The sequence below is a fragment of the Heterocephalus glaber genome, unplaced genomic scaffold (assembly GCF_053883595.1).
Source record: "Heterocephalus glaber isolate CG9 unplaced genomic scaffold, H.glaber_assembly_v1.0 deba00001461, whole genome shotgun sequence".
Taxonomy (NCBI): domain Eukaryota; kingdom Metazoa; phylum Chordata; class Mammalia; order Rodentia; family Bathyergidae; genus Heterocephalus; species Heterocephalus glaber.
Window position 1 is genome coordinate 39445070 of NW_028258308.1, and position 72089 is coordinate 39517158.

The following is a 72089-nucleotide window of genomic DNA, read 5'->3' on the forward strand; positions in this document are numbered from 1 at the left end:
ACAGTTATGGAGGTTTCTCAAAAAATTAAAAACAGAACCATCATACCAGCAATCCCTCTACTGGATCCAAAGAAAATGAAATCAGTAAGTCCAGAAAGACATCTGCACTGCCATATTCATTGTTGCACTATTCACAACAGCCAAGAATGGAAACAACTGAGATGTCCATCAACTCATAGATGGATAAAGAAAATGTATTACCTGGGCCAGGGATTTAGCTCAGTGGTTTCGCCGCCTGTTGTGCAAGTTCAATTACCTGAGTTCAATCCCCGGTACCAAAAAGAAAATGCACTACTCATATGCAATGGAATACTATTTAGTCATGAAAAGAAATGAAATCCCATCATTTATGATGACATGGATGGAATCAGAAAACATCATGCTAAGGGAAATAAGGCAGGCACAGAGAGACTGTACCACATGATCTTACTTCTATGTGGAATCTAAAAAATGTTGATCCCACAGAAGTTGAGAGTAGAATTGTGGTTACCTGAGTCTGGGGACAGTGAGGAGGGAAGGATAAAAAAAGGTTGATCAATGGGTACTGGTGTCCTACTGCACAGCAAGGTGACTATAAATAACAAAGATGTGTCGTCCGTCTCAAAAGCTGGAAAAAGGGATTCTTCTATAAAGACATAATAAATGTTTAACCTAATTCAAACAATTAACAATGTATGCATGTATTGAAGCAGCACATTACCTTATTATTATGTACAATTTGTGTTTTATGTAGTATCAGTTAAAAATAAATTTAATTGTTTTAAAAAAGGAAAACTTAATACCAGTCACACCAACTCTCACACTTAGATGATAGTAGTAACCCCCAACACACACACATACACACACACACACACACACACACACACACACACACACACACAAAGATTTCTCACCTGGTCAAGAATGAGACTCCATATCACTCTGCTGATTAACCCTGAAAAGAAAATGCCGGACAGTGATGGTGGTTAACAGAGTTGTAGTCCAATGTGGAACTTGGGTTGTGAGCAGTGCATACGGAGCCCTTTCCAGGTACACATGACACTTTCCTGGAACCAGAGTCAAATCAGCCTTTGAGGTAAAAGCTTCACCAGCTTGCTGAGAAGAGAATCTGTGCAGAAAATTCAAGGTCATTCAATTTATTTCTTTCATCCTACAAGGAGTATCTAAACATTCACTATGAGCAAAGCCTCACATGCAGGCCATGAGGGTGTTAAAAAGAAAAAGGCTCAGTCTTGGTCCTGCTCATTATCCACCCAAAAGCATACCCAGATTCCTAAGGAGAATTGTTTAATGATGTAAGTACTTTAAGAGTTCCGATAAAGGGGAAATCTTTGCCAGAAAGGCCTCAAAGGCAGTGGAATTTCATCTGAGCAAGGGGAGGAGCAAGGACAAGCCAGCCCCTGAAGAGGCAGTAGCACCAGCAAGGCCCCATGGTAGCTCTGCATCCTCCTCTGCAGGGAGACCACGAGAGTGACCAATGAAGCTTGGTGCAGGGGTGCACAGTGTAATCCCAGCACTCTGGGAGGCTGAGGCAGGAGGATCACAAGTTTGAGCCCAGCCTAGGCAACTCAGCAACTAAATGAGATCCTGTCTCAAAATTTTAAAACATGAAAAGGGCAGGGGATGTAGATCAGGGCAAAGACCCTGGTTTCAATACCATTGTGAAGAAAAAAAAGATAGATAGATAGATAGATAGATAGATAGATAGATAGATAGATAGATGATAGATAGAGTGGCCATTGGGCTAGACAGAGGTGCCATTTAGGGAGAGGCAAAAAGCATGAACAGAGTCCAGGGCAGGCCCACCCAAAAGGCTTTTCAGGCCAGCCACAGCCGTGCATCTGATCTCATGGTCATGAGGAAGCAGATCTACCCCATGCCTGGCTCCCCCAGGAGAGGAAAGCCAGGAAAAATCACATGGTGGAGCTAAGCTGCCCAGAGAAACTCCACCTGCCCTGCCCCAGAATCATCCTCCCACTCAACATGTGCATGTGGCTGGGTCCAGACCCGAAGCCTGGGCAGCCAAGGGGCCACACCGCTCTCCCAGGAGGAGCGATCCTGAGACAACGAGGCCCAGCTCTGCCTTCCAGGTTGTGCCGCCAGCCTGGGCCTGGCCTCTGCTGCTCTGCTCTCCAGATTCCAGCTGTCCTGCTCAGGAGGTTCAGCCAAGCCTGGCCAGGTGCACCACCTCTGCTGCGGCTCTCCAGTGGGCTCTGTCCATGTGTGCACAGCACATTACAATTTTCAAAGCACTTCTCACAAAGATTTTCTCATTTAGCCCTCAAGAGCTTGGGGAGGCAGGTTGGGGAGAGGAGACTCAGCGATCTAGGGCTCAAAGCTGCAAGCATTTGACCCCAAATACACACAACTTCCTCCAGCCCAGAACAGAAATGGCCCTGCTTACTTCTCTGCATCCCTATGTCCTCACCTGTACAACAGGGTTAGTAATGACACCTACGTGCAGGCCTAGACAGCTTAATAAATCCAAAGCTCTGCAGGTAACACGTGACACAGAGAGCACATGCTTGCTGGGTAGATGCCAGCTCCTATCATCCTTAGCACCCTTGTCCCGTTAGCACGGTTCCTGTGGCTGTGCTATGGTGGGCCAGCAAAAACAAATAAAGCATGTTGTATGGGAAGCAAACACAATTTGGCTTCTGCCCCCGCAATGTGAAGTACATCACAGAAGCACTTTGGTCCTGGAAAACAGAAGTCATAGGAGAGGAAGTATTTTTCATAACAGAACACTTTCAAATGTCCCACAGCTGACATCTGAAAAACAGACCCCTCTGGGGCCACTTTCAGCCTCTAAATTCCCAGCTCCATTCCCTATTTCCTCTTGTGAGCTGCTACCTGAAATAAAAATGCAAAGAATGCTGATAAGACTTGGAAATGCCTTAAGAGTAAATTAGCTCAGTCTTCTTGTTTTAAAAATTGAGAACATGTCATTTCTCACAGAGCTAAAGAAAACAATCCTAAAATTTATATGGAGTCAGAAGAGACTCAGCATAGCAAAGGCAACCCTGGGTAACAAAAGCAAAGCAGATGGCATAACAGTCCCAGACCTGAGGTTATATTATAAAGCTGCAGTGCTTAAAACAGTGTGATACCACACAAAAACCATGTGGATCAATGGAACAGAAGAGAAGAAGCAGAAACAATCCCAGACACATACAGCTATTTGATCTTTGACAAAGGTGCCAAAAACATACACTGAAGGAAAGATAGCCTCTTTAATAATGGTGCTGTGAAAATTGGATATACAGAGCAGAAGACTGAGTCTCGACCTATACCTCTCATCATGTACTAAACTAAAATCAAACTGGATCAAAGATCTAAACGTTAAAACAGAAACACTTAATATGCTGTAATATAAAATAGGCACAGGCAAGGACTCTCTGAACAGAACCCAATGACAAAAGAACTAATACTGAGAATCAACAAATGGGATCATATCAAATTAAAAAGTGTCTGCACACCAAAGGAAACAACCAAAAGAGTAAAGAAACAACCTACAGAATGGGAAAAAGAAATTGCCAGCTGTTCCTCAGAGGACTAACATCAAGAATATATAAAAAACTCAAAAAAAATTAGACCTCCAAAACAAATGACCCAATAAAAAATGAGCAACTGAAATGAGTAGACACTTCTCAACAGAAGTACAAATGTCTAATAAATACATGACCAAATCCTCATCACTGCTGGGTATCAAAGAAACGCAAATTAAAACTACACTGAGATTCCTCCATCTTATCCCAGAAAGAATAGTTTATCATCAAAAAATCTAATAATAAGTGATGGCGAGAATGTGAGGAGAAAGGAACTCTACTACATTGCTGGAGGGAATCTAAATTAGTACAACTACTATGGAAATCAGTGTAGAGAAACTAAAAATATAAATTCTATTTGACCCAGGTATCCCCCTTCTAGGTGTCTTCCCAAAAGAGTTAAAATCATCAATTACAGGGATACATGCATGCCTATGTTTATAGCAGCACAATTTATAATAGTTATATCTTTGAAACAGTGTATATGTCCATCAACAGATGAATGGATAAGGAAAATGTGGTATTTCTACACAAGGGAGTACTATGCTGCCATAAAGAAAGATAATCTTAAGACATTTATAGATAAATGGATGCAATTTGAGAACATGAGGTTAAGTGAAGTAAGTCAAGTCAAGCCAAGTCAAGTGAGTCAAGCACAAGCCCAAAATTGCATGGTTTCTCTTATGAGAAACACAAATAAAGAAGAAAATAGAAGAGAGATAAATAAGAAATAGGGAGTTCAAATACTCCCCCAAACTACAATTTCCATTGTTTTAAAAATATTTCAAGGAGCCAGGGATTTAGCTCAGTGGTTCTAGCACCTGCCTTGCAAGTGCAAGTTCCCAAGTTCAATCCCTGGTACCAAAAAAATAAAATAAAATAAAAATATTTCTATATATATGCTAATTTGTTACATTTATACTACTATTTCATCTTAGTTTATTGAAAAGAAAGATTTATGTTACTATCTGTTTGTTTCTTTTTTGCAAGAATCTTTTAGGGGTTTTTTTGTTTTGGTTTAGTTTTTTGGTTTTTTGCTTTTTGTTTTGGTTTTTTGGGGTTTTTGGGTTCAAAACTCAGGAGCTTGTGCTTGCAAAACAGGCCCGGTGCCACTGAGCTAAATCCCTGGCCCAGAATCTTTTTGTTTTACTGTCTTATACTCTGCTTCAAAAATAATGATACACAGTATAATAACTATTGTTACTCTCCTATTATTTGATTATTAAATTTTGTGGGTATTTTTATAAAATAGACAAATAAAAATTCAGAACATGATGCCTGGACGAGAAAGCAACACAGGCTGAACCAGAGGGACAGTGAGGAGCAGCCAGGACACAAGACCAGCTCCTCTGCTTCCCAGGCTGAGTGTCTTCCCACCTGGCTTGATGCTGTTGTTTGAGTTTGTTTTATTTAGTTTTTCTACATTTCTTTAACATTTCTTTGTTTTCTGGCTTTGAAAAGGTATTGCAAGCTAGGTGTGGTGGCACATACCTGTGATCCCAGCCCTCTGGGTGGCCGACAGGAAGAGGATCACAAGTTCAACCCTAGCTGGTCAAACTTAGTGACACCCTGTGTCAAAATTTTAAAAATGAACAGGGCTGGGGATATAGTTCAGTGTGAAGATCCTGGGTTCAATCCCCAGTTTTATAGAGAGAGAGACACACACACACATATTCCTGGGATCTTTTCTAAATTTGGTGGAAGACATCAGCAGTGCCAAGGAACACAGGCCACAGAAATGCTTCTCACTGCTTTTCCTCTTAGGCTGTGGCCTTGTTTGCTGAGGCTGCTCCCAGGTGAGCTGTTCCTTAAGACTCGGTGGATTTAAATGTAGGGACAAAGGCTCCGTAGTGTGCATTTGTTGAGTGGAGCATGGAGGCTGCAGGGTGATGGCAGAGATCAGAAAGCCACTCTGTCAAAACAGCCCTTCAAGGAGTAAGGATCTTCTGCATCCAGCTTCTACTGAACCATCTGGCCTAAAATCTCTTTCCTTGAGAACATGAACCAGTTCTCCTTGAAAAAAGTCAAATAACATGGGAAGCACAGTAAGACAGTCTCTCTCTCTCTCTCTCTCTCCCCCCCTTCCTCTCCTCTCTCTCCCTTTTTCCTCTCTCTCTCTGTCTTTCTACACACACACACACACACACACACACACACACACACACACAATGCCTGAACTTCACAGTGGTCCTTTGGCCCCACTTCCTACCCAGACACTCCTCACTTTTAATATTCCAGTGACACTGAACTATTTCCAATCCCCCAAAATACATTCCCTTGCTTGGTATCTTTGTATTTTCATCTGTGCTGTCCCCTGCCATGAACTCTTCTTCCAGGAATCCCTGCTGAGTTCCTAGTAAGCCCTCAAGACCTCCTCAGGCATCACCTCCAGTAAACGACCCTCCCACTCCTGTTCTGTCTGGAATATCTCCACCCACCCTTGGAGACCCCTCTCAAATGTAGTTCTCTGAGCTGACCCTCACCCTGCTGTGGCTCCTGTATGATCCAAGGACTGAGTTCAGGACACAGTGTTTCATGAACACAAATATACTTATAGAAAGACAGTGAGACAAAGTGAAAATAGGACTCTCCTCAGAAAACTCAAGCCTCATTAGAGTATTCCTCATACTACATCAAATTATTTCCTCTGGGCCAGCCCTTCTTGAGTGATCTGTGATGTGAAATTGGCTGCTGTGCACCCAGCACCTACCACAGGACACAATGTATCTGACCGACATACAGATCGGTTCATTGGTTCGCACCTTACCATCATTGCTAGTGGGTGCAGAGAGTGCCAATCATTGTCAAATGGATTTAAAAAGGAAGAAGAAGGAAGGGAGAGAAGGAGAAAAAAGGGAGAGAGAAAAAGAAGATATTCTACCTTCCCTTTTTTTCTCACTCCATCCCAGGAGAACATGGTCCTTCAAATATTCCTATCCAGTTGTGTACCACATGATAATGTTTTGTTCAATGACAGACCACATATAAACATGGCCCCATGAGATTCTATTGCCTATGACTTCATAACCATCTTGGTTTATGTAAGTACACTCTACAGGGCCTGCCCAACAACCACCAAATCACCTTAGACATATTTCTGAGAACATACCCTGGCATTAAACAATGCCCAACTGTATACGTGCTATGAAGCCCAGAATACCTGCCCCACATACTTGCCAGGATCATGGTGAGAGAGAAAGAGACAAGAAAAGCCGAGCAAAGAGCTATCTGGGAAAGAACACCAGAGACAATGCCAAGCTGAAGGCTGAGGAGGTCACTACAAGGGGCCAAATCCCTCGAGACCAGGGGGCCTCTTCTGACCAAGAGGCCATGGAGCTTGGAGACCTCTCTGACATCAACACCCCCCAGCCCAGCCCCTCCAGCAGCCTCATTAAAAATTTGAAATGTACTGAAATGCTCCTCCTTAGGGTCCTTTTAATTAAGCATACACACAAAAAGAAGCACCCCTAGGTTCTGTCTGTTGTACTTTTGTTCCTGGGTCTGTTTGTACTTATTCAGAAATTACATAATTAAAAAAATAATATTAAGTAAATGTGCACATCAGCCTGTCAAGCCTCCTGGGCCAACCTTCACCAGAGAAACACAGTGACAGCCCCTTTATTTCTTTTACTTGTTTTTAAGCACAAAATATGTCACACCTGGAAGTAATTAGCATAATTTTTACTAATTTATAGCTAATTACACAATTACTTTTCTACGAAAGGTTCTGGAAAGACACCTGAAGTAAGTTTCACCAAATCTAGTGGCAAGAAATTGCTTGAAAACATTTTATTAGCTTCAAACATTTAGGAGGAGGGAGGGGGAACACCAAATAAAGTAATTCTTTCCTATTTCAGAGTGTTCAAATATGACAGGGATATAATTTCTCCAGTAATTTACAAAGCAGAATGTCTAAATGTCTTGCTAATCCAACCCAACCAGAGGCTGCTCTAATGAAGAGCTCCAAAAGGAAATGTAGAGAAGGACCCAGGAAGGAACCTAACATGCTTTTCTTCTCGCAATTGGTTTTTCAGAGGAACAGAATTTTGTGATTGCCAACCATGGTTCTCCCTGCAGAAATAAACCTGTCCCTTGACAGAAGGTGACCCCTGTCAGGTGTCTTGCTCAGCTCCCCCAAAAACTGTGAGCTCAAAAAATTCTGTGATGAATTGGGGCCAACTGGCTCTTGAGGTGAAGCTCAGGGATGTCGGGGGTCTGAGTGAGTTGCATTACTTAAATTGTACAAACAGACAGAAACGCCCCTCCATCCAATTCATTTGGCTAACACTTTGAAGTCCTTGCTCAGTGCCTTGTCCTCAGTGGGAAGATTTATAAAGGGAACTATCCTTCTGTCCCTAGTTATACAGAGAAAGAAAAAATATCAAGCAGCCAGTGAGTATCTATTAAACACCGGTTTAAGAAGAGAGAAATTGATAAAAAATAAAACAAAACAAAAGCAGTTCCTGTCTTCAGGAGGCTAACAGTGTGGAGACCAGAGCCACACAGAGGAAACGCATAGCCTGGCGTAACGTCAGCCCAGGGAAAGTGGCCTCCAACTGGGCAGCCTGGGCTGAAATAGGAAATGGCAACAGGAAGCCAAGAGCCAAAGATGAGATGATGGAGTCTGTGTTACCTTTCTTTCCTTGCTGACACCAACACCCAAAGTTAAAAGAGAAAAGGTTTATTTAGCTGGAAGTTTGTAACGGTTTCAGCCAACAATCAGCTGGCTGTAAGGGAGTATGGCACATAGCAGAGAGAACAGTTCACGGCGGCCAGTAGGAGGTACCAAAACAACAAAGGAATTTTAACAGGGTCTTCCTGCCCCTTTTGCCTTATCCAGGCTACTTAGGGTGGGTAGCACTCACACCCTTAATCCTCCTAGTGCCCTTGAGCCTAACACTGCACCATGAAGCAATCACACACTCTAGATTCAACCACCTCCGAAAAAGCCCCACCTACAACTGCATGAGGCTTTGGGGGCACATCTAGACACAAGCCAAAATAGAGTCACACCCCTAATGATGTCCTGCAGAGGAAGTCACATCATTTTGCTGAGAATAGGATTCTGTCAGGCTCAAGAGAAGGACTGTGGGGAGGGAGGGACCCTGATGATGGATAAAACATACCAAATTCCCCAGTGAGAAAACAATGGTAAAGAATCAGGAACACTCTGGGAGCCATCAGCCCCTGGGCGGCCCCCTTGGAATGCTGAATTCTGGCCCATATCTGTCTCAGGGCTGGATGTTTGGTAATGATCAACAGAAGACAAGGAAAGACCATCTGACCTGTAGGAGAATTTGTCTGAGGTCATTGGAATTGGTTGGGAGGCAGAAAGGCATGTGGTTGGAGCATGCATTTACAGTAGAGGCAGTAGCACCCAACAAGGCAAATTCTGGTAAAAATAAATAAATAAGTAAATAAATAACTTAGCTGTGGCTATTGTTGGGGTCTACTATGTCCCCTCAAAAGACCCATTGTGTTGAAGGCTTTGTTGCTGATGAGCTTTTGGAAGGTGTTTGACTTATTTGGGCTCTAATCTCATCAATGGATTAGTTTGGTGGCATTATTGGAACATGATGAAAATGGAAGGTGGGACCTAGTTAAGTGGAGTGGCTCAGAGGTGCATGACCTTGGGCTTTATATCTGTCCTCAGTCCCTTCCTCTCTAGCCTTCTCTGTGCTTCCTGGATGCCATGAGTTGAGCAGCTTTCCTCCATCACCTCTGTCTGCCATGATGTTCTTCTGTCTCATCACAGGCCTAAAAGCAATGGAGCCAGCCAACCATGGACTGAAACCTCTGAAAATGTGAGCCAAAAATAAACCTTTCCTCTTTTAAGTTGATTTTCTCAGGAATTTTGTGATAGCAACAGAAAGCTTAACAACACCAGATATTGCAATGATTTGTACTCCTCTAAAAGGACACAGTATACAAACAATCTCATCTATACCTTGGTGTTAAAATTTCATGTTGGGGTAATCACGAAAAACAAAATTGTTACCTGTGATAGGCAAGAGTTGGGGGAATGTGAATAATGAAAATCAAGGTTAAGAAGTACAGGGTTCTAGGAAACCTCTCTACCAAGTTCCTGGAAGGGTAGACTTGACTCCCAAGTGGTCTTGTGTTCATCTCCTCACTTAAATGAATCAGTTCTTTCCCCCGAAAACTCAGTACCTAAACTTGTCTGTCCTGTTCCAGCTGGTTTCCTGGTTTGCACTCTGGCTTTGCTTCCTGGGTTGTGAGTGGCCTGGGGACAGAGGCTGGGGACAGAGGCTACATTGGGGCAGCCCTGCCTCCTAGCACCTGGCATGCAGTGGCAGGTATGGAAGAAATGAAAACAAAACTGAGCTAAGCTGCTCTGCAGTCTCAGGCCCCATGTGAAAAACCCAGTGACAATGGAAGTGAGATACCTGGACGGTGTCCAGTGTCTGCCAGGCTTACCTCAAGGCCACTGAGACATTTTGGCAAAGGAATGTCCTCCATCTCCCACAGGAGTGCTACGTTAATAGCTTACATTTGGCATATTTCTTTTTACTTTTTCAAATTACTTTCACAGCTGCTATCATTTGACCCTTCCACAAACCCTGTGAGGCAGGTAGAGGAAGTCATTAACAGTGGCCACTCCACAAGGACTTCCTCATTCTCCCACAGGTAGGTGCTGAGCACCTGTGGACTCAGCACCATAGCCTTCTTCAGGACCGAGGGCAGCAAGATGGCAAAGGGCCGGCCCTGCCTTTCTTACGATCTCCAGCAGAGGGGAGAGAAATCATCCTAATAGATGTCCAGAACTTTTTTACAGTGAAGCCATGAGCAAAAGGCACTTGGGCTCTTCAAAGTCCTCCTAGGGGGTGACAGACAGGATGTTATTTGCAGAGTGAGCAAGAGCTGGGCACCAGCAGGGATACAAAACAAACCTGAGACCCCCAGGAGCTAAATGATCAGCCTGGCTTCCAAACCCCACCCTCCGAATTTCTTAGTAGAGACTGGGAGCCCAAGGAAGGATATGTGCGTGTGCACGCATGCGCGCGCGCGCGCGCACACACACACACACACACACACACACACACACCTCAATCTGTGAACTCCAGAGGCAGCACCCAACAGACAGACAGGCAGTCGGAACTCAGAGCCAAAGCACCTTAACGACAAGTGAAAATTAGGTACCTGCACCCTGCATCCCTGCTGGGCACAGAAAGGAGGGGCCTCCCTACGGCACGAGCTGGCCCCTCCCAGTACTATGCGTTCACCTGTCTTCCCCTTTGAATGATGTTTATTATTCAACAGGGCATGATGAGACTGCTCTGAGATTTCAAAGTCGGCTGGCGGTTTCATTAGAAGCAATCAGGGAAGCTCTGGACAATTAGTGGGAAGGTTTTGACAGCGAGGATGTGAACAATCCGGGTAGCTCTCACTAGCACCCAAGTCAGAGCATTTTTCTTTCCTTTTTTTCTGTCCTGAGACAAATTTGAATATTCATCCTTTCTCCTAAACACCAACCTCGCAAGCAACTCTAGTCAACCATTTGCTCCCCACACTGGGTAGATGCTGCATTTCGGCTCTGCATCCTCCACCCTGGAAATTCTTCATGACCTTACATGAGGACAATTGCCCTTTAACTCCACACAGCCCATTGCTATTTGCTCAGCCTCACCCCAAATGATGAGCTTGATGGAGGCTAACATGAGCTCAAAAGTTGGTCATGGAAGTCTGTGCATGGCCTGGCCTCTTAGAAGTGAGTAACAGGCTCACTGCCCGCCTGCGAGCAGTCTGTGCACTTCACAGACAGTTTCTCTCTCCCCATAACCAATCTATGTGCAAACTATGAGGAATTCCACTTACAACTAACCAACAGAGACCCAGGGGTTTCTGCGTGGAGGAAGGTCCCACAGTCAGAGTGGCAGAGCTAGATCACACTGAGATCCACCCGACTGGAAATCTTTGAGAAACACTTCAAGGCTTCTGCTTGTTCTCAGCCCCCACACTCAGGCTGCAGCTATGGAGAAGAGTGCTTCCAGTGAAACTGACTGGGGCCACCCCAGCAAGTGCACAAGGGCAAGGAGAGGGGTCTCCCAGAGCCACGGGAGGGCTGCAGGGCCCAGAGGCCAGCAGGAGCGTCTCACTTGCTTAGGAGGGGGTACCGCTGGCCAGGGCTTTGGGCTTTATCCACCGACCAGCCGCCAGGATGCACTCAGGAGACCATCTGCTCTTGACTCCAGGGCCAGGATCCTGGGACTGAGGCATCTCTCAGAACCCACGTGTGGAGAATCCCTCCTGACAAGCTGAGAAAGGCCCCGCCAGTTTGGCAGAGGAGATTGTCTGATCTCTATGACCTTACTTTCACGGGGGTGTTGTTCCCTATGTAAGAGGGTTGGTTTCTGGAATTGCTTAACTTTTTCATATGGACAAGGGTTTGTGGTAGAAGGTACTATGGACTTGAAATCATGAAACCAGGGTGTTAGCCCTGAACTTGCAGCTAAACTGACTATGACACCCTGGCAGGTCATATGTTCTCCTCTAACACATGAGCAGGTTGGGACAAGGAGAGTTTGGGCTTACAGCTCTGGAATCCCATCATTGCGGGCTGCCCAGGGGTGGCATTTCCCTGCAGTGCCAATAAGGGGGTATGTTATCAGAGAGAGGAACAGGAGCAGAAAGAGAAATAGGGGCACAGCCAGATGGACAGAGACAGATCGAAGTAAGGGAGGCCACCTAGCCAGAGAAAGAAAGAACAGTCTGGTGGTGTGGAGAGAAAATTAGAGCCCCTGATGTAAGCAGACTCTTGCCAGTATTGCTAGAAACAAATAGTGACAGATTGCTAACATGTTACAGTGAAAATTACCAACATGATCAGACTTTTGCACCATAAGCACCACCTCTTGTTATCCCATTAACAAAACTGAAGAGACCAAATTGCTAAGAGGAGAAAACGTTCATGTTGTATTACAGTACTCCATCCTGCATGGAGACCACAGCCCAAGGACAAGCCAGAAGGCACCTGGAAATCTCCAGGAGCCAATTCACCTTTGACAGAACTAGGGGAAGCCCCAGCGAGCCCCAGAGAGCCCCAGCCTTCTCCACCACACCCAGGAACACCTGCACATACCACCAGCCAGCCGCCACCGCCTCTCGGGTGTCTGCTCATGTTGCTAAGCTGGGCTGGGACAGTCTGTCAGTCATCCCGTGGGACAGGAGCCAGTGACCTCTAAAAGTACACAAGGTACAAAAAGGGCCCATGAGGATGGACAAGAGAACAGCAATGTGTCTGACTGCAGAGCTCTGGATTCCAGGTCATTTCCATCTGCTTCTAGAATGGACTAACCCATGAAAGGTCACAGAGATTTACATACACCGTGCCCCTTCTGGGCCTGCCCACTAGTTAGGCTAGAAGGAGCCTTGACTCCTAATTCCATCAGTCACAGAGTGCAGGCTGTCATCTCTACCCTGAGAGGTGTGTGGAATGGGATGCAGCTGGTTCTTGGAAGTATTTATCAGGGTGTGTGAGGGTCTGTCCCCTTTCCGCCACGCATAGATTTCCTGCACAATCAGGCATCATCCAGGGAAAGCAACATTAGGAATTCACTTTAAACTCATTTCTCACTCAGAAAAACCCTCCAGTGCTCCCACGTTTTTCCCTGGGATAATAACTGGCCACGCCAACCCCCCCACCCCCGCTACCATACCAGAGAAGGGGGCCAGCTGTGGGCAGTATGCCCTGGTAGTCACTCAGAAAAGTAATTGGCTAAAGATTGTTCTGAGTAATTGTATGGCAAGGGCTTTTGTGTACCAAACAGGGACTTGTCTTTGTCAAAAAAAAAAGTCTCTACAAAGTACCCAAGTGCTGGGTGTCAGACAGGACAAGTTTTTTAATCATGTTAAAATGATTTATTTAAACGTCAAGCCATGTCACCTCACTTCCTTTCATTTTTCAAACTGTTTGTGTTTTTTCTGGATGATAAATTTATCTTCAGACAGCCTCAATATGACTAATTAACTTTGAAATATAAGAACCAGATGTGTGAGTTGGAGAGCTTTCTGAACTAATGCCAGACGGGCTGGTGGGCTTTTCCTTCCTTCTTCTTCCCTTGCTTTGCCCCCCTCCATGCTACCCCTCACTCTCCTCCCTGCTGTCTGCCCTGAAATCTCCAAGCAGAGCTCCACTATGGAAGTGAAGGCCCAGGGCTCCAGCTGGCAGGGAGCACCTGCTGCTCCCCCTCTTGGTTCCTTGCAGAGGCCTCCTAGGACCTGGTCTTCCCGTGTGAAAGTGACCCAGCAAGTGAGCCAGGGAAGGCAGAGTTGTCTTTGGAGGAGAGGCTAGGAAGAGTCTCCCTGCTCTTCCCTACTTTAATCTTCTACCTAACACAGAGCAGGGAGCTCCCACAGCACATTAGCCATATGTAATCGGTCACCCTGCAGTGTGAAGCGCAGTGATTTCTCCCAAGAAAGTCCTCTCTGTGCTGTGCTCCTCAGAGCTGTCTCCTCCTGTCTCCTTCTGATGAGCCCAGGCACACATACTGGAGAAGAGAGGCAGGAAGAGGCCACCAGAGGCCACAGTCCCACCCTGAGCCCTGCTCAGCAAAAGCCACAAGGGTGTGTACGTGTGTGTGAGCACATATGTGTGTATCTGTGTGCTTCTGTGTCTGTATGTGTGTTTCACTCTCAAGGGCAAAATTCAAAATAACTCAAAGTAACTCAAAATAATTCTCGATGATAGTAAAAAAGAAAATCCAGGGCCCAGGATTTAGCTCAGTGGTTCCTCCATCTGCCTCAAAAGCACAAGGTCCCAGGTTCAGAAAAGAAAAATCCACTTTTCCAGGACTTATGTAGCTAAGTGAAAAGGATCAGAGTGAAAGATACAAGTTCAGTACCTCAGCTTCCCCACCAGAAGTAGGCTTAGGTCATGTGAGATAACAAGTATGAAAATGCTGTGAGCACTTTAAGAGCCATGATATCCATCCTAGGGGATTATTAGGGTAATTACCACCATTATTCCATCATCAGGCCTATTATCACGATGGTGCCTCTGATGTCTGCGACTCCTCACCTGGGATAGTCTCATGCGCTTGCCAGGTCGGGAGAATTGCTCACCGTGCCATGCCTCACTGGAAACATAAACATGACTTGACCCTTCCTCCTCTCCAGAAGATGCCAGCAGCACAGCCTCCTGGCCATGGGGGGAGAAGAATGCCCAATCCCAGACTCAGACTATGCTCTAGCAGAAGATGACTCAGCCACCATCACATCCCAAGCCCTTGTGTTGTTGAGGGGGTCAGAAAAATAGCTCTACATGGAAGATCCCTTCCCTTCACAACACAGCAAGGCAGTGGGGGTCTGGAGACACCCATTCCACCTGCCTCTCTAAACCATAGCTTTGCTTTAGGCTCTGGGGACACTGGGAATGTATTAAGTGGGAGGACTCAAAGAAACCTAATGAGAGGGCGAGCTCCCTGGGAGCCTCCCATTTCCTCTGCCCTGATCTTGGCCCCATTTCCTTCCCCTAAAATATTTTCTTGCTTTCAACAGTGTGTCACTTAATCTCTACTAAGGAAAGAATGTCAACCTTCAAAGAGGTATTTGCATTGTAGCAGGAGTTTCTGGAAATTTAAGAAAAGGAACTTCAATAGTGCAAAGAGACAGAAAGGAGGAGGAAAAGAGTCAGTCATGGGGTGGAGAGAGCAGGCTTTGGGCTGCAGAGACAGGGGGTCAGAACTGGTGGGTGTGGCTGGGAAGGTGTCACTGGGAACTGGAGTGGTAGCCTCCCAATGTGCCTCCTGGGGGAGAGAGATGCACCTGAAGATCCAGGAGCTAGCCCCATCACCTGCATTCAGGAACATGCCTCTGCCTTCCAGAATCCTTGCCCTACCCTCTGAAGAAACCAGCATAAGCCCTCCAGGTCTTCCTGGAGTGGAGAGTGAGGCTCTGGGAACACTGAGAGTCAGTCTCCCTTGGTGTCTCCCACCCTCACGTGTCTATGTGGATAGACACGAGTATGGACAGACAGGCAGACAGACAGACACTAATCCAGTGCAAGTTTCCCCACCATCATTTTATCTCCACCTCAGCAGCACTAACCCCTGACCCCTCACCTGACTACCAGGAGGGTACCTTTCTGGAATGCTAAATGTCCCTGGCCACCACGCCCCCTGCAGTCTATCTGCTGGATGAAGCTGAACCCAGCATTCTGGTCAGGTCCTTCAACCCACACTCCCCCTACCCCACCCCAGGAAAGAAATTCAGACCATTTTCTGACTATTAATAACATCTCTTGCTATGTCAAACTAAGATAATTATGGAGCTTACCAAAGCGCATGCTCCTGACTCACGGAAGGCTGGGGAACAAGAGAGTATGGAAAGTGTGAGATGACTGGGAAAGTGGACCCTGGGTCCCCCGGGACTGTTGTGGAGACCCTGTCTCCTGTCTCTCCGGAGCAGAGCAGGCCTATTCCCGAAGGCTGGCACCTGAGAGCAGCACTCCATCCCATCTTCTTCCTTTGCCTGGTGGGACAAGGATTTTGTATTTATGGGCAAGAAGTCACCCCCTTAGTCTGGCCACAGGAGCCCACCCTGGGACATCCATCCAACTCCACCAACCCATCCAGCATGTGCTGACTCCAGAGGATTGGGGCCTGTTCTGCAATCGGCCAAGTACCCCTCGCTTTCTGCCACTAAGTGAACATAACAAGCAAAGAAAATTGACACTGTAGCCAGCAGGAGCCATCGTTTGAGAGCTGTCAAGACTTGATGTCTCAGAGACCGGGGTCCGAAAGCCCGTCCCCTTGTACAGCTTGAGATATTTAATAAAGCAAAGCCCTCAGGATCAAGGGGCTGAAGCCCTCCCATTCCTTTCTGCAGCTCGCACAAAGTGCTTTAAAGCCTGCCTCGCGTCTGTCTCTCTCTCCAGAAAGCCTTTCATGCTGCCTTGCCAGACTGACATTTTGACAAGTTGCCACGAGTGACATCTGATTTGTACAAATTTCAAGACTAATAAATCTACCTGTCAAAGCGGAAACTTTAAAAGGAGCTAAGCCCAGCGGGTATAGTTTAACAGAACTCAAGTTGATGAAACTGTAGGATGGAGAAATTATATCTGTCACAATCCACCCACATTAGTTCTGCAGAAATGTTGGCAACTGAAACAAACGTCTTTCACGCGTGTTGCCGAAAAAAATTAAAATAAAAAAAATTTAATCCAAAAAAGAGATTGTTAATACCCCGAGTAACAAGTAACAGTTCTATTTGTAAACTAACAAATTTTATTTATTTAATTTTTAATTTTGTTGCAGATGTTAGGAGTGGCTCTCCTCCTACCTCCTTTGCAAGTCTCGCTGGAATCCAGACTTTCCACCCAAGCTGGGGCCCATCAATCATTCAGCGGCTCCCCACTCCCTGGCAGGGTGAGGCGGGGGAGGCAGGACTCCGGCCCATAGCCCTGAGTCCTGGGGTCCCTGGGATCCCTGCTCCCAGAAAGTAATGCAGGGCCCTGAACTACTTTCCCGCAGCCCCTTGGCTCTGACCTGGAGCCCCAAGTCCGGCCCTTCTGTGCACCTCTGTAGGATTTTTGTTTTAAGGTGGTGGATGTTATGGGGAAGTGGGGGCAGGGGAAGGTGACCAAGGGAAAATTTATAATCCTGGCTAACTTTTTATTTGACTTCTGTCTTACCTTTTCTTTCTGTCTCTGAGAGGTGAGAAGCCCACTTTGGCTCACTTCCTCATGACATCAATGTCAGAGAAGCTAGAATTCACAGACTAGAGGGAGAGCCTCAGGGGAGGAGAGGTGGGCCTTGTTGGCACTCCCATATACTCAGCAAATCAGAAAATGGTACAAAGTCTGAAAGAAACCCCCTTGTTGAGTTATGCATCCTTTCCCCTGTGCCACCCCAAAGTCAGTGAGTAGGAAAGACGCCCTCACTGTCACCTTCTGGAAACGGCCTCCCTGTTGCCCTAAAGGTGAGCCGGTTCTGTTTGATGGCAGCCAGAACCTTCAAGTAACCAGTTATTACCACTCCCTTGGCTCCTGGGAGCTAAAAGTGGGATCTCATTTGCTCTCTCACTCATGCAGTTAAGAAGCAAATGGAAAGGGACAAAAAGAATCTTCCTCCTCTTGTTCAGTTAGGGACAAGGCACTTGGGGTCACCTGGCCAGCTGACTGTGGAACCTAGCACTTCACTGTGGGGACAAGATCCAGCTAAGAGATCATGTAGTGCCTCTCCTCTCTCCCTCCCTCCAGCCCTCTAATTCTGGAGTTTCTGCTTAATTTTTATTTGGCTAAGACCATGCCTAGAAGCTTCTCTTCTGTTTCCTGGCATGTTCTAGGAGCTCGACATGTCCAAGTGGTGTTAATAAGGGTAACGCTGGGGATGGGAGAGTGACACTAAAAGGAGTCTTGTATGACAATTGAGGACCAGCCCAGAGACCCAGCACAGCTGTCTTTTACGTTAGGGAATACAACGCCAATCTCTGCAGCAGACTCGGGTCGCCACTAGTTCTGCATGATTCCAAGTATTCCCCTGTCAAATATTTGTTAGGCAGACTTCATGTCCAAGACACTGTGCTCAACACTGTATGAATCACAGAAAAGTGTAAAACATGATCTTGTCCTAAAAGAGTTTACAGTCCATATGGGGCGTTGAAACAGTGATATAAATAAGATAACATGGAACAAAATAGATCCTGATGGAGAGCAAAGTGAGTTCAAGTACAAAAGGAAAGCCTGGTAACTAGATTCAGCCCTGCCACCAAGTGGCTAGGGGACCTCGGCTAGATCAGTTCCTCTGTTAAATGAGATGGGTAACCAAACAGGCAAAAGGCCTCTGCATTTCCCGTGGGGTTTTGAGAAAAGATGGCGAAAGATTTTATATGCGAAAGATCCTTAGAAACTATAAACAGTCCTACAATTGCTAATCATTGTTACTGTCATTGTGGGCTGGGATGAACAGGCCTGTCTTCACTGGGGGATCAAGTTAGGATCCAGCACGGAACAGAACCCACAGAGGAGCAAAGGAGCAAGTAAGTGAAGAAACAAGGTGGCTGGGAAGCTGGGTGGGACTCAGAGCCACACTCTGCACTCCCTCTGTCTTTGGTAGCTGCAGGCTGAACTGCTGCTCCCAGCAGCTCGCCACCCTACAGGGAGCTCTGGACATCCCTGCTGCCCCTCGAAACAGCTAAACCATCGATGGCAGACTGCAGAGGTGAGAACAGCAAGTGGCAGCCCACAGGGAAGCTCCAGTATGGCTTTTCCACACAGGGGTCGGGCAAAATCACAAATGAGGACAGCACATGTTGCAAGTGGAAAACCCTAGAAATGCCAGGTAGAAATCCGTCAGCACGACCCCAGGTCACCAGAAAGGCCACTGCCCTCCAGTCAGCCAGGGAACAGCAGGTTCACCCAGCTTAGAGCCCGCAGGTCTGAGAGGCAGGCAGATGTGTGGGCCTGGGGGAAAGGGAGAGGGGCCACTGCACTGAAATGTGTAAGCAGACAGGTACCAGACACACGGAGGACCTAGTACTCTGGTGATGTGGGATTCAGTGTCTGGCATGAATCGCCACTAGCGCAGCTTGCAACACTTTTGATTCACACTTGGATTAAATCAGAGAAGATCTATAGAGGTGGTTATTAGGAAACCAAAGCACAGACAGGCTTGGTGTGTGGTGCACAATCACACAGCCAGGCAGTAGAAGATTTAGAAACTGCCAGGTTGAGTTTTCCTTTGAGAAGTTGCTTTTTATTTATTTTCCCTCAGCAAGATTGTCCCTCCAGGGAAAGAATCAGTTATGCCAAATGTGACCAATAGAAAAACTTTTAAGGGTTTTCCTAAAATAAATTTTTCACTTTATTTTTAATTGGACTGGTGCTTGCTAACCATTAAAGAATTGGAGATGTTTCCCTTACATCAGGCACAGCCCCATGATGGCAGGGGTTGACCAGGCCCTAGGAGAGTGAGGGTATGGCAAGGCTTAGGTCACAGCCCAAAGGGGACTTCACAGCCCTGGCCCCAGGGACTTCAGGCCTTTGGGGCTGCTCTGCAGACTGCAGGCTGTGCTGTCCCTGTCCCTCACTCCCTGGTGCCTTCTCTGTAGCCCATTGCTTCTGTCCGGGCCCATTACCCACACGGCAGGAGAACTGCAGTTAGAAAGGAAGACAGAGCCCCATCTCTTTCTGCTGCCTCCAGGCAGCATTTTGGGTTTTGCAACCAAAGAGCAAAGAAAAAGAAAAAGGGAAAAAAAAAACTCTTGAACTGTTTTTCAAATGTTCTGGGTCTTGGCAAACCCCAAAATGCCTTTTGCCAAATGCTTTTTCCCTTAATTTTTAAACCTCGGGTGTATTTCCAGAACAATCCAATCCATCTGCTTCTGATTCATTTACACTTAACTCATTAGGAGGCTGTTGCGTAAGGAACAGTTTGACGTCCCCAAGATCCTGGGTAAGGGATTCTTCTTTCCCCCTTTGGATCTGAGAGAGGCATTTTGCCAGCTGGGCATAGTGCGCGAACCCAAAAAAATAGAAAGCCTGGCTTGCATTCCCAAGGCCCCAAGATGAGAATAGGCTTCTCTGGTGCCCTCACCCATCATTCATCCTGCACTTCTCTCCCCATCACATCATTGTCACTATTGTTGATGTTATTGTCATTAAGGGTTATGATAAATGGCCATATATCAGTGATAAAGGCTTTGCCTCATATTCTACACGGCAGACTCATCTGATGAGGCATTCAGCAAACACTGCCAACTAGCTTCCAGCAGGGACTTGGGGTAGAGGACATCAGATGGAGGAGCTCAATTAGGGTGGGGACAGTGATGAAAGGAAAATAACAAATAAAACAACTGGACCAGGTGACTTGGTGTTGGAGGACCCTGAGGTAGGGGAAGATGACACAAAAACAAAGGAGTATGTCAGCTGAGGGCTCAGGGACAGTATGTGTCAGACCCTGTGCTCAGTACTCACACAAACTATGTCGGTATTACTGTTGCTATAGGCTGAAATTGAGTTGCCATTGTAAGTGTATTAAGAGGTGGGATTTTAAGAAGTGAGTAGGTCATGTGCAGTTTAATGTCACTGTCACAGGAGTGGGTCAGTTCTCTTAGGAGTGGGCTCAAATAGAACACTGAGTTTGATCTGATTTCCCCCCTCTATCTTGCACAGTCACATGCACTCTGCCTTCTGCCTTCCTCACAAGATGCCAGCTCTATGTTCTTGGACTTTCCAGACTACAGAACAGAGAATCAAATAGCTTCATGTTGTATGTAAATCACCCAGCCTCAGGTAGTCTGCTGTAGCAACAGAAAACAGAAAGACTATTAAGAAAACTAAGATTATTACTTGAAATGGTTTATTTATTTTACCCCCAAATTCATGGAAAGAATTGGTAGGGACTGTAGTATTTAACCACACTGATCTTCTGTCTTTGCTCCACCAATGCCCCGACCCATCCTTCCTTTCCTCTCTTAGTCAGTGCTTCACCCTCACCTGCCTTAATTCACCCTCAGATGCCTGTTGCCCACCTTCACCTGCCCAAATCCAGATCCAGCCTCAACTCCATCCAGAAACCCCCTCAAGCACATGAGCTTCTGCAGATCTCCTGCCACCCCACCTCCTCTGAGAGTCACCACCATCATCATCACAGACATCAACATCTAATTACAGCACTCTCTGTTGACTTGGTCGGTTTCTCTGTTCATGGATTTCCTGGCTCTGGGGCTTGGCGCTGGCGCAGAGTCTACACCCCAGCCTTGCCCTTTAAGTAGTTATGTAGCCTTGGGCAGGTTACTCAACCTCTTTAAGTCTGTTTCCTTAGCTGTCAGTTGGAGATAAAAGCGTTATTGTCAAGATTAGACAAGAACATGCCTGGCACATGAAAGGCATTGGTATAATTACAGTTGCTTTTTGTTAATAGTCCCATGACTGACAATGCATGGTCAAAGCTTCAGATGTAATGGGTGTTCAAGGAATATTCTCAAACTTGATTCCTTGATCATTTCAATGGTTGTAGACAACATTGCAGTATTCATTTCTTACAGCCTTAAAATTATTTTGCTGCATTTAAAACAAGTATATAGGGTGAGGAAACACTGCTGTGGCATGCATCAGAGGGGATCTCCAAACCAGGACAGGAACCAGAGGCAGGCCTACCACCCACAGCACAGAGCAAGTCACACCCAGCCTCCCCTGGGAAGGGAGCCCCCTGCTCATCCCACACAGGGGATATGGGACCCAGGCAGACAGCTCCCCAGACTCTGCCCTCTCAGCCTGCTAGCCCCACCAGGTCAGCTCTGTGCAAGGAGGTGTGGAGAGAGGAAGAGAAGCAGGGGAGGCTTCTAACTGAAAGCCTATTCCAGGCTAGGGGTGGAGCTCAGCAGTTGAGCAAGCACTTGAGTAGTGCATGAAAAACGCTGGGTTCTATCCCCAGCATTGCAAAAACATAATAATTGGAAGTTTGGCCACATTTCCCTTCAAGACTGTTTTCTCCTCTCAGTCCCACTAAGCACCCACCTTCTGCACCCAGAAGACCAGTGCAGGGAAGTCTCCAGCAAGACAACCCAGGCTGTCTCTCTCCTCCTCCTCCTCCACAGCCCCATCAAAGCCATCTCCCACCAGCTGCCCCTAGAAGACCACAATTCACAGTGCGGTACTGGCTGGTTGGCTGCAGGAGACAGCATGGACAAGCAGAGCAGTGAGTGGCAGACACATCAGCCTCCTCTGTGGTACCCCCACTCTAATGAGGGGCCTTTCTCAGAAGGGATGCTGCCCTGCTGACCTGAAGGGAGCTAGCTAGCACTGGGGACAGTTGCCATTTGTTAGGCTCTGTGGATGACTTACTGACCACAGCCCTCAATACTGACTTGCTTTTTCTCTCTATGAGGATTCAAGGCCCCCGGTCTCAAGCACACACAGACTCCAAGGAAGGGTGGCAGGAGGAGTCAAACCCCAAAGCATGTCTCAGGCTTTCAAACTGCACAGGCTGTGTGCTTCAGGAAATGTCACTGCTTGGCTGAGAACATGCATAGCACTGGCAGGCAGGGAGAGGCAGAGAACAGGAACCGAATTTAGGAGTGACTGGAAGGTCGACAAGAGAGAAGAGCCAATGCATGGGGTATATGCATAGCAATGAGGAGTGCTTCGAGCCTGGCTCAGCACCTCGAACATTCACGGAGCCACTGGGCTTCAAGAAGAAATAGCAAGTCCACACTGTCTCCTACAGGATGCGACCCACACCAAGCTCCTCCCTACTCCCAAGCATTGTGCCTGCAGAGTCCCACGCTTGGAATGTTGCTCTGCCAGCCCACTGATATCACCACCATTGCACACCTCCACACATGCACATACACACTCACACTGGATCTCCTAGGCCTCCAAGGCTTGCTCCTGTCTCCACCCCTACTCAGGTGCCTTCCTGTCCAACAGTACTGATCTTCATCCTCTTACCATTTATGGCTCTTCCCCACACGCCAGAATTTCTGATAATGTGAACCAAGTGTGATTTAGCCTTTGGTCCTGTCTTAGTTACTTTCCTCGTTGCTAAGTCAAAATACTCAACACCCAAAGTTAAAGGAGGAAAGGGTTATTTGGCTCACACTTCGTAGAGGTTTCAGGCTATAATCGGTTGACTCCAGGGCAGGATGGTATGGCAGAGGGATGTCACAGAGGAGGAACAGTTCATGGCAGGCAGAAGACAGAAAAACCCAAACAAGCAACCAGCAGCAAACACAGCAACTCTTCCTGTCTCTTATATTTTATCCAGGCTACTTTAGGGCAGGTACCACTCACACCCTTAATCCTATCCCAGTGAATCAATCCCAGCACCAAGTCCTTGATCCCAGCAGTACACACCCTAGCTCCAGCCACCTCTGAAAAGCCCCACCTATGGCTGCATGAGGCTTTGGGGGTCATCTAGATACAAGACGTAACAGAGCCTAGTCTGTCCTTGCATCATTTCTGGAGGTTTAGGACATCCTGTTGTTCCCACCCACAGTGGCTGTTCCCTGAGATTAGGAACATTGCTACTTGCTCCTCCTGTGCTGGCTTTCGTGTCCAGCACATGACTGAGCATTGGCATGGACATGGGGCTAACTCGATCGTGAACCTCGTTTTCTGGACCGGACACCAAAGACTTGTATGACTGGAGAGAGTCCCCAGGCCCCACGAAACACCCACACTGCCCTCCTGCCTTCCTTCTTGTGACCAAAGGTTTTTGTCCATGTATTTTTTCCCCCCATCAAAAGCTGTTTTGCAAAGAGGCCTTTCTTTCCAGTCTGGTCAAGTTGAAACCTCTGCCTAATGTCTCATCACATCCACTGGCCCAGAGTTGCCATTTTATATCAAAAGATGTCAAAGGCTCCATATCTAAAAAACCACAGCACACATGGGAGATTAGACCAGAAGAATTTAACTCGCTTAACTATGATAAAGTCTGGTTAGGGAGACTATAGCTATTTACCCAAGAAGTAAATATCTCTGAGCTCTGACTAGGCCAGGAGGAAGGCAAGACTTTCCTGGTGATTTTATTATCTTGCAGGAGGAAAAAAGGAGAGGAGAAAAGCGGAAATAAAAGATGAAAGGTGATAATGTCTGAAGTTGGGATCACTCTCATGTTGCAGCACAAGCCAGGAATAAAAGATAACCACTCCCGCAATCTCCCTGAGAGATGGCCTGCTCAAACGGAGGGGCACCTCCTGCTGCCTTGGCAACACAAGAGTCAAGGGGCTGCTCACAGGGTATCATAGGGAGATAAATGTTCCAGGCAAAGAAAAATAGGAGTGGGGGTCCTTCCAGGAAGAGAAGTAGGCAGCATTGAAAGGCTGTCTTGTCTTCTCTCTTCCAGAATATATGTTTATGTTTAGACTCCAATAACCAAACAACCAGAGCAAAATTCTAAACTCCAGAAGACGGATTCTCAATGGTGGGCAAGATGGTAGGATGGGAAATGAACATATCATCCAGAAAGAGATAGAGGTAGTGAGGAGTATGAAGTTTGAAAAATAAAATTTTGTGGTTTACTTTAAAGATTTTAAAAATGCTTTTGGACTACCAACTGCAGCAAGTAATGCCCAACAATTGATGTGACATGAACTTTAAAAAAAAAGGTTAGAAAACACCAATTCTAGTCTACCTTTCCCATTTCATAGACCAGGGAACTGAGGCCCAGAGAAGGACAGTAGCTTACACAAGATCGCACAACTGGTTTTTAATCAAACCAGGAAATGAAAAAAATCACAGATACCTGTATTACAGAAAAATTAATCTTCTTACCCCAAGTTTCACCCTTTGGGGGCGGGCATGATAAAGAGCTTCATCCCAGAGTGTCACTCCTGGCCCTAGACTGGGGTTTTGGCCACTTGAATTATATCCCCAGTACAGCCCAAATCCAGAGTCCTTTTAGGAAGTGTCATCGTGTCATTAGGAAAAACACGATCTCTGACTCGCAGACTTGCTCTTGGGCCAGCAGACTTAGAAAACTACTTAATCTCTCAGAGTCTCCATGAAACGGGTGCTGTGATGGTTAATCTTAATCCTCGATTATCAAGTTGGTCGGACTGAGACACACCTAGCTAATTAGTGGTGCACACTTCTGGATGTGCTTCCAGACATGATTGGTGTATCAAACACTGACATGTGTGAGACTCACCCTGAATGTAGGATGGGGTCCAGAACAGAATGAATGCAGAAGGAGGAGGAAGCCCATTGATACAGTTCTCACTCTCTGGGTGAGCAGCTTTCCTCTGCCCCACACTCCCACCTCGATGTTCTGCCTCCCCACAGGCCTAATGGCAACAAAGCTAGCTGGCCATAGTCTGAAACCATGAGCCATGATAAATCTTTCCTCCTTTAAGCTGTTTCCTCAGGTATTTTGTCACAGTGACAGGAAGCTAACACTGGTACCCACCTAGCAAGTTTACCTCAGAGAACTGTCAGGCACAAATGAAACACAAAACCAATATACTTGGTATTTAGAAGACAGTCCATTATTTTTAGTTTTCTCCAGTGTCATTTCTGAGTTCTTGACACTACAGGATATCAAGGAGACCTCCTGGGATCATCTACTGCTCATTTGATAAGAAAAGCAAGGGTCAACAGGGAGGGCCAGAGTCTAACCCTTTGCCCCTGTCAACATGCTAAATGGGGTGGCAGTGGCTAGAAGAGCTCACTGCCCTGCTCTGAACCTGCCCTTGGGGATGTTCTCCCCACCTGCTCACCTCAAGTTTGTAGGAAAATCACAAAATCTGTGTCCTTCTCTTTTACAGGTGGTCCTTTTAAGGCCCATCTTAGGGAAATTGTCCTGGAGACTTAACCTCCTTGGCAATTCTGTTCTTGCTGTCCTAAAGAAAGGGCTTGAGCAAATAGAAACTTAGACTAAACTTAGGGTAAGTTTTCCTGATGAGTCATGGGCAGAAAATACTAAAGATTTGAATCCATTTCTTATACATCATGAATTTATTCTATTACCTTACCCTTTTGGAGGTCATAAATCTGAAATGGTCCTCACAAGGCTAACGTCAAGGTGAGGGCAGGGTCAAGTTCCCTTCTAGAGGCTCGAGGGGACAATCTGTTCCCTTGCTTTTCCAGCCCACATCCATCTTCAAAGCCAGCAGTAGCCAGTCAAGTTTTCCTTACATGAGTCCATTGACTCTGTGACCCTAATTACCTTGTTTTACTTATAAGGATCCTTGTGATGAGGTTAGACCTGTAAGATAATCAGGGTACTTGTCCCATCTCAAGAGCAGCTGATTGGCAGCATGAATTTCATCTGTGTCCTTAACTCCCTCACCCCACTACCATATAACATCATATATTTACAAGTTCCAGAGACTAAGAGGTGGACATCTTTAGGAAACCATTGTTCTGCCTATCCAATACTCTTCCCTCTTTAGCCTGTCACAGGCAGAGATATCGCTAGCTAACCAGAACAGTCATTTCTGCCTCAGATCCCAGCTCAGATTCCTGTTGGACAAAACCCTTCCGCAGTCACCATGCATCAGTGAGCCTTGGCTTCAGTGCAAAATCTATTTGCTGGCCATGACTACACTTGGTGAACTCTGGATTGGGGACAGGGTTGTCTATAAAATGTCCATCTTTGTAGGCATTCTCAAAGTGTTGAGCGTCCCAGGCAAAGGCAGAGATTCATAGAATATCGTTCTTCCACCCCATTTCTGACATCAAAGTCAATTTATGGCCACAAGGGCCCTCACTTCAGGCCACTGTTGATAGCAGGAATTTCCTCTGCCAGTTGTTCTTGGAGATTTTCTGAGCAATATGTTGTCCCATGCCGATGATTGTTTCCCTTGTTTCGGGGTCAGTGCAGGTACTCTCTTCAGTCCTGTTCTTGCTCTGCCCAATGGTGCCGACAGACGATTTTTCCTCAGAAAGAAGGACATGATCTTTCCCCTGAGGAATCCTGACTTTTGGAGAGAGAATGCCACTACCAATTGAGTGGTAATACAACAAACCAACTAGAAAACCATGTCTGTTGCCCTTAGCCTTAGGAGGCAAAAGTCAAATGTCTCTGACAACTGTCGGGTGGTCCAGAGAGTCATCATGCCTGTCTGGAAGAAGGTACCAGCTGTATCTGTTCAGATGCTCCAAATGCCTGGCTCAGATTTGAACCCAGTGTCAGAGAAATAAGGGCGGGGGGTGGGGGGGTAAATAAAGGTCATAATAAAGGGGAAAGCATTGCTGTGTCGTTTGAGCAACGTCCTGGCTCTCCTGCTAACTGGATAGTGTTGGGACAAGTCACTTTAAGTCCCTATGAGCCTTCATTTCATCTACCCCAAAAAAGAAATGTGAAGCAAGATTAATTCTAGGATTTCTTAAAACCTTTAGAACAGTGCTGGCTCTCACAGCCTAGAGTGATTCCAAGAGAGTAACAAGAACAGTGGGGGCCTCAAGGCTACGGGTTCGGGGACTGTTCAGCAAGGAAAGAGAAGATGGCTGACCTGAGATGGTCCCCCCAGGCCTTGGCCCTTGAGGTCCAATCTCATGAGTGCCAAGGGCTTAACTTTCACTGGCTCACTCAGGTCTCATAGAAGAATCTCCCGTATTTCTATAGTGTCTTGGGTGGGGGGTGTAGCTGAAGACCCACGCACTCAGTTTTATGACCACCCACCATTTTGTCCCCTTGCCTTGCTCCAGGTTCCCCAGGACACAGGACACAGCCACCACTAGCTGGGTCCCTGCCACGTCAGAGGTACTGGAGGCCAAAAGAGCAGCACAATGGAGGAGGAGACCGCTCTTTCCTTTGTGATTTACTCTCAAGAGGAGTCCCTGGGCTTATTCCCTGGTGACTGCTATGAGCTAGTTTAAACTATGCTTTCCATTTTAATGCGTAGCTTTTTGTTTTACTTTTGCTTTCATTTTGTCTCCAGAGATCTCCTAAGACGTCCAACAGGGGCTGAGCAGTGGGATGAATCCAGCAATGGGCCATTCACAGGGCCATATTCTGAACTGCTCTTTTGCTGCCACAATCAAAGCTTGGTTACCAGGTCAGCTGTTTGTGCCTGGCTCCTTCTTTCTTCCTAGGAGGTGCGATGGTCTCCTGGGGGCATGGGCTCCTAACAGCCCCCACACTGCAGCTCACTGAACCTGCTCAGGCACGTCTGGGCTGGGCCTGGGCTCCCACGGGGACTCCCTGTGCACTTCTGTGCAACAGTCTGCCATGGAGCAGAGCCACTGTTTACACTTCCCAGCCACCAGAGGAGCAGCAAATGGGAGCTACAGAGAAATGGAGCTTGTTTTCCATATTTGTTGAGCTAAAAATCTAATAGATCTGTCTGCTCTAGAATGAAATTTCTCAGAGATCATGAATGCCCTGTCACATGAACCATTAAACCATTTAGTGAGATGCCCAAGTGCATCAGAAGTGCAGCTCTGGAAATCCATACATCTGTCATCTTTCCCTGCACAAAGGTTGATGGGAAAGTACCTCCTGAATTGTCCTAGCATGAAAGTCCCAGGCTTAGCCATGAGCTAAATTCCTTCAGAACCTAGCTGTCAAGGCCAAGACTGTCCTGATTTGCAGATGGAAGCGTGAGCACACCAGCTAGGACCTCCTATAAATTGCAGGCACATGCCCACATGATTGGATCCAAATAAGCTGACCAGGGACATCACACATGTTGGGATGAAGTATGTCAGAAGAGAAGACTAAGGGAGCACACAAGCCACCCTCACATGTATGAGGGTCTGTGTTAAACAGAAGTGCATCCATAGTGTCAGCTTCCGAAAGCAATACTCCACATCGGCGGACATGCAAATACTTGGGCTTTTCATGTAAATTCTCCAAATGTTCAAGTCCTCAACGGTAAAATGGCCCTAATGATGTGCATGTCACAAGGTTGTTGTGACAAACCAAGATAATTATCTGAGAGTACCCTGTGAACTGTAACTGGTGTTCCCTGAGCTGAGCTCTTCAAGTGTGTCTTATTCGGCTCTCAATACCCACTACCGGGCACCCCACCTGTTCCATAAAATGCCAGTGATAAATAGACACTGAGTTAACCTGATGTTTATCCAGTGGACAGAAAACAATCAATAAAGGTCAATCTTTCTTGAAGTTAGAGAAGCTCTATCTCACACCAGAGTGGTCCCCTAGGCTGACACAGAGGCAGAGAATTCTGCTCCATGGAGGAGTTCAACCCCATTGGACATGGCCAGAGAAGCTGAATGAACTTTCCCTATAAGTTGTGAGAAGCAGTAGCCACCCAAGGTGTAGTCATTTCACCAGCCCTACACATCAACTTTTTTTTTTTTTTTTTTTTTTGCAGTACAGACTAGGTTTAAACTTGCAATCCTCCTGCCTCAGCCTCCCAGAGTGCTGGGATTACAGGCATGCACCACCACTCCCAGCTCACATCAGCATCTCAATACACATAATTCAAGCTCAGGCTCACCACAGTCACAAGTCACTATATGCCATACACCTGTGGATCATTCACTCACTAAATATGAAATATGAAAATATGAAAGCTGTTCACACCAGGGATGTATGGAAACCCAGGTTATCGTCCCAGGCCTCTGAGTCCAACTTGCCTCAAGGGGATGCCTCTTCAGTTAATGCAACTGCATCAAACAAGCGCTGGCTTCTCTCATTCAAGTATTGCTCCAGTGCATCCTCTGTGACAGACACTGTCCTGGGGTTGGGGCTGAGTCAAAATAAGGCAGGAGTAGGACCTGGCAGTGGACAAAACAGGTTTGTCCTTCCCAGCGGCATGTACACTTATCATGGCGCTATGGTTTAAATGCCCCTCCAAAATTCACGTTGAGATTTAATGGCCACATGACAATATTGACTAGGTCACAAGGGCACCACCCCTGTGAATGGACGTGCCAGGAGTGGGTCAGTTGTCCAGGAGTGGCCTTGTTAGAGAAGCAGTTCGGCCTCCTCAGCTCCCTTGCTTCTGCCCTCATGCTCTCACAGGCTCTTGGGCCACCCGATGTCCTCTGCTGATGTAACAGGAAGCCCTTGCCCAATACCTGCACTTTGATGTTGGACTCCCAGCCACCAAAACTGTGAGATACGAATTTCTGTTCTTTATCAAGTACCTAGTTTGAGTCTGTTATAACAACACAAAACACACTAAGACACAGGGGCACTGACATCACGTAAGAACCAAGCAAATAAGTGTATAACTACAAACTATGATGAGCATCATGGAGGAAGAGTAAGTGGGGAATTGAAGGCCTATAAAGGGGCCACAGTCAACAGCAGGCATCTAAAAGGCAGCAATATTTGAATCAAGATCTCAAGACTGAGTCCGTGCAAAAGAGATGGAGAACAGAGTGAAGATGCAGATGGCTGGAGGCTGGAAAGCGATTGAGTGAGTCCAAGGGCTGAAAGAAGTCTGGATATTGTGAGCAAGTGGGACAGAGGTACATGTTCGCCACCTTTTCTGACTTATCCTACGGGTAAAAGATAACCAACAAAGGATCTTCAGCAAAAATGATGAGAGCAGTTTGTGGCTTTGTAAGATTAGCCAGAAGGTGGGAGCAGAGGAACCCTACAGTGAGAGCACTTCAAGTTACTGCTGTCTGGAAGAGGGGAGCAGAGAATGGTAACTAACGCAGAAATGGGGTAGTGGCACAAAGGTCCTGAAAAATATTGATTCCACTTGAGCTACCACCTATAGAAAAAGGTAAAAGAGCAAGGGAAAAAACACTTCTGTGTGCTCAGGGAAAATTATGAGAATAAATTGAAAGCAATCCTAAAGTCTTACAGCATCTAAAGACATATAATTAAAGTAAAAAGATAGATTTTAGCACCAATCGTTCACATAGCCTGAAGCTACTACTTAAAGAAAAAAAGAATAGAAGGAAATACAGCAACATGTTAACAGCCTTTATCTGGGATTAAGGGTGCTTTTTACTTCCATCTTTGTGTTTCTGTTTTCTAAGTGTTCTACCAGCATTTATACGTTTCTTCTATAATTAGGAAACAAAGTGTGTATTATTAATTTTAAAAATAGTGTTGGCTTCTTACTCTCTGGATGTGTCTCAGGAAAGATTTAAAGGTATCCACTGGGATTTCATCTTCCCATTCAATTGTCACCCTTCCTAAGGAAGACAGGATGAGACACCACAGAAGCAGAGTCAGACTCCCTGCAAATCCTGTTCCTTAGACCAAAACACAGGCCAGGCACCACTCTCCTCGATTTCCTGGGTGGCACATACAGTTCCTCTCTGCACCCCACCTGCCTAACGTAACCACCTGGCCACGGCCTCCAGGAGAAATCACTGCCTTCAAAGCCCCACCTCCTTGTCCCTGGCTCCTGGGCTGAGGCTGACTGGACCAGAAATAGACATCTGAGTTAAGGCAACTGAATTTTCTCTGGGGATGTGGAATTGAGACAATGAAACTGAGCTTGAGAGCAATTATGGTACTTGAACAAAAACATGGTCCTGGAGCATCAGTGCCCAGTGATGGGTGGTAAGCCAAAGCTGTGAAAGATCCAACTAAAAATCTCCCCCAAGGAACCCCCACGAAGAGAATGGAGCAGAAACAGGGGCAGCTAAGAGATCTCTTGGCTTCATGGCAGGGAGAGAGCAGCTTTGGTCCTTGATGTCCACTCCATTCCCCAGATGGTCTCTTAGGCATCCCTGAGGTGGACGGTGTCCCCTCATAAATCGCGCTTGCTGGAACTGGGGGAAATTCTCTTCCTTACAACCAAGAAGTTTCAACTAAGAATTTTCCTTATATAAATGGTCTGAGAGTTCAAAAGCAGTACATTCAGTAGAAACCATACTTCAAATTTTGAATTTTGATCTTTTCCTGGGCTAATGATACTGTACAATCCTTTCTTGAGATGCTGGGCAATGATAGCCAGACACAGCCCCCAGGCAGCCCCAAGCTCAGGATCAACACTCTACAGGGTTGCTCAGCTAGGTGAGGATGTTGGGTTGGTTGGGTGTATTAAGTGTATTTCTGACTTAGTGATACTTTCAACTTAGGATGGGCCATACTATCCTATGATAATATCCATACTATCCTGCAGCCTATCTTTACTGGGCCTTAACCCTATTATAAGTCATGGAGCATCTGTGTTTAGCTAGCAGCCCAGCTTGCCATTATCTGTTCATAGATTATCCACTCTACCAATTACCAAGGTTCCCACCCAGGCCTGTAGAAGGCCATGGGTTAGAGCAGTGATGACAAACCTTTTAGAGACAAAAAGCCCAAACTGCAACACAAAACTCACTTATTTATTGCAAGATGCCAACCCTGCAATTAAACCTGAATGTTCAGCTGCTGGGGTGATGCTGGAGTGACTTGGCTCATGTGCCAACATAGAGGGCTCTGTGTGCCCACTGCAGCATACGTGCCATGGGTTCGCCACCACTGGGCTAAAGTCTCTTCCTTTCCATGGGTCTCCCTCTGTCCAAAGGCCCCACCATCCAGCCAGGTTAAGCCAACCTGCAGCTCTGAGCTGGTGCAGTGTCTGCACCCTAGGCACCAAGCAAACTGATCCCTCTCCAAGACCATTGTACATCACTGTCGCGACACATGCAGGTCCTCCGTGACCTCATGAACTCCCCACAGGCAGAGGCTCATCCCTGGGGGAAGCCCCCACAGGAGGACCAAGGGCCTGGCAGCCCCTGCCTCCAGCTGGAGGAGAGAGGGTGTTTGACAGCTCCAAGGTAAAGCCTCTTTTTATTAAGACAACACAGCAAACTTTTTTTTTAACCACAGCTGACATCACTCTAATAAATCACCATCATGTCTTGTGGAAAAGAAAAAGCCAAAACACTGTCACATTTGATTTTCCTGGCTACTCGAATCTCGAGAACAAACCATGTGTTTTTAATCAACAACACTTTGTTTTGCATTTCTCAGACCCCAGTACTCTTTAAATAGTTGCTTTTACCAGAGGGCTATTTTAAACCCAGGGCCAGCTTCTTTGCAGAGGACATTAAGAAACAGAACACCATGTTACCAGCTCCCTCCGCATACCCTCAGCACTTTCCCTCCCGTGATTATTATGTGCTATGAGGTCGTATCTGTCTGTTTCAGAGGGGAACGTTCCTCTCCTCTCTTTGGGAATTTAATTAGATGTCTTCCCAGAAAGTTGGAGTTTTGGAGTTTCTGTAACAGGCAACCCAACTTGGTTATGGGAAAATGGCAAATTCTTGGCCAAAGGAAACAGAGAGTCACATCTGGAACTAGGATTCCAAAGCAGCCAAAGAGGAGGTGGCAGAGGAGGGGGGCTGTTGGAGGGGAAAGGAGCAATAAAACAAGATTTCCGGAATAGCCCATGTCAATTTCTGCATGCAAACAGGCCCCGGGGCTCTTGGGGCAGATGTGCTCAGGCAAGCCGACTGAAGCTTGCAGGGGTTCACCTTTGCTTGCTGGAAATGGGTGGCACCTGGAGGCAAGAATAAGCTGTGTGCAGGAAGTGGTCAGTGAAAGGGGCCACTTGCTGACTACCTGACATGCCAGGACCTCAGCAGTGATTGGCAGCTGGGCTCATCTTGTCCAGACATCTGTCTCTAATAACACCTGACTTGACAAAGACAATAAAAAGGGACGAAGACAGACATTCCAACCTCACCTAGAGAAAAACTCTGCTGTTGGCTAAACAATTAACTTAAGACCAGTTGAACAGTCCAGTAAAAACGACAGGCCTGGTTACCATGGGTTCTGCTGGCAATTACCACTCTGTAGTCAAATGGCAAGATTGTGGCCATACAGTCTTTTTGCTGAGTGACCAGTAAACACCTTATTCCATGTTGGCCCCAATTGCTCATCCTCTGCTGATCCTGCTGTGCATGGTGACCAACATACACAAACCTGCTGCATGTCGCTCACAGTCCTAGGGTCTTAGCAGGTAGCCCAACCTCAGAGGACTCTCAACTGTGCAAAGTTCCTTCTTTAATGAAGACTCTTCACTAGCTATATAATCTGGTTATTCCTTTGTCTATTTATGATGCAATCAATGCTTAAAATATGGTATAAGGATGATACAGTACTACTCCACTGAAAAACTCACTCATTGCTATATCCAATGCAAAAGTATCTGTCCCCAAGCACCTTTTTGCAAGTGTGTTGGGAGAGAGTCAGACACATTGTTGTCAGTTAGGGAGGGAAAAGTTACTGAGTGCTGTCTGGAAGATGCTCTCCCATAATCAGAAGCCATTGGCTCCACAGTCACTTCTGTCTCCCTCTAACAAATGCATCCTGGGTTTAGCTATCCATTTGAAGTCTCCCTAGGTTTTGCTGCACTCTCTTACCTGGCTTATGGGGGTTCTGCCCAGTCACACAAGCACATTGGGGCTATTTACAAGTCTGGCCTAGAGATACTTTTCAGTTGAGTATTACAAATAGGTATTCAAACTTATGACCTTGGTCCTTAATGTTCTGTGGCAAATACTTTCATTCATTTGTTTATCTTCCAGAATAGGTAATGGAATATTGTGGAAATGAAATATTGGGAAACATCTTCATGTTGCTATTTACAGAGGTATTTAGGGATGAATTCAAAAGAAGTGTGTGTGCGCGTGTGTGTGTGTGTATCTGGCACAAACACCTTAAGCAAGCTTCAGTTGCCTCTCAGGTGTCTTCGTGTGTATGTTTCTACTTGCTTCCTGGTGCCTCCCATCCAGGGCCAAGGGCAGGTACACCAAAACATAGAGATTAGGTAAGACTGAAGACTTGATCCTCAAAGTGTGCTTCCCTAATTTGCAGCATTAACATGCCTGTTAAAGATACAGAAATTCCACTGCCCAACACCTACCAACTCAGAATCTGCATTTCCATGTGATCCCTAGCTGACACATATGAACACTAAAGTTTGAGAAGCACTAGAATTTCATGACCCTGGCTATACATTATAATCCACAAGGACTTTTGTAGCACTAGTGATGCTAACATTTAACTTTAGGCCAACAAAATCAGAATCTCTGGAGATGGGTCCCAGGCTTGGGGATTTTATTTATCCTAGTAATTTCAGTGTATAGCCAGGGTGGAGACACTGGTTTTAGAAAAATATTTAATGAGCATCTAGATGGGAAGTATTTAGAAGCTTTCTTTGTCATCATCACAATCCTAGAAGGGTAAGCTATTCTCTCCACATCACACAGGCAGGCGTTATGTCCCCCAGGTCTCAGGACAGAGCCATCATTTGAACCTAGAGCCTTGAGCTCCAGGCATCACCCATTTATCCTGCGAATGACAGAAAGATTCCCCCCACTGAAGGGCTACTGACAAGGAGGGACAAATGTGCATGGAGCTCCAGGAATCCCAGACTGGAGACACAAACCAGAAAAACAGCCACAGATGGGAAGGGGAGGGGTGGCAAGAGCACCAACTTAGGAGCCCTGCCACTGCCCAACTGGGGATCTACCAGGTCCCACTAAGCTGTGCCCTCCCAGGAAAGGCCAGGTGCAGCAGCCCATAGTCCAAGAGACCCACCACCTAAGAGAGCTGCCGGGCCTTCTGCCCAGCCCTGTCCAGAAACACCAGGCCAACCAGGTGAAGGATTTCAGTGCAGTTTAATGGGACATTTATGAGAAAAGCATACTTATTAGTAAACAATAATTACAGGGGAGCAAGTGCCCCAGAGGGAGCAGGTAACATGGGGCCTCTTTTTTTTAACACCCTCCATGTGCAAGCCCTGTTTGAAATTAAAACATCCCTGCTGTCAACACAAGTGTTTAAAGAGACCCGGGTTTCTGTAATATAAGCAGTAATTCTAATGCCTACTGTTAATTGAAGGCTTCATCATTTACAGGGTGCTCTCACATATACTAATGCCTCTAATCCTTGCAACAAGCCTGTGAGGCAAATATTTTTCCCAATCTCATTTTATAGATAAGGAAGCCGAAGCTCTGAGGATATGAGGTGGCCAGTCCAAGGTCACATTGCCAGTAACTGAGTCATGGAGCTGGAATTTGCACTCAGTCCTTCGGGTACAAGGCTGGGGCCCTTTGATCTGTTCTACAGACGCCCACCCCCCCCAAACCATGGTTAATATCATTTGGCCAAAACCCCAATCTCACCAGAAAACTTGACCCTTGCTTCTGGAATTCTCTGTGCTGCATAGTCATCAGAGCCTGCATCCCTAACAACCTACATGCTGTGTCCTGGCTGAACTCTTGGGAGATGTTCTTATTGTTGCCATGTGTGTCCCTTTCCTGAGACTTGAGGTAGATATGAATAGCTGTTTGGCAGTCCACAAGGAGACAAGCCAAGGACAAGCAAAGCCTGAAGAGGTATCCCCTGTGCACACACTCAGAGACAGAAAGACAGGCACTGTATTTCAATAGTGTCAATGTGTTTTCAGGGTAATGTCTTAAGTTACCCCCAAATTCCCAGTGGAAGTCATGAGCAAAAGTTATCATGAATGCTTCCAATATGGCTATAAAGCTATGAATGTCATCACCAATTCACAGAAGATTAAGGAATCTGGGAACAAATTAGCCTGGTACAGACAGTGACTTAAGGAGAAGTTGCAGGGAGGAGTCAGAGAAGCCAGCAACTTTAAATCCTGTAAAGTTTTTTAATCAAGTTACACTATTATTTGAAATTGGCAGGACACCAATGGATTTAATCCAAAGACATAATTTATGATTTTTTTTTTTTTGGTTTTCTTTTTTAAGGGCATTAGGGTTTTATTCCATTTTCCTTCTTCTTAAAGTTTTTTATATTTTGGCAATATGTCGCTTTCTTTTCTCAAGTCTGTTTCCATCCAACATGTATAAAATGGAGCCAGTTCGAAGGAGCCCTACACTTCCCTTCTCACACCCCAGAGGAGCTTGTTCCCCATTAAACTAACCAGCTATAAGCTACAAAGCACAATTTTGTTCAAGTGGCTTTCTTCTCCAACTGGTTCTGCCTAAAAGTTTAGCCTTTCCCTGATACAGAGGTTGGGGTGAGGGTGCCCCTCATCTCTGAATCACTTCAAGATTAAGGGGGGAACTTTTCCCTACAAATGGCACCCCATCCAGGTTCCCTCCCCAGCCTTCTTCCCAGGCCTTTTGTTCCCATAGGCACCCATCTCCAAAAATCCAGGGCCCTGTGTAGGCCCTGCCCTCCCCAGCTCCCCACACCCCTCTCTCGGGCTCTGGGAGGGCCTCCCTGCTTCCTTGTGAGTGAGCCACAGCCTCCAGTGCCCCGGGAGGGAGGACGCACATTCATGCAACTCCCTCCTACAGGCCCTGAGAAAGCATGAGATCAAAGAGCTCGGCAGCCGGCAGCCGGGCCAGGTGTCCGTCCTCCCCACAGGCCATGATTAATCAAACCGCCCAGCTCACAAGGAGATCAAACCCGGCACCCCGCCAGCTGTGGGCTAAAGCCTGCCTTCAAGTTGCCCTCATTAAACTGCCTTCCCTCTTTCTTGCTGACTCCTGTCCTGTGAGCATCTATCTCTTGGGTCTTTCTCCTAGCACTCTTCCTCTCTCTTCCACCTTCTTTCCATCCACCTTTCAATTTATGCTTCCTCCATTCCTTTGCTCCATCATGACTTTCTCTTGCTTCCCTGACTCCTACTCTCTCTCTGTCTCTCTCTCTCTCTCTCTCTCTCTCTCTCTGTCTCTCTCTCTCTCTCTGTCTCTCTCTCTCTCTCTCTCTCTCTCTCTCTCTCTCTCTCTCTCTCTCTCTCTCTCTCTCTCTCTCTCTCTCTCGGCCCCAGTGTTCTTTCACTTCACTCTCTTCCACTCCTTCTAAATTCCTGGCCCTTGGGCTCTTCTGTCTGCATATTTCTTCCTGTACTCTCCACTCAGCTTCTTAAGTTCCAAGCAGGAAGTCATCTGGGTTGTGCCAGGCTGCTGGGGTGTTGCTGGGGACAGAGCAGCTTTCTTTCCCTTTGAATGATGTGTTCACCAGGGCTGACCCAACTTCTCACCTGACACTCTTTGTGGCAGGCCCAGACTTCTCCGGGGCATGAGGTCGTACACCCCGCACCTGCACTGCTACTCACTTCCTGTTCCCAGAAAGCCTCTAGGTCCTCAGAGGGGCCTTCCCAACGCAGCCTTTCTTGTTGGCCCAGCAGCCAGTCCTCAGAAGAACCAGTTTCACCCAGAACAAGAAACGAGTAACCCAGAAGTGGGGAAAGATCCTTTCCCTTTCCCAGAAAGAACAGAAACATTGCATCCTGGTTTCTTGCTCGACTGATGTGTTGAGAATATTTACTCCAGTTGTCTAAGGATTGTTTTTATACACTTTCTCTTACAACAAACACTGGCACAAAAAGAAAAAGAAAAAAGAAAAAGCAAACACAGTACTGTTCTCTCCCCCCCCCATATACGTCTATGTATTTTTTAACTTGTTTTTCATTTCAGTGGTTCTGAGGCACACAGGCGTGAGAAAACACAGATGGGTAGGAGCAGACAGCGTTGTCGCTGTGCTCAGAAGACATCACACCATATTATAGATTTGCAGAAGTCTTGGAAGGCCTCGGGATGCAGAGTGGGTTTTTTTGGGTTTCAGTTTAGGTCTTTTTCTCCCCCCACCATGCCCTATTCCTCCCTATGTACTCGGAGACATCTCCTCTCCTCGTTTCCTCTCTTGGTTCTATTTCTATGTCCCCAGCATCACCTGGCCTCTTGGCAGGGTTGCTGGGCTGCCCTGGGGTTGACCCCACTTCTACCTGCCTGTGTTCCCAGCTGTGCTGTGGCTACAGGAGGAGGAGAGGCCTGAATGGGGCGGGCAGGGTCAGGGCTGGTGGGCACTTGAGCACAGGGGAGGGGCAAGGGGGCTACAAATTGTTGCAGAATCGGCACTAGGCTTGATGCATGGTGCAGAGATGCAGCCCCCAGAGCCTCCTCCTCGGGCACCAGGATGACGCGGCCTGAGTTCCAGGTCCCCACTGACTTCCTCCAGCCCACCCCGTCAGTCCCCTCTCCCACTTTCTTTCTCCTGCCTGCTCACAGCCCATCAGTCAAGCCCTGCCCCAAAGCTGACCTTTTGCAGAGAACCGCCTGAGAGAAGCATGTGTTGCTGAAACACCTCACCTAGGAGTTTTATGAAAGGGGGCGGGCCTGGCTCTAGACAGAGCGGCTTGTCTACTTCTGCCTGCCTCCTCAGCTGCCCAGAGTGTCAACCTGGAGCAAGAAGGGAAAGGAGATGTGGGACTAGACTCATTTTGTCTCCTGGCCCCAAGCCCCACTGCCCAGGGGGCCCCACTGGATCTAGCCCAGAAGCACCTGTGGAGGGCAGATGCTGGCCTCTTCTGAGACTCAGTCCTCTGAAAAGCTATGACAGGGTTTCGGGAGCAGCACTGAGGCCTCCTGAGGAGAAAAGCTAAGAGCTGGAATGGTAGGTGAGGTGCTCAGGGCCTGGGCCCAGATGGACACAGATTGCTGGGGAGTTTCTAGCTGCCTCAAGGACCTGTCCATTTCATTAGAGCTTCTTTTTTGGGAGACCACACAGGTCGCTAGTCAGTCATGGCATTGTGGCTGCACAATAGAACAGAGAGTGGGGACGGACGTGTTGGGGCAAACAGGGATGGAAGATGTTTAATAGAATTACTATTAGGCTTCGAGTTAATGAATCACAACTGCAAGAAATCATGATAATCCAGCAGGCATTAGTGACAGATTAGCTTCAAAGCTGCCATAAAAGTGCCATAATGCTTACCTAACGGCATGATTAATTCTCCCAGTACATAATGGCTTTATGGGGGAACCAGGCACCAACAGAGCCTTGACGGAAAGCCGTGCTGAGATCCCAGGGCGCCAGGGCCACCCCACCCTGCCTGGCCAAGCAGCTTCCGCTGCGGCTGGAGCTGTCTCCCTCCCTTTTCCCCCCTGTGGATTGTACTAGACAGGCACTGGCTCAGGTGGACCCTGGAGTTGAGCACTGTGCTCCTCCTCAAGGGGTAGCGGTCTCAGGGGAGCAGGAAATCACATTATCCCAAGATAGGCACCTCCTATGTGTAGGCCTGATGCCTGGAGAGCCCTGACACAGTCACCTGGTCAAAGATCTAGAAAGAGGGCTGACCCGGGGTTACTCTTCATGACACTGCTCCTCACTAGCTGTGTGATCTGGCAAGTCTCATAACCTCTCTGGGCTCAAGCAGCAGGCTCTGTGCTCCCAACCTTAACTACCAGACTGCCTCCCTATAATGACACCAAATTTTTATCGGTCTCTAAATTGTGCCCTAGACACAATGCAGATCTCTTCATGTGAATTATTTCATTTACTGCCCCTAACATCCCCATGGGATAGTTACCACTTGGTACTATCTTCACTTTACAGATCAGGAAAATGAGGCTGGAGAGAGATAATTAGTCCACGGTGAAACTCGTAATAAATGGGGAGCCCAACTGTACTGCCTAGCTCCTCGAATCTCTGCCAACCCTCTTCAGCCCTCATACCACCCGTTTAACATTGGGGAAAACCAGCATGGGTGGCACTGAACATCACCTGTGAGGAAGACACTGTATCTCCTGGTCCGATAGTGTTACCCGGGGCATTTAACCGGAGTTTGTTTCAGCTTCTCTTTTGAACAAAAGCAATATGAACAATAGTAACAATACCATATCACCTTGCGTGCTGGACCACAGGTAGCCAAGTGCCTGAGCCCTTGAGGTTCAGATCCACCTTTCCGTGACTGTTGCCACAGCCAGGCCTCTTTTCCAAAATGTGTCCATGCTTGGCTCCACAGGCTCCCGCTGTGGCCTGCCCATCTCATCATAAATATGGAGGCAATTAGCACAGAGCCCAGGTCCAGAGAGAATTCTGGGAGCCATGTTCATCTTCATAATGTTGAACCAAACCCCACAGGAGTCCTGAGTCACTGCCACGGCAGGCAGGCTGCTTCTGGTCTGATTACCTAGGGCTCCATGAGAGAGTCAGCCCCACCCCACCCCCAGCATCCTTCTTCCCAGCTCATGCACTCCAGGGGCTCCCACCATGGGGTTCCTGCCACGTTGCCACTGAGAAGAGGGAAAAGGGAAGCCCGGTCCACTCCCACCTGAGCATCAGCAGAATCTAAACTTTCCCAAGCTCTGGGCTCCTTTTAAAATCAAGAATCAAATGGCAAACTATTGCTCAATTGGAAAAGGTGTACTTCTACAGGGCCTCACCTGAAAAGCTAAAAGGATTCATTTCATTTCAGCCCTGGACCCCAAAATGGACAGGAGCAGTTGCTCATGGCATCTGTGAGCTAGCTCTTGGGGGAGGGGAGTCACAGTTCAAGGTCATGGCCTTTGTCATGGCCCTAGCACCTCTCCAAGAAGGCCCATTGTCTTGTCTAAGCAGACTGCCTGATTCTTGTCAAGGGGACCCTGTCACTCTAGTTACAAAGTCATAAAATCTCCTGGTTGGAAGGGATCTCCAAGAAGCTTCTCCTACCCCTCCCCAGATCTACCCTCATCTGCTATCAGCTCCTCTTGAGTCAAATATATAGTTCTTATTTCAACATGCTGGGCCCAGTGAAAGCTCAATAAATATTTATCGATGGTGGTGCCCATGATGAATTAACAGCCAAAGCTATAAAATTAAAGTTCACACATGAAGAGACCCTGGTGAGAGAGAAACTGCTACGTAAAGTTTAGAATTTTTCAAAATGACAACTGTTCACACACCGGCACATACACACATTGAGTGACAGAGAAAAGAGCACAGTTCTCTACCCTCCTATCCAGAGAATAACACCGGGAAACAACTGTTCTTCTGAAGGGACACTTATGTCTCGGTGAAGGCAAGCTCAGCTCCTCCCAGGCCAGCCAGCCCGGCTGTTGGGGTGTGCCTGGCCCTGGACCCAGTCCCCCTGCATCTCCTCTGCAACCAATAGCCAATGAGATTCTATCCCAGTGAAACAAAATCAGTTCTGATGAGTGCACTCTTGGGTCTCTCAGGTGGGAAGAAGTTCTAAGGACTCTGAAACTTCAAGGACAAGATGCTTATTCAAGTGTTTTCAACCAGATAATTTGCTATAATTTGGATCTGAAATATCACCCAGAGGCCCATCTGAAGCTTTGATACACGGTTGGCTTTGGGAAGGTGGGGCCTGGCGGAGGACTTCTGTCCCCGGAGGCTTGCCTTGAAGGAGACTGTGGGCCTTTGGTCTCCTCCTTTACCCTCCATGAGGTGAACAGTTTGCTCTACAACATGCTCCTGCCATGATGTGCTCCTCTCCTCACCCTAAACTAGAAGCCCCAAAGCAACAGGTCCACATAATCATGGGATCAAAACCTTCAAACCTTTTCCCTTAAAAGTTGGGGAGCTCAGGAATTTGTTACGGCAACAGAAAACTAGCTGTCACAATACTGTTAACCTGGAAGGAAAAGCCAGGGAGGATTGGCATAAAGGATTTAAGAACTCTGAGGCCTGGTGAGTAGAGACCAGTCACTGCCAATTAGAAGGTAGAGCCCCTGCCCCACTCCAAGCCATTTATATGCATGAGCACAATAATTAATTATAAGAGCCTGCAGGATTCATTTTTAGAACCAGCTGACAGAGCTAACTTTTTCCCTCATCTGAACAACCTGGATCTCCTCCAACTGCAGCACAGACTCTCCAAAGCTCTCTCAGTACCTTTCAACCTCCATCCTACCCAGCTCTTACAGTGAGCTCAGGGGGCCTGCTAAATCAGGGGACAAAGGTAGGACCCTTTTAAATGGCATCACAGAGTAACCAGGACATCAATCAGGAGGGGCCCCTACCTCTCCAAAACCCAGTAGGATAGGACCATCTATGTGCTCATAAGGTATATGGACTAAAGAAAAACTCAGCTGACTAGAAAGGAAGAAAACAGATATGACCTTGCAGAAACAGGTTAGAGACTGGGGATCTTACAAAGCAAAGGGAGGCCTTCTGTGTGGCTCACTTCCCCTGAGGCTGGTTAAAACACTGGAGGGCACTGGATCAAGCCTTGATCTGCAGTGGCCTGTGTTGTTCCAATGCTCTATGTAGCAGGGCTGCTGAGGAGCAGGTGGGGACAGAGCAGAAGTAGAAAAGAAAAAGCCATGAAAACCAAAGAAGGAGTCTCAGGAGGACATTTCCATCGACCCTTTCCTGGCTGCAGCTTATAGGGCAATGTAAAAAAGAGACCTTAGTGGGGGTAGATTGGGAACTGCAGTATGGGGTATCCTGGGACTGCCTTCCTTTCCCAGTCCCTCATCAACACCAGGCTTTTCCCTATTCCAGCTCTTGCTCCTTAGGCAGGCCACAAGAACACCTTATTTCTTTTTTAAATGTTTTTTATTATTACATGTTTGCAATACATAATGAAAACATTCATTCTGTGGAGTTGGTACATGTATGTATCACACCTTAATCCTTTTTTACTTCTCCTTCCCCTTCCTTCCCTCCCTGCTCCCATCATCCCTAGATCCTCTTCCCAACTGCGAAAGGTAGGAATCTCCTATTCCTACACTATACTGGTAGATGACCAGCAACCTATGATTTTAAAAAACACAGAAAAAGAGACAGACCAAGGAACTACATACAACAAACAATTAGTGGCATCAAGCAGTGCCAGGCACTCTGCTAGGCACACAGGAAAGTCATAGTATGTCCATGCTCAGAGACAAACATCTGCAGTCCACTTGGCAATGCTCACTGGCCTCCTCCCAGCCCAGGCCTGTCCTCCCTAGCTCCTGAACACAGCCGCAGGATTCTGCTCTCATTTCAGGTGTGTGTTCCTGCCCAGATGGATGTCTGATCTTGTCACGGCCAGTGTTTTCTCCATAAGGGGACCTGGTACACTTTTATAGGAACCTAGTGGTTCCCTGGGGCCAGACTCTAATGCTGTCCAGATGCAGAAAAACAGAAGGGCTATTCAAAAACAATCGAAATATCAACACACTTTGAAAGCGGTCTGTTAGCACTTGTCATAAGCACAATAAACAAAACAATGAAACCATCAGAAAGTACCGTGAGACAGTCAGGCTTTAGGAACTTGGCTTTGATGACTTAGAAAAGCAAAAAGAGGGGTCAGAACCAGTTCCCACTTGGGCTGAGGCTTGTTTGTTCTGCTTATCTGAAGTCAGAGCTAGGAATCCTCATCTTGATAAAAGCAAGTATCTCGGAAGTTTCTCCTAGGCAAGCACAATTTCTGGTGATTTCTAGTGACTAGCTGGTTTCTGCATGTGGCCCTGAAACAGCCATTTCATGCCCCTCTCATGTGTTGAAAGACCCTTATTTTTCCTGTGTTCCCTCAACAAGTGTGTGAGCTTAACAGTCAGGACCATTGCTGAAACCCTTACCTGGCTGGGTTGGAGCACATGGACCCAGGCTGGTGGGAGGGGACACAGGACCCGGTTTCAGTCCCTCTCAACAACTGGATGACCTGTCCTTTCTGCCGGAGCCCAGCTGCTGAGGCATTAACCTTGTCTTGGGAGGAGGAGGCTGGGAGAGAAGTATCAGCTGTCTATACCCTCGGCAGGCACTACACACAGCCTTCCCAACTGAGTCAGAGAGGTGAGGTGGGTGCTATCCCCCAGGTGAAATGAGGCCGCCTGCTCACCACAGTCACTCAAGGTTATTTCCCACTGTCTCTGCGGCTCAGGCTTTGCTTAATTCCCACAGTGGGTGCCGGCCAAGCCGTCTATCAAGTTACCTGCCAGTGATTTAAGTGAGCTTATCCCATTTGGGTGCAGTTCTCCTGCATTTTGACTCTAAGTCAAGCAAAATAGGGGATTAACTGAAGAGGGGTGGGGAAACCTGGCCTGGCTGATCTAGAAAACAAGGGCCTTGGAAGCCAACGTGACCTGCTGGTGACAGTGGGGACCTGGGGGCCGCCATGAGCTCTAGTGCTCTGCTCAGCTGTGCAACCCAAGGCCCATGCCCTACACATACCCCAGCTAGCCAGGCTACCAGCCCACTGAGTAGATCAATCTGAAGATTTTTTCACTCTCCCTACCTGAGAAAGGGGACAGAAGGGGAAAGGTAGACATCAGAATGAAGAACTAAACATACCCAGAGCGGGAACCTTCCCATCTCTGACCCAGGCCCAAACACTGCCACCTCCTCCCTCCCTCCAAAACTCACTCAGTATCTTGCCAGTACCTTCTGAATCCTGCTGTTTCCCTGGAACAGAATGTTACTGATTCAGCAACAATTGGTAAAAATCCATTTAACACCTGTAATGTGTGCGATCACTGCCCTTTAACTACTGCAAACATCTGAACAGGTGGGAGGAAGCTTGGAACCAAAACCTCAGCTTCCCCAGATGCCTCCCGCAGACGCAGCCTCAGTGCAGAGGTCCAACCCTCTCCATTTTCCCTACCAGGTGGAGACAGGAAGAATAAGAGGCCAGGACGCAATGACTCCAGCATCTCCCAGAGCGGCCACCTTTCCATGCCCCAGCCCCCTGCAGTGTGGAGAGAACACGGCTCTTTGGATCAGAGAACTCTGTGAGTCAAATCCCATCTTTAGCACATACTACCTGCGGCCCAAGAAGGCTAGTCCATATTACTGCTGGAAGGACTAAAAAAGCTGGGCACGGTGGTGCATGGCTGTGATCTTGCACTCTTAGAAGCTGAGGCAGGAGAATCACAAGTTCAAGCCCAGTCTGGGCAATTTAAACAACTTAGTATGACCCTGTCTCAAATTTTTTAAAAAGGGCTGGGGATGTAGCTCAGTGCAAAGGCCCTGGGTTCAGTCCCCAGTATCACAAAAAAAGGGACTAAAACAAATCACGCTTAACAAACACCAGTGCCAGCCTAGCTCAGAGTACATAAATATTAGCTGCTATATTCTCATCTCCACCCATATACACCAGCACATCAACAATCAAATCAATCAGCAAGTATTTACTGTAGGCCAGTGAAGTGCCCAACACAATGGGAATTCAAGAGTTACAGATAAATAAGCCAAAGTCACTGCCTTGGTGAAGCTCCTAAGATCATGAAGAAAATGAGCAGATAATTCAAATAGCGAGAGAACAAAGCTTCAATAGAGAAATAAAGTCATGTTGCTATAGGGAGCAGCTCAGGCTTCACAGTGTCATCTGCTCGAGACTGCTGCTGACTAGCTATGGAACCTTGACCCATTAACCCCTCTAGGTCTTGATTTCCTCACCTATAAAATTAGGAAAATAGCACCTATCTCATATCCTGTAATAAGGATTAAATTAAACCTTTATCAGATGTGTAACCTCTTATGTGAAGTGTGGATAATAACTGACCTGCCTCACAGGGATTTCTACACACTAAATATATTCATACATGGAGCATAAAGTTTTCCAGACAGGGTTATACAAATGTTGGTTAACATTACCCTCTAGAAGGCAAAGGAGGAAAGGATTTGGGTCTGTTTTATGCACAGATGCACTCCCAGTAGTGCAGGGCCTGGCACATAGTTCCTATTAGTTCAGTGAAGGAGTTGTTGAGCAAATGCTGTAGGAAGACAGAGCAGGGGGCAGGTTCTAGTTCAAGAAGGATTCCTGGAGAGGGTGGTACACAGGGTAGTAGGAGCTCTCTGTGCTAAGGAAGTGGGGAAGTGTGAGCCTGCAGAGGAAATAGTGCAGAAGGGACACCAGGCAGGGTACAACAAGAAGCCTTGGGCAGTCTAGTGTGGGTGGACAGGAAGCACAGTTCAGGCAGAGCCAGGAGATGGAAGCTCTCCCAGTCCACCCAGCAAAAGACCATAGTGCTATCAAACACAGCCTGAAAAACACACCCAGGAGATGTGTGAGCATTGGACAAAAACAACTTCCACAACCCCTCCCAAGGCCCCAGGTCACCGGGCCTGAGCCAAGAGAGCACCAGAAATAGCATTTCCCAGGAGCCCTCTGCCTCTGGGGACATCCCAACACATGAGACCCTGTCCCATCTGCCTGCAAGATTTCCAGCCCACTCAGAGGACCAGGCCCCAGAGCCTGTGAACTCTGACCCCATCAATCCAGGCAGGGGCTGGGGAAGCATTTACATCTTCAAAGGTCCTGATAAATGTTAGCCAGCAGCCTCCTCCCAACCCCAGCCCTCACCTCCTCCCACTCCGGGCCACCAGGGGTCAGCAACTAGGTCACACCTGCCCAAGCCCAGTCCAAGGCCTCATTCTGCCCAGCAGGTCATCCAGAATCTCCCCACTTACTCCCAGCTGTGCTCCTTCCCCTCACCACACAAAGGGCCCCAAGCTGGGGAAGACAGACTTAGCCAACAGAGAAGGGGCCCTGAGAAAGACCCAGGACAGCTTCGAAGGGGCCTTTAGAGGAATGCAGGCTGGGGTCAGCCACTCTGCAGCAGTCCTGGGTTCTGGATTAGGGTGAAGAGCAGAATCCTAGCCCAGGGTCAGTTTGGGATTGCACAGATCAAGCAGGTCTCGGTGACCTCTCACTGACCCCGATAAGCTCCAGTTGTCCCTCTGATCTCCTGAAGACAGGGAGGCCTGTTAACTTTTACCAGCCTCTTTGACATGTCATGCTAATAAGAACCCAGGAGGGAGTTCATGCAAGTGTCAGAGGCCTGGCAGGCAGCGCTCAGAGCTAGCCACCTCCACCCAGCCCCACAGCCCCCAGCCAGAGGTGTGAGGAGCAGGGCTGTGGGCCCAGGAAAGTAAAAGAGAAGCCAGGGCCCTGGGGATCTGCCACCACCCTGGCCACTGGCTTCGGTCCCAGCTCGGACTTCAGTCTTTCCCTGCAGATGGCTCCAGGACATTAAAGCCTCAGCTCACAGCCCTGCCATCCTACAGATGAGCAAAGAAGGGCATCCGCACACAGGCAAAGCCTCTGAGGGGCAGAAGTAAGACTGGAGGAACTTGGGGATTGATGGCTCTGAGCTGCTGCTGCCAAGCTATGCTCCTCTGGGGGCTGTGACCTAGTCAGTGCTAGTAAAATGTATTAGGACTGAAGACTGGTGGCCTTGTCCTGCTGAGATGCCCTGCCCTGCCCACATCCATCCTTTCTTTTTTTTTCCAGGGCTGGGAATGGAACCCAGAGCCTGGATGTGCCAGGCAAAAGCTCTACCACTGATCAACAGCCCAGCCCCCACACCGCTCTTGACCCAAGTTCTTCCACTGGCTGCTGCCAGAAGGGGAGCAGACCCAGGCCTGGACTGTGGCCTCACCTGTACTAAGAATGAGCTATGTGGCCTGAGAGGATCATTTCCCCTACTGTGCCTCAGTTTCTCCACTTATAAAATAAGAGTTGGGAGAAGGTGTCTAAGATCCCTTCAAGTTCTTCTTGAAGGTTGACTCTGCTTTGAAGGTCTCTCTGCCTCCAGGTAAAACATCCCACATACACACACACACACACACACACACACACAGTCCTCTGCTCAAACACCTGCCAGATTCTTCTGCTCCTACCACAGAACTTTAGAGTCAGAGCAGAGTATCTTAATTAAAAAAAAAAAAAAAAAGAGCTAGCTGGGATCCAGAAACAGGACTTAGCCATGTGACCCTGAGCATGCTCAAGGCAGAGCCAGGCCTGGTGCACAGGTCTCCTGTCTGTGCCTTGCTCTTCATGCTGCACCAGCTCTGCCTCGGTCCCCAGGGAACAGGGAAGCCCACCTCCCCACAGGCACAGACCATGCCTCTCCCTGGCCTGCAAGACCTACCTGCCCCCTGGCCTGTGCTCCTTCTCCCTGTGCAGGGCCCACTTGCTCTTTAGCCAGATTCACTCACCTTCCCCAACAGGCCCCCAGCACCACCCAGGAGGGTCCCTTAACCCCATGCTCTCTGCTCCCTCAAAGCTTCCTGCCACATACTCTGCCTGCACTCCAGGTCAGGAGCTCACTTCCCCCTCTTCCTTCCCCTCTGGAATCTATGCCCCTGCTGCTCCCCACACACTGTGGACAGTAGGATGTGCCTGCTCAGGGTCCCCTGTGGAAACCAGCACACAGGGGCTGAATTCTGGCCCCACCACTCACAGGCTGCAGCCTAACCCCTGTGCCTGTTTCCTCTTAAGGAAATGGGGGATAATAGCAGTACTACTTCAGCCAGTTATTGTTAGGATTGCCTCTGAAAATGCAGGTTACTACTTAAGAAGGTACCTAGGACAAAGTGTGTATGTGTGTTGTGTGTGTGTGTGTGTGTGTGTGTGTGTGTGTGTGTGTTTCTCCATGTATATATTTTCCCCACTGGACTACAAGTTTCTCTGTGTGCAAATATAATAACGTATTTCTTTTTTTTTTTTTTCTGGCACTGAAGACTGAGCCCAGGGCCTGTGCAAGCAAAGCAAGCATTCTAGTATTGAACTGTATCCCCAGCCTTTTTTCTTAAACTTTATTTTGAGGCAGGGTCTCACTGAGTGCCCCATGCTGGCCTCAAACTGTCAGTTCTCCTGCCTCAGCCCTCCAAGTTGCTATCATTGCAAGAATGTGCCATGCATGGCAAAAAATGCACTTGGGTGCCTTTTAGATCAGCACTGATGTGGGCATCGGGGCGATCAGAAGTGGGTGGAGAAATGGGTGAACACCCTAGTCTCAGGATGAACTCAACATCAGGGTGCACTTGCTTTGTCATCAGAATGCTGCCCATCGGCATGGTGGCAGGACCTAGAAAGAGTACATTTTCACCCACCCAGGTGTCCCCCAATCCATGGAGTTTCCCCCCCCAAACTTCTAAATGCTCCTTCCCATCTCCCACTACCCTCAGAACCCCTTCAGTTCCTCTGAGTCACCTGCTCTGCTTGGTGCCCAGCCCAACCCCTTCTCACTCCCCACTGCCGGCAAAAGGCTTGTGGGTTAAGGTTGATTGATGACGACAGTGACCTGCCACTGACCCTCCAAGCTGGGTCCTGTTGCTGCCCATGGGCGTCAAGCACAGCAATCTGCACTGCTGTTTGAAATGCCGCCTCTCCACCCCATGGGGCTGCTGGTTTTCCTCATGTGGGAAGTGGAATTTTTTTTTTTTTGGTACTGGGGATCGAACTCAGGACCTTGTGCTTGCAAGGCAGGCTTGGCACCACTGAGCTAAATCCCCAGCCTGGAAGTGGAATCTTTGATGTGCACCCTCTGGGCCCTCTCCAAATGTCTGGGTCCTGGCACCCCTGCCTACAACATACTCACCAGGCTCCATGTGGCTCAGGGCATGAGGCTGGACAGATCTGGGTTCAAACCCTGACTCTACTATTTACCAGTGCTTCTGGTTTCTGAACCTCAGCAAACCATGGGGAAGATTAAATTCAGTAACATATGACCCTTTCAGCACAATTCTGGAACAATGCAATTACTCAATATGTAAGAGCCATGAGGAGTAGGGGCATCATGACTCTCTGAAGGCAGAGATACATGTACAGGAAAACCAACTTTGACTCTCCTGTATCCTCCTCCTTTTTATCAGTACTGAGGACTACACCCAATATCTTCATACTAATTACACCCCCCACCCCTCTATATTTTGAGGCAGAGTCTCACCATCACTAAGTTTTCCAAGCTGGGCTTGAACTTGCTATTTTTCTGCCTCAGCCTCCCAGAGAGCTAGAATTACAGGTATGCAACACCGCTTCTCCTTGTTCTTATAATAACCTACTTGATCTTCATTCCCCAGAATGGTGACATCCTAAATCTTCCTTCTCTCTGCCTGTCTCTCTCTCTCTCTCTCTCTCTCTCACCATCATCATCATCTTCCTATCCACAGCTTTTTAACTTCTTCTTGCCCCCATGGAGTTGTCTCCCTCTTACTCCTCAGCATCTCTGGCCATCCAGGGTATTTGCTGAATGGACTCAAGTCCCCACAGCTGAGCTGCCAGAGACTTGCTCTTCTTGTGAAAGAATCTGTTTTCCACTAAACCGCTGAACATTTCCCATGCACTAATTTTAAAACCACATATTTACTAATTTTCTTCTGTTTATTTTACCTAGTCCTCAAAAACTGTTTGGTTGAAGTGACTTCTGCAACCAAACGTCGATGCTCAACTGGAGCTATCAAGCCCTCTGGGCTGAGTGGCAGCTCTAGCCAACCACCATCATGAAGCAGACAGCAGACCCATGCTCAGTTGGGCCTGCCCCTTGCAACTTTAGACAGATTTGAGTGAAATGCAACCCAGGAAAAGCATTATCTGGAGAGGTAGCCACAGAGGACCCTGAAGTCCATGAAACCAATTGTGCCAATGAAGGTACCACATACCCATTGTGGGGGGCACCAGAAAGACAGGGAAATACACCAGCATCCTCATTCCCAGGAGACCGCTTATACCATGTCAAACTTTACTGCATGGGGGGGGGGGGTGAGCAAGAAGAACAGGTGTTGCATTTGATAGAAAGATTTGACCTACTTTGGGCTTCCAGTCTCACCTCACAGGCAACATTTCCCCTCTCCAGTATAACCTCTGTGATTTTCCTTCCATAAGGGATATCCCAAATAACCTCTCTCTCTCTCTATCTCTCTGTCCCTCCCTCCCTCTCCCTCTCTTTCCCTCATTTCTCCCTCTCTTTCCTCTGCTTTTCCTCCTCCTTCTGTTCCTCCTCTTCCTCTTCCTCCTTCTCTTCTTCCTCCCTTCCATTCACATGCCCTCAAAAGTCTCACTCAAGGGAACTTTAGTGATGTCAGAAAACAGACTTCCTATTCCCCACACTCTGGATGTAAGGGAATGATGGGGCCAAGGAGAGTCCAGGAAAAAGAAAAACTGTACGACTGGGATGAGATAAGCCTGTACAAGAATGTCAGCAAGCCCCTCTGTAAAGCAGCCCACCATGGGAGGGCAGTGGTGAGGAGCAAGGTTTTTAGGAAGCTGGCTGGACAAAGAGAATTTCCCTAAAAAAATAAAAAATAATAAAATATAGATAGATAGATAGATAGATAGATAGATAGATAGATAGATAGATAGATGGAGATGTGGATACATCTCTGCTCCCTGTTTCCATATCCCAGGATGTCCAGAGCAAGAGACAATGGGGACCCAATAGGGGGAAGACACAGGCTGGGGGAGATTAAAGAACTGAGACACAGCTGAGCCCCAGGAGGATTCTATTCTCCCATGAGCAAAATGAGTGGAGGGAGAGGGAAGGGGTGGCAGAGGCTCTGAGTGGAAGGAGTTGCTGAGTTAAATTACAGGGGCCTGGGAGGGATGATTAACAGCCCTCATGGTTTTCTGCTTCACAACCATTACTCACTGCAAACCTGGGGCTTCTCGGTTACATAGCCCAGTGCAGGCCGCCCATTTTTTCCATTGACTGAAAACACATTCTGACTGAAAACAAACTTTGGATCCCCGAGGCTTGGCAGGCCCTGGGTCCTTCTCCATATTTAATCAACGGGAAGCTAAACACTTTCAATCTGCGATGGCTCATTTGGACGGGGTCTCGGGGCTTTCGCTTGGTGCCAGATATAATAACTCTCCTCTCTCTTTTCTAAGGCCTATTTTATAATTTTGCTGTTTTTCAATGTCAAGCCCATCTTTTGAAGAATTTTTATTGGATTTCCTGCTAGACTTCAACGAGGATTTTTCTTGCTTTGGCAGAAATATCAAGCAGAACAGGGGAAAAACTCAATCATCATCTTGAAAGTCATGATGGTGTGTGTGTGGAGGGGGGCCTTTGTCTGTTTGCACACAGGCAGATTTCTAGAATGCTGGAGCCTGGGTTATAGCTTCCGGGGCCTCTGACTTCAGACTCATGGGTGGAGACTGACAAGGCAGGGCGAGTGCTATAGGAAGAGGGGAAAGTCAGAGCAGGACGAGCAGAAAAGAGGCCAAGGGTGAACAGGACTCTGCTCAAACTCCAGACACCAGCCATGGCACTGTGGGCTTGCCTGTTACACACCTGTTCTCGGAACTGCGGGGATACTGAGGGGCAGGGAGACAGTACCCACTAGGGGCAGTAGGCAGTGTAACCCCCCAGAGCTGGTAGAACCCGAGACTGGACAGGCAAGCCACACAACCTGGGCTCCCCCTTTACCAGCCTCAGCCACATTCTGTGCCTGCTCAAGGCAAAATTCAGATCTTTAATTTTTCCTCACAGAGATTATTCCCCAGGGGAAGCAGCTTGCCAGTGAGTGACAGCTTTTGTTTGCTCATGTTTTCCTCTCCTCTCAGAGTCAACTTCCAGAATATACCAGAATGTTCTTTCTCATTTGACTTTCTTTTCTTCTTCTTCTTTTTAATTTTTTTGGGGAGGAGAGCGGCAATTTCTACAGAGTATTATTCAGAGAAGAGAAATGGATCTTTTTCCAAAGGTGAGAGGAAAGCAAGTCTTTTGACGTTCTTTTTCTGTTTTGACTTTCTGTTTTACTATTTTACTTTTTATGTTAAGACATTATGTGTAACCATGCCTCACACCTCATTGGCCACTTCACACCTACCACTATTAGCTTCACAAGGTACAGAACATTTTCACACACCAACTCATCTCTTTTATTCCCACAATAGCCCTTTGAGAGAGACGGGGCAGGAAGTGGAGTCACCAATTTAGACATGAGCAAAGAATACACATGCCTCAAGTGATCTACATGCCCAAGTCCTGTGGGCAGGCAGTAAGTGGCCAAATCCAGGTAGAGTCAAGTTCAGTACGGGTTTCTACTGTGCTACAAAATGTATTTGCTGCATGGAGCTCCCCAACCCCATTAATAAAATTCCTTCCTGTGCTTCCTGTGCTCCTCAACATAAATTCTCTGGAACAGAAACATTGATAGGGAGGCAAAGGGGTGATCCCTCCCATGTCCACAAACTGCAGCAGAACAATTTACAAGAATCTTCCAGGGCATCTAAGCCCCTCGTGTTCCTTCCACTTCCAGTGGGTAAAGGACATCTATAAATCTGGTAAAGCAAAGTACTTGTGGATACCCACTCAGGGCCCAGTCTTGGGCTAGAATATTGTGGGATTTTGTACTAGGAAAAGATACTGGCCCTGTTCTTGAAGAATTCAGTCCAGATACAGAGGTAAGTAAAACAAACATAGATCCCTAGAACATTTTAACTGTAAAGGACCTTAGAGATCACTCATCTAACCCCCAATTACCAGAGAGGAGATTGGACAGGTGGGGAAACAATCAACAGAGGGCACAGGAAATAGTATTTGACTTCATGGTAAAGAGTGTGGTAGAGGACATAAGCTGGTCAGAGAGAACAAAGTGGTCAGGAACATGTTCTAGGAGAAAACAAAACTTCATCTCGGCCTTAAGTATGTGCAGAACTAGGTGTAGAAGGAAGTAGGCCAACTTGAGTTCATCATGCTTACAGGACTGAAGGGCCAGTGCTGAGGGTGGAGGGGAGGGAAGGAATCAGAACTGAAAACTTGGTGAAGCCAGATCATGGGTCTCAGGCATCAGGAAAAAGGTGCAGGCAAAGCCAGCAAGGAGTCACTTGAAGGTCAGGGTTTTGGTGCCTGTCAACCAGCAAAGTGCCGGTCCTGTAATTCCCTAAACTCCAGAACATTTCCTCCACACCCATACCTACCACATCTAAACTTACCCCACAGCAGCCCAGGAGCACACAGACATCTCCACAGGTGCTCTGCTTTGAGTCTGGATGGAGTAGTAACTGCTGCAGAATTCACATGGGCCAGCACATTCCAGCCACCCTGCCTCCCCTTTCAGCCCCTTTCATTCCTGCAGCCACCACCCCAGTGAGCTCCCCAATCCCCAGTCCCTTGTGAGTGGCCATCCAGGAGGTGCCAGGCAAGGACTGGGTTGGCTAAGCTGCAAAAGCAAAGGGAAGGGCAGGCTAACTCAGGTCAGTAGACATTCATGTGGGAGACTGGAGAATCAGAGAGGAAAGCCCTCTTCCCAAGACATCAGAAAAGAGCCAAGAAAATGAGCATGAAGAGCACCTGTTTCCCAGCCCATGGGCAGCTCAGGGCACAAACACTGCAGAAGGGAGCTCTGTGTCCCTGGCCTCCTGCTACAGTCCTGAACTTGAAACCTCCATCAACCTCTGCTCCTGCTTACCTTGTGTCTTGCATTACTCATTTTAGCCTAAAATAAGAATGCTTGCCCTCTTCCTTCTTAGGCAGACTGGGATGAGGACAAATCAGAATCTACAGACCCACAGTTTCAGGGGAAGGGTGTGGCAGTTGTTCCAACTAATACTAATAATGACCACAATAATGTCATTGTCCCCCTGCTTCTGAAAACAAAGCCTGCCTGCCCTCATGAACAGCCCTTTGTTCCCTAGCCGCTCCAGTCTGAAGGCGAAACCCATCCTCCTGGTTTATCACCAGCCTGGCCTTCCATCTTCCTCCCCTAAGGCAATACCCCTGTCACCTGCCACCCTGGATGGCAAGACCTGTGGCAAGACCTGTGGCCCTCATACCTAAAAGCTGACTTACTTCCCACAGGAAAGAAAGACCAGCCCCGCCCACCTGCATTTCCCACTTAAGGCACCACCACCACCAACAACAACAACAACAACAACAATGCTTACTCAACAGGCAGCCTCTGCCCAGCCCTCTCTCCACCAGTTCCCCTCCACCACTCTCTACCAGGCTCTTCCACTCACCTTCTGGTTTTCACAACCTCCTGGAGTTGCTCCCCCCTTTTTCTTTTTTCTCTTTGTTCCTACCCTAGTCTCTATTTTCATCTCCCTCTTCCGCTGTTTGAGGTTAAGAAGTATGCTATGGTATTCCATAGATTACTTGGCAAGGGCAGATGACAAAAACAAAATGTAATTCAGATTAAAGTCACCCTCCAGCTGAAATGATAGTTTATTAAATGAATGGTGAGACTGCTGATCAACTTTGCTGGCAACTGGTCCTCTTATATTAATCTTTCTTGGGATGATTTAGGACCCACCTGGGCCCTCAGAGAGGATTCTCCCATCATTTCCTTCCCATCTCTCTGGATCAGGCTGCTGGGCTTGGCGCAGTTGACAAATTCCCCAAGTAATCCCTCAAAAGATTGGAGAAATGCTCCGAACGCTCCATTAAATTTATTTTCCATGCTTTAAGAGACCCAAAACTATGTCCAATAAATAAGTGTTCCCTGTGATTTACTGAAATGTTCCTCTGATTTAAAGTTATAGGGGAAAAAATATGGAGCCCCTGGGAACCCAGGACCAGCCTTGCAAGTGAGACCAGATGTGAGATTTCTGCCCAGGGAGGGAAGAAGAAGGGAAAAAAACAGCCCAACTGGTGGAGGTTTGAAAGTGACAATGTCTGAACCCCGGTTCTCGGCTTTAACATAAAAGGTCCCCAGTTGAGCATTCTTTCCCACAAAATTTATTGTGGTTGTAGTTAGAGGGGGAAACCATCAAAAGAGTAATTCTGGCCCTTGTTTTTCAGAGCTCTTTTGATAAATATGATACTTAGAAATATGCCTCCCACTAGACAGAAAAGCCATATAGTTAAAATGAAGTAATCTGTCAGTAAACTCGCTAGAATCAAAGCCAAAATGAAACCTGTAAAAGGAGAAGGGGAAAAAAGCTCCACTTAGAAATGCTCAAGTCAAGCAGGAGAGAAGGTAAAGATTAAAAACTGTCCTTTATTCAGATATTTTTATCTGCAGAGTTAAAAGTAGAGATTTATTTTTAAAGGGGGCTATTTATGTTCCAATCTTCAGCAGATGGATCTGTGTTCCTGACTCTCTCGTGCAGCCTCTGCTCAGCGAAAACAGCTTCTCTCTGCAGCTGAAACTTACCCAAAAGAAGGAGAAATAAAAACTTTTGGAAGCAAATGTAACCTTTGGAGTTGATTGGTAAATATTGCATCTGTTTACTACAGAGGCCCAGATGTACCAAACCAAAAAAAGCAAAACGGGGTGGGGGGAGCAGATGTGAGGATTAAACATGTACATATATACGTAACAGGACATGTCCTCATCAATGGATTACCTAAATAGTCCTGTCTTTGGAGCCTACTTCCCTATAAGTCCCCTCCACCTGAAAGTCACCTGTTTAGAGAATGCCTTGTTTGTACTTGGTGAGAGAACATATTTGGAGCAGCTACCCTGAAGAAACTATCAGGTATAAACTACCAGTGTGTCTTACTCTTTTACTCTGTACCTACACCAGAAAGAACCAAACTCCACAGTTAGGTCAGCAATTAGGCAGGCTACTCTGACAATGCAGGATTCCAAGCCTTCAAGAATGGCCTGGTCATCCCAAGATAAACCTCTCCTACAGACTGGCCAACAGGTTCTGTCTGAGCAGCTTCCCCAAACCTTCTTCCCAGGGACTTCCCCATGCCCATCCCCTGAACGATCCCTTGGAGGGTAGGAACCTCCATCACTGCCACCCCAGATGGAAACCAGGAAGACCTATCTGCTCTTCACCCTGCAGCCACATTCACTACAAACCCAGGGCAGAAAGAGCAAACCCATGGTGTATCTACAGCCTGGGGCAAATCACAATATTCACATTCTCCCTCTCCTTGTTCCACAATTTATACTGTAATGAAATTTGCCTAAAATGACCTCAGTAGAGAGAGAAGACAAAGGACATCTCTCAAGGAAAGGGCCTTTCACATCAGATGAGCCCAGAGCTGACTCTGGTTCTAACATCAGACATTTATGTGACCAGATAACAGTGGCTTCAGCACCCAAGCTTTTTCATTTCTGTGGTGAAGGTCAAGCTGAATGACCTCCTCATCCATGACCCAAACAAAGGGGCAGCTCCCTTCTTAGGGCCCAAGCATCTCTATCCCTCTGTCATCCCCAACACAGGTCTGGACAGAGCTGGAGGGGGTGGAGTATGAGCGGCACCTGTGTTTACACTGTACAATCTGCAGTTTACTGTAATAAAATCATTTAATACAGTCATAATTTTTTGGCAAGGGGTTGTGTTTATGGTGAGCAAGATGGAGAAGGAATGATTGACTACAACTGATTAAAATGATAAGTCAAAAACAAAGGAGGGAGGACATCAAGCACACAAAGCCACAGGCAATGCCAACTCAAGTCTCAAGTTCTGAGCCTTTCGGCAACAGCTTGGTCTCATGAGGTGCCAGCCCTGGAGGAGGGCACAGTGCTCGAGGCCCAGGAATGACAGCTAATCTCAATGGGCTCATCCTTCCAGGCCAGAGAAATATGGAAATGGCTACAGAAGAACTCTCATCTCCTTGGGCCTCCATCTTCTAAAGGGATTTAGAAGGAGATCCTGGGAATAAGCCTTCAGAATTAGCGTGTGTGTGTGTGTGTGTGTGTGTGTGTGCCTGTGTCTGTGTCTGTGTGTGCTCACACACACATGCATATGCATCTGAGAAGAATAATTTGACCATGACCTAGAGGCACAGCCCAGAATCAAAACTTCCTGTGAGTGTATCTGAAACTCCATATTGCAAGGATTACCCAAGGTGGCAATCTTACTGACCTAACAAACATCTGTCCTTCAACAATTGAGCATCTGCTACAAGCAGACACTGTGCCCAAGCAGAAAGGTTATAAAGGATTGTTCATTCAACAAATGGTATCTACTCTGGTCAAAGCACTGTCTTAGGACAAAACACTGAAAAGAGAATCCACAGTGCCATGGAACTCATATTTTTGTGGCACTTACAGCATAATAAACTAAGCACCAGGCTACTGGGTCACCAAACCACCATTCCCAGCACAGAGGAGGAGGCTTCTGGGCCACCATACCACCAATCCCAGCAAAGAGGAGGAGACTTCTGGGGCACCATACCACTGCTCCCAGCTCAGAGGAGGAGAGCCTTCTGGGTGCCAGCAGCACCACCCCCAACTCCCATCAAAATGAGAAGACATCTCAATAAGCCTCAAAACTAGACTTCCAGATAACCTAAAGCAACCCCAAAGGGAAACAAGATAGAAAACTCTGATACTCAACCATCTGGACTCTCCAAACTGGCCACAAAAGAGGATCTGGAAAAAAATGAAATCAGAAATAATTTCTCAGATAACAGCAGACATTGTGCCCATAGTGCAAGACATGATTAATAAATCTAGAGAGGACACAGATAAACAAATAGAGGAGCTGAGGAACATGATGGAATCCCAAAATAGAAAACAAATGGAATCCATAAAACAGATGCAAACAGATTTCCAGGAGATTAAAAACTCCATTGACAGTCTACACAGCAGAATGAGCCAATGTGAGGACAAAATTTCAGAAAAATAAGATAAGATTGCAATTAGTGACCAGGAAAAAGAAAATTTTCTTTAAAATTTAAGGGACCATGAGAAATCAATCCAGCAGCTGCTAGATAATGCAAAGGAGAATAACATTAGACTGATCAGAGTTAATGAAGAAACAGGAGAGAGTGCAGATGACATAAAAAAACTGTTCACAGAACTAATGGCAGAAAACTTCCCAAGCAGGGGAAAAGAACTTGACATACAGATAAGTGAGGCATATAGAACTCCAAATAGCTGTCATCAATAAAAATCTACACATAGGCATATAATTGTTAAGATTCCAGAAATCTAACAGAAGAACAAAATTCTACAAGCAGTTAGAGAAAAGAAACAAATCACAAAATCACATACAAAGGAAAGCCCATCAGAATCACAGCAGACTTCTCAATGCAAACCCTCAAGGCAAAAAGAGCTTGGAGTGACTTATTCCAAGCCCCAAAGGAAAACAGCCTCCAACCCAGATTGACATACCCTGCAAAACTATCTTTCAAAATCTATAGAGAAATAAGATAACTTCATGACAAAGAGCACCTTAGGAATTTCATGAATACCAAACCAGCACTCCAAAAAATTTTAGACAATATCCTAGGAAAAGACAATGAGGATCACAACCCCAGGAAGCTCAGCAGAATGAATCCATCAGGCACGACAAGAAATTAAATGCAAAGGGGGACAATCCACAAAAAGAAAAAGTCATGAAAATGATAAGTCAATGCATATCACTTATAACCATCAATGTTAATGGTCTCAATTCACCAATCAAAAGAAACAGATGGGCAGAATGGGTCAAAAAGCAAGATCCAACAATATGCTGCATACAAGAAGCATACTTCATTCAAAAAGAAACTCATAGACTGAAAGTTAAAGGGTGGAAAACAATACTCCATGTGACAGGAACCTGAAAAAAAGCAGGAGTAGCTATCCTCTTTGCAGATCAAGTGGATTTCAAACCAACACTGATTAAGAGAGACAAAGAAGGACACTACATCCTTGTAAAAGGAACAATCCAAGGGGAAGTGATGACAATCATAAATACCTATGCACCAAACACTAGTGCACCCAACTATATAAAATAAATACTAATGGACATGAAAAATCAAATAATCACTAATACAATAGCAGTGGGGGACCTCAATACCCACCTGTCACAAATAGATAGATTGACTAGACAAAAAATAAGCAACAAAATACTAGAACTCAATCAAATTCTTGAACAAATGAACTTAATAGATGTTTACAGTGTTCCACCCCACAAAATCAGAATACACATTCTTTTCAGCTACCCATGTGTCGTTCTCCAAAATACACCACATACTCGCTCATAGAACATGTTTAAGTAAGTGCAAAGGAATTGAACTTGTCCCCTGTATATTATCAGACCATAGTGCAAGGAAATTGGAGATGAATACCAAAAAAAACTCCAAGAACTTCATAAACACATAGAAATCAAACAACACACTTCTGAATAACCAATGGGTCACAGAGAAAATTAAAGAAGAAATCAGACACTTTGTACAATTAAATGGCAATGCCAATTCAGCACATCAGAATCTATGGGACACAATGAAAGCAGTCTTATAAGGGAAATTCATAGCAGTGAATATTCATATTAGGAAAACAGAGCAACCTCAATTTAAAAACCTGATGCTGAGCCTCAATCTTCTAGAAGAAATGCAGGACAAACCCAAAGCTCATACAAGGGAGGAAATTATAAAGATCAGAGCAGGAATTAATGCAATGGAGATGAAGAGAATGATACAAAAAATCATTGAAGCAAAGAGTTGGTTCTTTGAAAGAATTAAAAAATGGACAAACCCTTAGCCAACCTTATTAGAAAATGAAAAGGCCCATGCAATTAGGAATGCAAAGGATGAAATTACCCAGCAGAAAACCAGAGAATCATCAATACCTACTTACAGAACCTATACACCAGTAACATGGAAAACACAGAAGAAATGGACAGATTCCTAGATACATATGAATTACCAAGGTTGAAAGAAGAAGACCTAAAAATTCTAAACAACCCAATATCAATCAATGAAATTGAAAACATAATTAAAAACTTACCAACTAAGAAAAGCCCGGGTCCTGATGGCTTCACCGCTGAATTCTACAAGACATATAGAGCGGAACTACTGCCACTACTTTAAACTCTTCAATGAAATTGAAAGGGAAGCAATACTCCCAAATTCATTCCTGGAAGCAAGCATCCTCTTGATCCCCAAAGCAGAGAAAGACCCAACTGAAAAAGAGAACTATAGGCCAATCTCACTAATGAACATAGATGCAAAAATCCTTAATAAGATACTGGCAAATAGAATTCAGAAGACCACCAAGAAGATCATACACCCTGACCAAGTGGGATTCATGCCCGGGATGCAGGGATGGTTCCACATATATCAATATCAATAGAGCCAAGGACAAAAACCATATGATCATCTCAATAGATGCAGAAAAAGCATTTGACAAAATCCAACATGAATTTATGATAAAAACCCTACAAAAAATTGGAATAGATGGTCTCTACCTCAATCTGATAAAAGCCATCTATGAAAAACCAACAGCCAATATCATACTAAATATTCAAACACTGAAATCCTTCACACTAAAATCAGGAAAAAGACAAGGATGTCTACTATCACCACCCCTGTTCAATATTGTCTTGAAAACATTAGCCACAGCAATTAGACAAGAGAAAGAAATAAAAGGAATAAAGATAGGAAATGAAGAAGTCAAATTATCATTATTTGCAGATGATATGATACTCTATATAGAAGACCCCAAGAACTCCACCAAACATATTCTAGACTTAATAACCAAATTCAGTAGAGTAGCTAGATACAAGGTCAACACACAAAAATCAGTAACTTTCCTCTACACAAAAAACAGACTCACTGAGAGAGAAATAGGGCAAACAATTCCTTTCACAATAGCATCCAAAGAACTGAAATACCTAGGAATCAACCTAACAAAAGAAATCAAAGACCTCTTCTCTGAAAACTATAACTCTCTGAAAAGAGAGATTGAAGACAATATCAGAAAATGGAAAGACATCCCTTGCTCATGGATAGGAAGAATCAACATACTTAAAATGACCATACTTCCAAAACTGCTATATAGATTCAATGCAATCCCAATTGAAATCCCAGCAGCATACTTCACAGACCTTGAGAAAACAATACAAAAAGTCATTTGGAACAAGAAGAGACCCAGAAGAGCAAAAGCAATTCTAGGTAACAGAGACATGGTGGGGGATATTACAACCCCCAACTTGAAACTATACTACAAAGCTATTGTGATTTTAAAAAAAAACAGCATGGTACTGGCAAAGAAACATACCTGGGAACCAGTGTAACAAATTAGAAGATCCAGAAACAACTCCAGACACACTCGGCCACCTCATCTTTGACAAAGGACCAAACACCCTCACTGGAGGAAAGATAGCCTCTTTAATAAATGGTGCTGGAAAAATTGGGTTTCAACTTGCCAAAGATTAAAACTAGACCTATATCTCTCACCATGCACTAAACCAAAATCGCAATGGATTAAAGATCTAAATATTAAAATAGAAACGCTGAACCGGCTGGAACAGAGGTTAGGTAGAACCCTTGAAGATACTGGTGTAGGAAAAGATTTTATGAACAAAACCTCAGTTGCCCATGAACTAGCACAAACAATCGACAAGTGGGATCTCTTCTTACTAAAAAGCTTCTACACAGCAAGAGAAACCACCAACAGAGGGAAGAGACAACCCAAAATCTGGGAAAACATTTTTACCTGCTGTTCCTCAGACACAGGTCTATCTGGAATCTATAAAGAACTTAAAAAGATCAGACCTCCCAAATTTAAAGACCCAACCCGAATATGGGCATATGAAATGAACAAACATTTCTCAAAGAAGTAGAAATAGTAAATAAACAAATGAAAAAATGTTCAACATCACTCATCATTCAAAAGATGAAAATGAAAACAACGCTGAGATTCCACCTCACTCCAGAAAGAATGGCTACTATCATGAAATCAGTGAATAACAAATGCTGGTGGGCCTGTGGGGAAAGAGAAACACTGGTCCACTGCTGGTGTGAGTGTAGACAGAACAAGTCACAAGGCATCCTGCCCGAATTTCCATGCATTGCTATCTTCCAGGGCATCTCCTGAATGGCACTGTAGCTCCATTGACATTTATTTACAGTTTATACCTAACTACCGACTTCACTCATTTGTGAACCAGGCTCAGCTTCTTCCATCTGTCAACTGATCATAGAGCAGCCCTCTCACCCTATGTGACCATGGGTGTGAGGAGAGGGAGGGCCAAGTGTTCAGATGACACAGCAGCCTGAGCCACCTGCCAAGCAACTTACTTGTGTCCTCTGGCACTTTTTGTGCCTACACACAGCTGTCCCATTCTTACTTTAGATTGCTTCTGGGTTTATCCAACATTTGCCTTGGTGTATCTAACAGAACTCAAACTCCTGATGAACAGGCTCTCTCTCTACAAGGGCCCAGAAGCATACCAAGAGCTATTTTAACTGGTGAAAATGGCATGGTCTTTCTCCAGGCCCCTAGGGTCTGTACTACAAATGTCCATTAGGAGAATGGCAAATTTCTCCCAAAAAGTATCTCCCTATACCATGATGTCTGTCTGCTCTTATCCCCCAGGAAGCTGGGGCTCTCGTGCTTTGGGCTTTCTTCATAACCATTTCCTGCCCTGGGCTCCACTCAAAGCTGAAAGACATCCAGGTCAGTAGATAAATGAATCAGAGCTCTGTTTCCAGGTGTGAATCATACTGCCTCAAGAGACCAAAGAGATCTTCTAGGTCTTATTTCCCAGTGGTAGAGAATGAGAGAATGAAATAGTTTGTCCTTTAGTTTCAAAGGGTTGTGTTAGCATGCCCCACACCTCCGGGCCCCTGAGAACTTCACAGATATGATAAGCACTTGGATATTTTTAGAGTTTCTCTGCCACTGTCTATTGTCCATATGTCTTACCAATTCCTCCATATACTTACCACTTTCTGTTAATCCCCCATATGATTATTAGAAGGCATCAATACAAGTACCAATACGATATTCCATGAAATGTCCAGATGCCTCAGGTCATTACAATAAAGAGCAGAAGAGCTTGTGTAGCTCTAGGCTGTCATCAGGGTACACTGTTGCCCATCTCTTGTGAATACGAGCCATTTTAATCCTCCTTCTTGATAAGTACAGGAGGAAATGCATTCACCAGATCAGTGGCCAAATCCTGTGTGTCTGAAACCATACTAATCTGTCTAGCAAAGACATTTCATCTGGAAACATGATTACAATTAGGGATCCCCTTTGCTGAGTCTGTGGCAGTTCACCGTCATCCTCCAGGATTCATTTGGTGTTTGAAAGGACTAGAATGGGGAGCTAAATGATGATATAATGAAAACTACAACACCTGCATCCTTTGGTATTTACTAATTTCTGCCATTTCCCTCCCATCATGATACAGTCTTGGTTTTTATTTACTATTTAATTAAGAGGTGTGGGAGATTCAGAGGCTGTTGGCCATTCCCGTTCCAGCAGTTCTTACCTAACATGCTAAGGAACCAAAGTTGTAATCCTGCCAACTACCAAGTCTCTTCCAATTATATAGAGAGGAAACAGGGAAATGGACACTGGGAGAAGGGGAGATCCAAGGACCCTGGGGACCCACTGTGAACCAGACTTAGCCAGAAAGATTATACTGATCCTTTAGTTTCCTGGTAGTCAATGACAACTTAAACCTTGTACCCAAAAGTCATTGACAATTCTGAGTATTCATTTTCCCCAGGGTATGTCAACAGCCACATGTCCCTCTAAAAAAAAGTAATGAAGAAATTACTACCATTATATGTTTGCTATGGCTTTACAGGGTCTTTTCCTCTAGAGACCTATCTTCCTTCAGTTCATAGGTCCCAGGCCTAAACACTGGATCAGGTTTGAAAACTGGGCAGGGAACCATGACTTTGTCAAGGAAACTTCCCTCAGTTTCATGATCATTCTTAACTGCTTTGGTTATAGGGATTCTACAGTACCCACGCTAGCTGTCCAGCTATCTTCCCCCTGGGGACCATGTTCTACTAACTACATTCATAGTTCTTTGCAGATCAGGTCCTCCTCTGACCTGTGACCTTGCTCTTCTTGACAATTTGCCTACTTTGCTTCGTATTAAGTGGCATTACCAGCCCTCTCTTAATTGGGAATCCTATCATCACTGTCGCTACAGGAACTGAAATTATGGAACAGAATGGCTTGTATTGTTAGTTGTAGCCAACAGAGAACAGCCACCACTGAGCTTCTCCCTGACACTGGTGATGAGGATCTAGTCCTCACTGCTTTGGGAAATAGGGTGGTCTGGGGTATGCTGGGATAATCTCCTTCTTTGGACTCTCTTAGAGCACAGTCAGTGGAGGGTTTTCTAGCCTTAGATCCACCTATATGGATCCACTCAGGGTAGAGCCACTCTAGCATACCCACTTCTGTAAGCCTTTTGATCCATTCTCCCATTGCCTGCATGGCCTTCTATCTCAATTACTACAAGCCTTCATTTCTATAAGTTTCCAAGAACCACCCTAGCAATATCCTAGCTCAGTCTTCCAGGGTCTTTGTTATGTGGTTAAATCCTAAATAAGAAAAAAAAATGTTTGAAAACACTCTCACTCCCTTCATGTTTTATAGCCCTTGAAACAGCAGCCTCAGAATGCAGCCCCCTGACACACACACCCACATACTCCCCAGCTCCTGAGTGTACATTGGCTAGGTCTTGCAATTCCTTTGGTATTGAGTCCTTTTCCTCCTTAACAGGCAGAGTACTTTTATAACTGGATTGTATTGTGACTTACCCCCTAGTTACTAGGCTGATGGCCAGGAAGGAAAGTATAGTTAAATACGGAGGGGGACACATTGTCTTGTAAGGCAGAGGTACTGCATAGTCTTCAAGCAAGTGAGAGTACTCGCCTTTAACAAGGAGTGGGCTGCATTTGCAGACCCAAATAGTTCAGAGAAACCTGCAGATTCAATATTTTTCAGTGTATCAGCCCAAATATCCCCTCTCCAGGTCTCAGGGCCCATCTGTTAATTAGGGCCCTGGTGTTGCCACAGCAGTCTGACTGAAAGTGAGAATTCAGCCTTCCCTGGAGCTCTGCTATCCTTATATTAAAGTCACAGGCCTAATCTCCTCTTTCTGCCCTCTAACTTTAGGCACTAAGGTTCTCTTCTTATGCTTCCAAGGAGCTCCTTAGTGTTGATAATTATCCTTGGCCTTTCATTTTCTCTCTCCAATTCATCAACAACTATTTCCTTGGTCCTTCTAATACTACCCCAACCAAACCCTTCAAATATCTGAGACATTTTACCTGCCAGAATACTTTCATCGGGATCTCATCACACCTCACCACTAACAATGGTTTTAACAATTAACAGAGACTGCACACCAGGTTCTGTTGGTACTTCTCCTACCACAAGGGACAAGATCCCTAATGCATGTTGGCTGTGGCTGATCCAGCTCCCAGATCCCACATTAACACCTATTTCCTGGCTCCTCTTCCTCTACCCAGTGTTGCGATGCAGCTGTGACAGAGGTGGTAGCCAATTCCAGAGTTCTGGAGTGAGGATGACTTTCAGAGATGCCCACATTGTGACAAGGGGACCAGATCCTTAGACAGCACAGTTCCGGTCACTGCATATAAGTTGCCTGGGAAGGGGACCAATCTTGGGAGAGGCAGCTGTCTTCTGCTGCAGGCAATGCCTGGGGAGGGACCAAGCCAGTGCCATCAGCAGCAACACTTCCAGCAGCTGAAGGAATGTGTTCCTTTGTCTCCAGAGGGATGTGGGTCATTCACAACAGTATTCCACTATTCTCTCCAATCCAGTAAGATTATTAAGGTTTATGAAACCTCCATATAAGAGTTCTGGCCTGTATCCCCAAATAACAGCTTATGACAGACTTGACAAAGATAGTTCTGCTCACAGACTGTCTTGACTCATGCAGGCCATCATTTCATGGATATGTTGATCATAGGAAAAAGGATGGGGGATGGAGGAACATGTTTTCCTTTCCTCTTTCCAGGACACTACAAACTGAATGTTTTGTCCACCACAACATTTATATATAGAAATCTAATCTCTAGTGTGATGATATTTGGACATGGGGCATTTGGGAATTGATCATGTTATGAGGGTGAAGCCTTCAGGAACAGATTAGTGTCCTAGTAAAAGAGACCCAAAGACCTCCTCACACCCTCTTCTAGGTGACTATGCCATGACAGGATGATTAGCAAACCAGGAAGCTGGCCTTTACTTGACATTCTTCTGCCCATGCCTTGATCTGGGATTCCCCAGCCTCTGAAGATGCTGGGAAAGTGAACATTTGTTGTTGTTGTAGTGAACATTGTTTGTTGTTGTTGTATAAGCCACCTAGTCCATGATATTCTGGTTTCAGCAGCCTGAAGCGACTAAGATGTATACAAAGTGTATTTGTCTATAAAAATGATACTATAGGGCCAGGGATCTAGCTCAGTGGTTGCACTGCCTGCCTCACAAGTGCAATGACCCAAGTTCGATCCCTGGTACCACAAAAGAAAAAATGATACTCTATCACTGGAACTCAGCCCCAAACCATCACCTGACTGGAATGGCCAAATACTGACCTAGGATTTGCAAGGAGTTCTTAGATTACGTCCTTCTGTCCAACTTCCCATCAGATAAAAAGCAGACTAGAGAAGAAGGAGCACTGCTGGGTAGAAGAGCTGTTGAAGAAGCAGCCATACACACACACACACACACACACACACACACACGCATGCACACACTCCTATCCTTTGCCCACCAACAGAAATGAGAGAAGAGTGCCCCCGGAAATTGGAATATAGGATTATATTTGTTTAGTATCATTTATGAGACAGTCTACTAGGTCTTTTTAAATACACTGTTTCATGGGCAGCATGTCTTTAGCTGAGAAGATCCCAATTATCAAGTAGCATTTTCAAGGGAATTAAATGTACTACATAATATATTCTATGGGTGCAGAAACCTTGATTGTATTCTGTAGAATCTATGATAATGAAAATGGTGCTGTCATATAACAGATTTGTTGGATAAATGAATAAAAGACAAATAAATAAATAAATAAATAAATAAATAAATAAATACACTATTGCAGTAAACCTCACAACTCAATTAAGAAGACATTGCCCTCTCTCTTGTTGCTTTTGCTGTCTTCCACCACCATGAACTAAAGCCCTCTTGTTGCCCTTGCTACTGTGTGCATGCCACGTTGTTTCTCCTCTGTGATGTCTGTTTGTCATCCCTGCCTTGGAGCCAGGTAATTATGAACTGAAACCTTTGCAAACTGTTCATTGAAGAGTTAAATAGTGGTGGCAGTAGTTCCTCTGTAAATGTCTTGTAGAATTCAGCATTGAAGCCATCAGAATCCAGGCTTTTCTAAGTTGGCACGCACTACCGAGGTCCCGAGTCGCGCAGAACGTGCCGAATCATCCCGTGCCCTGGCAACAATCCACTAGACCCCCTCTGCTCCTCTGTACAGCCACCTGGTTCCACACTACAAACACACAGAGGACACCAGACCACCAGGCCACGGTACTGAGTCCCGCTGCTCCCGGCCCAGAGGTAGAGGCTTCTGAGCCATCGTCCCACTGCTCCTGGTCCAGAGGAAGGGGCTTCCCGGTCACCATCCCTTCCGGTGCACATAGGCCAGAGGAAAGGGCTTTTGGGCCACCTTCTGTCCCACTGCTCCTGGCCCAGAGGAAGGGGCTTCTGGGCAAGCATCCCTCCCACCGCTCCCGGCCCAGAGGGAGGGGCTTCTGAGGTGAAATCCAACTGCTCCTGGTCCAGAGGAAGGGGCTTCCCAGCCAACATCCCTCCCGCTGCTCCCAGCCCACAGGAAAGGGCTTTTGGGTCACCATCCTTACCGCTGCTCCCGGCCCCTGTCCCACCTCTCCCAGCTCAGAGGAGGTAATCCGTGCAGGTGCTAACAGCCCCCTGCCCCAGTCAAAATGAGAAAACACGTAAATAAGTCTCAAAACCAGACTTCCAGATCACCTACAGCAACCCCAAAGGGAAACAAGATGGAATAATCTGATACTCAACAACCTGGACCCACTGAACTGGCAACAAAAGGGGATCTGAAAAAAATGAAATCAGAAATAATTTCTCAGATAACAGGAGAAATTGTGCCCTTAGTGCAAGACATGATTAATAAATCTAGAGAGGAGCTCAGGAACATGATGGAATCCCAACATAGGAAACAAATGGAATCCATAAAACAGATGCAAATAGATTTCCAGGACATGAAAAACTCCATTGAAAGTCTACACAGCAGAAGGAGCCATTGTGAGGACAGAATTTCAGATACAGAAGATAAGATTGCAATTACTGACCAGGAAAAGAAAAATTGCTTCAAACTTATAAGGGAACATGAGAAATCAATCCAGCAGCTGCTAGAGGATGCAAAGAAGAATAACATAAGACTGATTGGACTCAATGAAGAAACAGGAGAGAGTGCAGATGACAGAAAAAAATCTCTTCACAGAAATAATGGCAGAAAATTCCCAAGCAGGGGAAAAGAGCTTGACATACAGATAAGTGAGGCATATAGGACTTCAAACAGCCTTGATCAAAAAAAATCTACACATAGGCATATAATTGTTAAGACTCCAGAAACTCAACAGAAGAACAAAGTTCTAAAGCAGTCAGAAAAAAGAAACAAATCAAATACAAAGGAAAGCCCATCAGAATCACGGCAGACTTCTCAACACAAACCCTCAAGGCAAGAAGAGCTTGGAGTGACATATTCCAAGCCCTAAAAGAAAAGAGCCTGCAAGCCAGATTGATGTACCTTGCAAAACTATCTTTCAAAATGAATAGAGAAATAAGATACTTTCATGACAAAGGGCACCTTAGGAACTTCCTGAATACCAAACCAGCACTCCAAAGAATTTTACACAATATCCTAGGAACAGACATTGAGGATCACAACCCCAGGAAGCTCAGCAGAATGAACCCATCTGTCATGACAAGAAATTAAATGTAAACGGGGAGAACCCAACAAAATCAAAAAGTCATGGCAATGACAAGTCAATATGTTTCAGTTATAACCATCAATATTAATGGTCTCAATTCACCAATCAAAAGAAATAGACTGGCAGAATGGGTCAAGAAGCAAAATGCAACAATATTCTGCATACAAGAAACACACTTCATTCAAAAGGAAACTCATAGACTGAAAGTTAAAGGGTGGAAAACAGTACTACATGCAACAGAAACCCTAGAAAATGCAGGAGTAGCTATCCTCTTTGCAGATCAAGTAGATTTCAAACCAACACTGATTAACAGAGATGAAGAAGGACACTACATCCTTGTAAAGGGAAGAATCCAAGAGAAAGAGATGACATTCATAAATACCTATGCACCAAACACTAGTGCACCCAACTATATAAACCAAATACTAATGGACATGAAAAGTCATATGTGCACTAATACAATTGTAGTGGGGGACCTCAACACCCCACTGTCACAGATAGATAGATCAACTAGACTAAAAATAAGTAATGAAATACTAGAATCAATCAAACTCTTGAACAAATGAACTTAACAGATGTTTACAGAGTCTTCCACCCCACAAAATCAGAATACACATTCTTCTCAGCTGCATATGGGCCATTCTCCAAAATACACCACAAACTCTCTCATAGAACATGTTTAAGTAAGTGCAAAGGAATTGAAGTTATCCCCTGTGTATTATCAGACCATAATGCGATGAAATTGGAGATCCATAGCAAAAGAAACTCAAAAAATTTCATAAATACGTGGAAATTGAACAACACACTTCTGAATAACCAATGGGTCACAGAGGAAATTAAAGAAGAAATCAGACACTTCCTTCAAATAAATGACAATGACAATACAACATATCAGAATCTACGGGACACAATGAAAGCAGTTTTACAAGGGAAATTCATAGCAGTGAATACACATATTAGGAAAACAGAACAAGCCCAATTAAACAACCTGATACTGCACCTCAAGCTTCTAGAAAAAGAAGAACAGGACAACCCCAGAGCTCATACAAGGGAGGAAATTATAAAGATCAGAGGAGAAATCAATGCAATGGAGACTAAGAGAACAATACAAAAAAATCAATAAACCCAAGAGTTGGTTCTTTGAATCAACAAAATTGACAAACCTTTAGCCAACCTTGTCAGAAAAAGGAAAGGCCCAAATCCATGCAATTAGGAATGAAAAGGGTGAAATTACAACAGACCCAGCAGAAATCCAGAGGATCATCAATACCTACTTCCAGAACCTATATACCAATAAGATGGACAACACAGAAGAAATGGACAGATTCCTAGATACATATGAATTACCAAAGTTGAATGAAGAAGACCTAAAAATTCTAAACAACCTAATATCAACCAATGAAATTGAAAACATAATTAAAAACTTATCAACTAAGAAAAGCCCAGGCCCTGATGGCTTCACTGCTGAATTCTACAAGACATTTAGAGAGGAACTGCTGCCACTACTGTTTAAACTCTTCAATGAAATTGAAAGGGAAGCAATACTCCCAAATTCATTCCTGGAAGCAAGCATCACCTTGATCCCCAAAGCAGAGAAAGACCCAACTGAAAAAGAGGACCATAGGCCAATCTCAATAATGAACATAGATGCAAAATAAGATACTTAATAAGATACTGGCAAACAGAATGCAGAAGATCATCAAGAAGATCATACACCCTGATCAAGTGGGATTCATCCCAGGGATGCAGGGATGGTTCAATATATGAAAATCAATCAATGTAATACACTATATCAATAGAGCCAAGGACAAAAACCATCTGATTATCGCCATAGACAGAGAAAAAGCACTTGACAAAATCCAACATGCATTTATGATACAAACCCTACAAAAAAATGGAATACATGGTCTCTGCCTCAAACTGATAGAAGCCATCTATGAAAAACCAACAGCCAATATCATACTAAATGGTCAAAAACTGAAATGCTTCACACTAAAATCAGGAACAAGACAAGGATGTCCACTATCACCACTCTTGTTCAATATAGTTCTGGAAACATTAGCCATGGCAATTAGACAAGGGAAAGAAATAAAAGGAATAAAGGTAGGAAATGAAGAAGTCAAATTGTCACTATTTGCAGATGACATGATACTCTATATAGAAGATCCCAA